The 72,089-nt window shown below is 41.1% G+C and overlaps 2 protein-coding genes across 2 annotated transcripts; both read left to right on the forward strand.

The window, feature by feature from the left end:
• Nucleotides 1-5,201: 5,201 nt before the first annotated feature.
• PRLHR (prolactin releasing hormone receptor) lies at nucleotides 5,202-58,231 on the forward strand. Its single transcript, XM_061634377.1, is given in 4 exon segments — nucleotides 5,202-5,212; nucleotides 21,853-21,951; nucleotides 57,128-57,538; nucleotides 57,541-58,231. Coding segments are annotated over 3 exon segments (1,116 nt in total). The 5' UTR covers nucleotides 5,202-5,212; nucleotides 21,853-21,890; the 3' UTR covers nucleotides 58,185-58,231.
• A 10,367-nt stretch (nucleotides 58,232-68,598) lies between these two features.
• LOC133388413 (prolactin-releasing peptide receptor-like) lies at nucleotides 68,599-70,040 on the forward strand. Its single transcript, XM_061634378.1, has 2 exons — nucleotides 68,599-68,699; nucleotides 68,868-70,040. Exon 2 carries the CDS (start codon nucleotides 68,949-68,951, stop codon nucleotides 70,038-70,040), a length of 1,092 nt encoding a protein of 363 aa, XP_061490362.1. The 5' UTR covers nucleotides 68,599-68,699; nucleotides 68,868-68,948.
• Nucleotides 70,041-72,089: the final 2,049 nt, after the last annotated feature.

Below are 72,089 nucleotides of genomic sequence, written 5' to 3' on the forward strand. Positions count from 1 at the left end.
ACAACTAGCTAGTGATGCTTCTACAAGGAGGGGGTGGGCCTTCCCTCTCTCACTTGGCTGGACACCAGGTCATGCTATGGGTAGGAGAAAAATAGGCCATGGGCTAGCTTTTGCCTTGTCTTGTCTGGAGCTGGGAGCTGGAAAGAGACAAAGGCTTAGACTCACTCTCTGTGATGAAACCAAAACTACGGCTTTGGGGAACCTCAAGGAAAGCTAGTGGGGGAACAAGATCTGCTGGAGTGTTAATGCTGGGAGACCTTTCATCTTACACTCAGGTTGTATAAATAAAGCTGCATATCGTAGAGACACCACAGTCCTTCTGTGTCATAAAGACACAGACCTTCATTCCAAGGAACCAAACCCTGGGTAAGTGCTGCAATCCCTAAAGTCTCTCATTACTCAAAGATTGGGATGTGAGCAACAGTATTTTACTGCCAACTAGTATGGACAAGTCCCAGTCATGTGGGTCTTTCCCCATCTTCTTCCTGATGCACTGCCAGTTCCATGGGAGACCTATACAGCTAGGACTTCACCTATGGAGTCAGCTCATTTAAAGAGTCATGTGAGGGCTGCTCATGGATAAACAGCTCCCATGTGGTTGGGAAAAGTTTTTTTTTTTTTTTTCCAATAATTTTTATTCAGATTTTCATAAAACATACAAGACAAAATCATAAAACATTCAAAGACAAAAAACAAAATCAAAAATAGTTAAACAAAAAGAAAAAAAGAAAAAAAAAAACAAAAATAAAAAATAAAGAGTAAAATATTGACTTCCCATTTGTCAAAGATCAAATCAGTTATAAGTCTATAATATATAACAATCCTGTCTCTTAAGTCATATTATAAAATCACTTTCCTCCAGTAGTTATCTTACTTAATCATCAAATCTCATATACATTACTTTATTCTTTCCACAAAAAGTCAAAGAGAGGTTTCAATTCTTTAAGAAATATATCTATCAATTTTTTTTTTCCAGATAAGCATATCGATTAATCCATCTCATTACTAATTATGATAATCTTATTGTCATAACCATAGTCAAAATAAACATTTCAATTAATCCATCACATCAGAATCTGTTAGGTTCAGTAATTTCAGTAGCCATTGTTCTATTATCTCTATTAGTTCCATTTTCCGTCTTCCATCTTCAGTAGTCTTGTTAAGTCCAGTAATTTCAATATCCAATCTTCCATTATCAGTATTCCATAATAATCTTGCTGTCAAAGCCATAGTCATATAGTAAGAGTCTGATGGGAATTACCTCTATCCCAAATATTTTCTTGCCATCCATTCTGAATAGGTTGCTGAAATACTGCTGTAAAATCATATCTCTGTTCTTTTTTTCAAAATACACTGGGTCATCTCTTAAAAGTTTTTCCATTGTCACATGGCTGCAGTTAATTCCATAGATTTTCTCTATATTGGGCTCCATCACATCATTCCAGTCCAGAAGATTATCCATGCCATTGATAACTTTATCTCTAGAATCTTCATTAATTTCTTCAGAGATAACATTGAGTTCCAAACAATAGATTTTATTTCTAAAGTCCATAGACTCCAAATCTTGTTCCTGTTCCACGTTTGTTCCAATCTCCGGGATCTCCTCTCTCACAGGGACCCCTGTTCCAGTCTCCAGGGTCACCTCTCTCACAGGGACCCCTGTTCCAATCTCCGGGGTCTCCTCTCTCACAGGGACCCCTTCCAGGGTCACCTCTCTCACAGGGACCCTTATATCTTTAATCTCCTGCTTCATTTTACTCAATTCAATTTTCATTATCTCAATCTCATCCATTATTTTCTGAAACATAGTTATTTCCAGATTCTCAGCCACTTTCTTAATTGCCATTTTAAAAGAAAAATATAGGAAAACCACTTCTTATTTCAGCAACAATTGGGTTAATACTCCAAACTTGGTGACATCACAGTATAAACAGAGCAGACAGCCTTATCTCTCCATAGTTAAGTAAACAAAATGCAGTTCCCAGGAACGGAACAATTAATGGCAATCGTCAAGAAACAGATTCGTCAAAATAAAATAGACCAAAAAGAGAGTAGTCTCAAAACAGTATAATATTTTTCAAAATAAAAATCTGGAATAGAAATCCCTCTTCTGTGTATATCTTTAGAATGCAAATCCAGGACAGCTTTTTGCAACAAAAACAGAGATAAGCTATTAATTAGTGCGTAGCAGAGAGAAGTTATGGCTCCCCAGTGAGATGTCAAAAACCGATCAATCTGGCAAATCTCTTTTAAACAGCAACAATTTAAGTCAAGTAAAAGAAAAATATAGAAAGAAGGGTGCTTGCCTGTTAGTGCGTTCTCTCTTAGAAGATAAGATGAACGTTCGCTTTAACAGATAGAGCTTGCTGTTGAAAATCCGTCCCACCTTCGTCGGCTGGACCTCGTCCCATAAATTAATGAGATCTGGTCGTCCCAACAAAAATAGGCTTTGAGGTTAATCTCTTCGTTTCTCCCTACCCGGGAGAAGTTTAATCAGTCAAAAAAAAAGAAAAAACTGACTGATATATCTGAATAAGCTTCTTTTGAGGCAGGAGCCCGTCTCAAAAGCAGGCACAGGCTAAGTCACCCTTCCCGGAAGTCCGTGGTTGGGAAAAGTTTTAAGGGCCCCAAAGCGGAGGAGAGACAAGGCTACCATGCCAGCAAGAGCCATTATTTCTTAATGTCCCACAACATCATCACACAAAGGAAATGATAGAGGTTGAGTGGGATATGATGTACTTTGTCCCCTGCAGTGAGGAGACATAGATCACTAATGATGGTTTTCTGGAAAACTTTGAAGCAGAAAATCTTCCACTGCCTTAAATTGAGAGTGTTCTGGTTTAGTTCCAATTTTTCTTCCAGATATGTTATTGGGGCACAGGAAGATTGAATAGGAAGTGCTGACTTTGGCTGCAACCCTAACCATATCTACTCAGAAGTAAGTCCCACTGAATTCTGTGTGCCTTACTCCCAGGTAAGCAGTGTTAGGACTGAAGCCCTTTAAGTCAATTCATACATTTAGTTCATTTACATGATGTCCACAACTCATCAGTTGTCACATGACAGCCTGGCCATTTTGCCATCATGTTGTGGCTCTTGCATCACTGGCCACCAATAGTGCACACCCCTCTGTCCCTTTTCCTGAGTTCCCTTTGCAGTGGAGGAGGGACCAGAAGTCAATTAGAATATAAGCTGTAGCACACACACACCCTTGGTGTCATGTTAACAGATAGCATTCACTGTTTGGGAGCTCAAGTCCTCTTAAGTGTGTGTATATGTTTAAATGCCAACCTGAATTGCAGTGGTATCAACACCACCACCTGGACTGCAGTCTGAATGTTGTTTTAAAAAATTATTTCTAAGCACACTTTTTAATATTCAAAGCACAATAGAACTACATTCTACTAAAAGGCTAGAAATCCAATAAACAACCTGGAGATGATTGCAGATAAAAGAGTGAAATGTCAAGGAGCAGAGCACTAAGCACTAGTTAAATACATTCCCCTGAATGACTCACTTCACAAAGGAAAAACTCTAAAAAGAAAACACCTTGACATCCAAATTGCTCTTTTTCTTCTTCCATATATCTAAAAGCAATGGCATACAATTGAGCCAATGATTCAGTGATGTTGGGGATGATTCTTGCAATTTTTCTAAGCAACTCTTTTTCAAGTTTTTTAAAAAAAAAATCCAGAAAGACAAAGTTTGCATTTGCATTTGGTGTTATGCAGATGTTTAGAAAGGGAAATAAACAGCATGGAGTAGGAAGGACAGCTAAACCAGAAAGATGGCATAAGGCAGACCAGAGGGCACATTTCAAATTTTGAGAGTACTATGGGTTCCAGTCACAAAATGGTTGCCATGGGGCCATGGCATAACACAAAATGGCTGCTGAGGGGTGCACACAATATAATCATAGTGAAGCTTTCTCTGTAATTGTATTTCCATACTAAAAAAGCCTTATCCTGTTGAGTTTCTGTCTACCATACAGCTGTTAAAGGTACAGAAGCCTGTTTTTCCCAGTGCCAACACTAAACCAAAACCTACAGGTTGCCATCCTTTACCCACCTACCAGGAAGTAAGCATCATTAAATGCAGACTTACTTCTGGTAGACATGTATATCATTGTACTATAAGTTAAACTATACTGTGAATTCTTGCTGCAGGGCAGGAGACATACATAAGCCTGTTGGCAAACATTTCACATTTGCCTTTGTGAGGGGGGGGTATTTAAGAACCACCACACTTTTCGTGTAGTAGTATTTGCAGACAAGAACTTCTAGGGAGTACCTGATTTCAGATGAACCCACCAAAGGAAAGATGCATCCTAGTTGCTAGGGAAAAACAAAGGGCAAACTATGGAGATTCCAAGGACCAGAAAATAAAGTAGAAGTAGGAAAATTGCACTAAGGGGTAAGGAAAATTCAGCTCTATAGGACCCCATGGATTCCTACTGCTAATCCTAATCAATCACAGCTCTGACTTCCCTCATTGACTAAAAACATTTATAGGTGGGAGCATCCAGGCTGGTTTATTTCACAGAAATCCCTTAGAAGAGTACCTGCACGTTTTGCTTCAAAACTTTCTTTCTAGGAGGACTAGAGATGTACTTTTTTAAATGATATTTCAGAGTCTGGGCTCCTGCCTGGGGGTACCAATGACAACCTTTGCAGGCACCATGCTGTCTACTCCCAGCATAGAGAAAGGGGGGTTTAAGATCTTTACCTGTTCTCCAGACCCCCAGTCAGACCTCTACCAATACGCTTGCTATTTTCAATGGGAGGAAAGCTCCCACTGGAAATAGCAAGCAGTGGGAGGTCCAATTCTGATTGCAGTGAGAAGGTATGGTCCTGACTAGAGATGAGTGAGAATTTTACTAAAATTGAACTTGCCATTGGACTTCCTAACAGTTTGCATATTCACTGTCTTTGCAGACCAATCCTGAATATTGCGGGCCTCTGTGGCTTTTCTTCACACTGGATTTTTGCTAATGTGAAACTGACCAGCCTGTTCTTTGCTTTGCTAACGTGAAACTGACTTCACTGAACCTGTATAAGCAGAAGATGGAGTGAAAACAAATTAATCCAGAATGGAACTACCTGCCAGTTCAATGAATGAAATCAAACCAGCAACAAGTGGATCCTATCCTTAGTCCTGACCCAACTTGGCAGCCCTGACCTTGACCCAGCTGTATAGATAAAAACAACAGCAGGTACTCACTATCAAACTATTGGGCTATCACATCTCATTTGGCCTTAAGAAGGCCGTACAATCTTTCCTGGCTATGTGCAGTTTGGCAATATTGTACCAGTGAATTTTTTGGGCAAAAATCATACTAGAGAGTCTACAGTGTAGACACAAAATGGCCTGACCCATGCAAGGATATTCCCCACTCTTCCCATGAATTTTCTGTTTTCAAAATCAATAGCTCATTTACTTTTAGCTATGTAAGGAAAAACATGCAGGGAGTGTTCTACCCAATTGTTTTGTAAGAAGGGTCAAACTTCAGTAGCAGACCACAAGCTTTGCATGCAAAAGGCCCCAGCAGAGAGCATGATGTGGTGGCAGTGCTTGCCTGGCCTCCTGGCAGCTGAGTTGCTGTTGTTTACCAGGAGGGATAGGGGGAAGGGTGAGGTGGGGGGAGGTTGGTGTGGTGCAAATGCACCAGCAGAGCCAATCCAGCTGTCCTGTCAGAGTGCATTGCACCAACCTCCTCCCGCCTCACCCTTTTTCTTTTTCTCCTTCCTGGTAAGCAGAAGCAACTCAAATCAGGAGATCAGATAAGTGCTGCTGTTCCACCATGCCTCCTGCTCCTGTATCTCCAGGTAGTGCTGAGAAAAGTTCCTATCTGAAACCCTGGAGAGCCACTGCCAGTTACTGTGTAGACAATACTGAGCTAGATGGACCAATGGTCTACCTTAGCATTAGGCAGCTTCCTAATTAAACTAGTTCTCACACTGTGTTCTATCCAATGAAGGAAAAGGTAGTGGGATAACTGAGAGGCACCTTTTCTTTTTGCTTAAAAAAAAGTTGTAGCATCGGAATAACTTTAAACAGATTACGTTACTGCCTATATTTAGGTTCTACATCATAGGAGGGGAACCTGTGGCTAGACTACAGTTCCCATTATCCCTGACCATGGGCCATGCCAGCTGGGGCTGATGAGACTTGGAATCCAGCATCATCAAAAGAGTTGACTTACTCAGAGTCATCCTGTTGAAATCAATAGACATACGTTATTAAAGTCCATTGATTTAATGAGTCTACTCTGTGTATGACACAATAGGATATCATGTAGTACTGTTGCATGCCACCCCAATCTCTGAGCAGTGAGAGATCTCCATGGGTCCCTGAACTTGCCCAGGGTTTGGTTTCCTTGGAAAGAAGGTCAGTGGAGTCTATGGTGTCTTTATCAAATATAGTTTATTTAAACACATTCACAGCCTGAACATAAGATGGAAGGGTTCAAAGCATCAGCAGTCCAATAAATCTTATTTTTCCATCAGGCTTATGGGAGGCATCCTGACTCCATAGTGCAAGGAGCGGGCCTCTCTGCATGTTTCCAGTTCCCACCCTTTCCGCCCACTCAACTACAACAAACAAGCCTCTCTTTGCCCCCTCCCGGGGGGGGGGTCTCTCCTGAAGAGTTTCAATAACAATAGGATCTCCCTGGCCCATTTGCCAGTTAATGGGCACTTGACAGACCCATTAGCCCACCTGGCCACTCTATTAGAATAACAAAGGAGACTCATCTGACTAGTGGGGCAGGACTCTCAGCTGCAGAGCCCACCTCCAGGTGCAGGATTCCAAATCAGAGGCTGGAAGCAGATTCATAGAAATCATCTATCTCAACCCCCAAACCCATAACAGTACGTTTTTATGCTGAATAATGTCTGCCCAGTTCTCAAACAAATCACATTCTGTATTAACAAAGGGTTTCACATGCTGGATCCCATTTTCTCATTTTGTTATGATTTGTGAAGCATTTTTTGTTCTTAAATATAATTCATTGGGTTACACAGACTTTTTGCTCAACAGATGCAGCTTGCAAATGCCCTATTTTGTTGATGATGATTAAGTCACATTAAAGGAAATATGTAGACCTAAACAAGTGGTCAGGAACCTGTGGCCCTCCAGATGTTGTTGAACTCTAATTCCCATTAACTCCAGTTAACATGGCAAATGGTCAGAGTAGATGGGAGTCATAATGGCCATAGGTTCTCTACAGTTGACCTAATCCAATAATGCAGAGCGGCAGACTACTCCATTTACTCAAAGTTGTTGGGTTTGGGTTGATCAGTCCCTACTGCTAATCAGTAGGGAATGGAAAGATCTGTCAGTTTTGGTTCTTCTAGTTTCTTGTGCTTCCAATCTTAAATTCAGTTCTCCACATTTTTGCAGCAAGTTGTGATTTTTTAATTAAAAAATCCTCATGAAAATTCTCCAGCATTGTAGTGCAAATTTCTCCTAATAAATACATTTTTGTATGCAGTTTCTCCTAATATAATTTATTTTATGTTATTTCCACTAATATATTGATTTTTATGTGCACTTTCCCCTAATTCATGCATTTTTATAAACAATATTTGGTTGGAGAACTGCATTGCAAAATTTGGATAAGAGTGAATTTTGAAGGGTGGCTGTGTTTCGGTTCTCAGTTTGTTTCAGAAACTGTGGATTTGACAGATTTGGCTTTAATTTAAAACTGAATCGAATTTCTCCCCCATCCTTATGGATCAGTCTATGTTTTAAATCCTGATTAAACATGCAGTTGAAGCACAGGAGGAGATGTGCATCTCCTTCTCCCTCCCCTCCCAACTGCATGTTGTAATCAGGGTTTTAAACCCTAATTAATGTGGTTGGTAGGGGTGGAGAAGGAAATTTCTCCTTTTCCCTGCTCCCCCCCCCCGCATGATTGTACAAGACCCCTGAATCAGTTTGGGCCCAGCTCCAGGTTGAGTCAGCCCCGGATCATCCCAGGTAAGACCAGGACCACTCCAAAACACTAGATTGGGTCCCAAATCAGATCAGGAGCCCCTGCACAGCCCTAGTATATATAACTACACTACTTCCACCTTGTAAAAATCACTTAGTCTAGCTTGTCCTTGTTTTGCTGTAGATTCTTAGTAGAAAACATACCATTATTACCAGTGAGACTCAGCCTGACGAATGTGTTACTGACTACGTGTATTCCTTTGAACAAGACCAACGTTATTATTATTTTGAAAAAATTCAAAGAAGCATCCCCTGATGAAGGCTAGATTTGATTAACCGAAACGCGTTGGGCTTTTTTACACATTTTAACTGCAAAAACAGAATAAAATTGTGACTTTTTATCTTTTTGTTTTGTCATTCTGGGCACCTCCCTCCAACCGCTTGTTACATTGAATGACATCCACTTTATTCCTCCCCCTTAATTTGTTCTAACACTCAATTATTTGTCTTTTTCGCAGTCCATGGTATGCACAAAGCTCTCCTCCAACACCACATTTCAAATGAGGATTTTTCTCTTGTCCCCTTTTTTCACTGTCCAACTTTCACATCCATACACAAAGATCAGGAATACCATGATCTGAATGATCCTGACTTTAGTGTTCAGTGATACATCTTTGCATTTGAGGACCTTTTCTAGTTCTCTCATAACTGACCTCCCCAGTCCTAGCCTTCTTCTGATTTCTTGACTGTTGTCTCCATTTTGGTTAATGACTGTGCCGAGGTATTGATAATACTCGACAAGTTCAATGTCCTCGTTATGGCATGTTTAGATATACAAAATTATCTTTATGGTTTTTATTATAAATAAGAAATTCTTGAAGCAAAGCAAAACAAATTAGAAACCTATTTTGTTCTGTATGACATGTGACATTGTCCTGGGAGCAAGGTATCTCTTAAGATACCTCCTTACATCTGAACCTGTCTGAGATCTGCATTCAGTTTTTAGACCCTTCTTTTTGTCCTTATGCTAGCTGAAGTGTGGATAGGAAAGAGAGGTTCCCTCCCTTCACTCCAGTTTTGGGGACTAACTTGAATTATCTCTTGAATTACTGTTATGGGCCAAGCCCTTTTTCATTATTTTCATTTGTTTCTCACTTAAGTGCTTGCTTTTCTGTTAAGTGCTCTCATACAAAGCAGTCCCCCCAATCTCCTTCAGACCATTCAGCCTGTCTGCCCAGTCTGAATGAAACACAGACAGATAATACGTCTGAGAAGACATCCAACACATCTGCTTGTAGAGATGGAACTCCTTAAAAGGATAGTTAATTTTTTAGAAGCCTTACGGAAAGGATTCAGCAACACTCAGTCCCCAGAAGCGATGGCCAGTAATAAGCACACCATTTTGATAAGACAGTATAAAAAGGCCAAACACCCAGTGTTCTGGACCAGTGCTGGATGCCTGGTCAAAGCAAGATGCATGTATCCCATTCATTCCATCTGATGATGAGCAGTATCTTGTATGTTTCTCTATGTACGACTACTTTGTAACTTTGTGTTAGTAAGACTTTGAGTTTGAACTCAGTCTTTTGCAACAGTGTTATCAAATAGATGCTGTAACTTGAAGGGTTTATACTTTATAAATTTAAGGTTTCTATACTTTATATATTGATTGTATACTGCAATATATCTGCTTCTGCTATGCATTTCTGCTTTATGATTCTGATAGGTTGGCCAAGGCTGACTAGAGTGCATTTAATAGTGGTAGTGTGTAAGACATGAATAAATAGAACATTATAAGGATATTCTGCTGTCAGCTTCCCATATATTTTCCTATTTATTTATTTATTTATTTATTTATTTAAAACATTTCTATGCTGCTCTATCTTCGAAGAAGCTCAGAGCGGCGAACAATTCCATGATAAAAAATACAATATAAAAACAACAATAGCAGCTAAGAATACCCATTTAAAACAATGTTAGATAGTAAGCCCTATACAATAAAATGATCCTAATCATCTCATAGGTAAAAGATTTCCTAATCCTTAATCCGGGTTAAGAGCAAGACAAAAAAGATATGTTTTAACCTGGCAGCGAAATGCAGGGAGTGAGGAGTTTAACCGTGCCTCTATAGGCAGGGTGTTCCAGAGTCTCGGGGCAATAACTGAGAATGCCCTGTCTCTGGTTCCTACCAGATGAACTTGGGTGGAAGAGGGTATCTTAAGGAGGGAGTTATCGGAGGACCTAAGAAAATGGGGAGGGTTATAAAAAGACAGCCGGTCAGATAGATAGACAGGGCCCAAGCCGTAAAGGGCTTTAAATGTCAACATCAGCACCTTGAATTGAGTCCGGAAGCAGATCGGCAACCAATGCAGATGCTGCAACAGAGGAGTTGTGTGAGCACGAATATCGGCTCCTGTTAGCATTCTTACAGCTGCACGTTGGACCAGTTTAAGCTTCCGAACTGTCTTCAAAGGCAGCCCCACGTAGAGTGCATTGCAGTAGTTGAGCCGGGATGTAACTAAGGCATGAGTTACCCTCGTCAAATCAGATAACTCTAAAAACGGGCGCAGTTGGCGGACCAGTCTTAGCTGGGCAAAAGCGCTCCTGGACACAGCAGCAACCTGTGCTTCCAGGTTCAAAGCCGAGTCCAGAAGCACACCCAAACTGCGGACTTGGGTCTTCAGGGGGAGAGTAACCCCGTCTAACACAGGTACATTCCACGTTTCCAGGTTAGCCTTGCGACTGACAAGGAGCATTTCTGTCTTGTCTGGATTTAATTTCAACTTGTTCTTCTTCATCCAATCTGTCACTGAGGACAGACACTGGTTTAGGGGATGAACGGCTTCCTTGGCTTCAGGGGGAAAGGAGAAGTAAAGCTGAGTATCATCAGCGTATTGGTGGTAACGAACTCCAAACCTCCGGATGACCTCACCTAGTGGCTTCATATAAATGTTAAATAACAACGGAGACAGAATGGAACCCTGTGGAACACCACAGGTCAGCGGCCAGGAGGCTGAACAAGAGTCTCCAATTAATACCTTTTGAGATCGACCTTCCAGGAATGAGCGGAGCCAGCAAAGCACAGTACCCCCAAGCCCCATCCCCGAGAGGCGATTAATAAGGATACCATGGTCGATGGTGTCAAAGGCCGCCGAGAGATCCAGGAGAATCAACAGGGACACACTCCCCCTGTCTAACTCCCTTCGAAGGTCATCCACCAAGGCGACCAAAGCCGTTTCAGTCCCGTGGCCAGGTCTGAACCCAGATTGGAATGGGTCAAGGTAATCCGTTTCCATTAGGAAGCGTTGAAGTTGACTAGACACCACCCGTTCCACGATTTTACTTAGAAAAGGTAAGTTGGATACTGGTCGATAATTGCCCAAGCATGATGGGTCTAAGGAGGATTTCTTCAAGAGCGGTCTCACAATGGCCTCTTTCAGACATCCCGGTAGGGAGCCTTGTTGGAGTGAGGCGTTAACTACTCCACAGACCCATTGAGTCAGACCTCCTTTGGCTTGTTTAATAATCCATGAAGGGCAAGGGTCAAGTGGGCAGGTGGTAGGTCTCATTCCTCCAAGGAGGTTGTCTATATCTTCAGGTTGAACAAGTTGAAAGGAATCCATTTTAATTGGACAGACAGAGGCCGAAGGTACATCCATAGAGACTGCATTGAAATTGGCTTCTAAGTCGGAGCGGATCTGATCGATCTTATTCGCAAAATAAAAGGCAAACTCTTGACAGCGATTTGGGGGGAAATCCCTGTTATCCCCAGGGTCAGCTGGGTTAAGCAAGTTTCTAACCACATGGAATAATTCAGCCGGCTGGTTAATGACTGATGAGATGGAAGCTGTAAAAAAGGCCTTTTGAGTAGATCGTCTAGTAGTTGAATAAATTTTTGAAAATTCTTTAACGACAAGTCGATCAGATTCGCTTTGAGTTTTCCGCCAACATCGCTCTAGCCCCCGACGAGTGCGTTTCATCACCATCAGTTCATTTGAGAACCATACGGCTGGTTTTCTTCTGGAACGCACGAGGGGACGCTCGGGAGCGATTGTGTCGATCGCCCTGATCAGAGAACTGTTCCAGAGATTGACCAGAGTATCGACAGAATCGTTTACTTGGGAGACAGGGAATTCCCCAAGGGCTGATAGGAAACCATCAGGATCCATCAGTCTCCTGGGGCAGACCATTTTAATAGGTCCCTTCTCCCCCCGGTGGATATGAGTCGCAGTTAGCCTAAAGCTGACTAGGTGATGGTCTGTCCATGACAATGGAGTTATCAAGGGATCTACCACTCCTAGAACCTTGTCGTCCTGTCCCGCATAAAAAACAAGATCGAGGGTGTGACCCGCTGTATGAGTAGGGCCTGTTATTAGTTGAAATAGGCCCATAGTAGACATTGCTGCTATAAAGTCTCGGGCCTCTCCATGAAGTGAAGACTCTGCGTGGATGTTGAAATCACCCAGAATCAACATCCTGGGAGATTCCAATAACAGGTCGGAGATCAATTTGGATAGTCCAGATAGAGGGACTGCTGGGCAGCGGGGAGGTCGATACATCAGTAAAATTGCTATTTTGGTCCACCCACCGAGTTTCAAATAAAGACACTCTAATCCTGGAATTTGCGGAAGAGGGTACTTGGTAATAGGAATGGAGTCACGAAAGACCACTGCGACTCCCCCACCCCGACCCCCCGGTCTAGCCTGTTGGTGTACACAGAAACCTGGAGGGCAGAGATCGACAAGGTTCACCCCACCTAATTCATCTAACCAGGTTTCTGTAATACATGTCAAGTCGGCATGTTCATCCAGGATAAGGTCCTGAATGATCGTAGTTTTTTGATTTACCGATCTGGCGTTAAAAAGCAGGACTAGTAATCCGGGCGGGTTGTCATCCAAGTACACCTGTCTATTTGGCCGAGGACGTTGTGTCGGAATTGATAAACAACGGTAAGATCTCTTGATATGGTGAGAAGGTTTTCTTGAACCATATCTTCCACCCCCACATATAGTTACTATAGGTTCTCCTAAAATAGAGTCCTTCAAGGGTTTATAAGGTATCGTATGACATCAAGGGAGATTCAGTTCTTTTTGAGGGGCTAAGACTGTGCTTTGAGAATTAACACCCATGACATCCGATTCTGGTATACCTGATTGAACATAGGTTGTTGATTTTTTTGAAGTCTGGGCTTTGTCGCACAAATCTAGATCAATACTGTTATGGGGGCTGGCCGCTGATCTCTTACTCAATAGATTTTGAAGAAGTTTGTTTAAATTATTAATAATCTCTTGTTGGGTGTTATCAGAGAAACTAGTGAAGTTGGAAATTAGCTCATCTGATCCATCACAGAAGGAGGAGGACGGTTTATCCTCATGAGTATCCTGAGCGGATGACTGTGATTGAAATTGGGCTGGGCTACTCATGAGAGGGGAGCTGGTGGTATCGTTATAGCTATCCAGCACAAGAAAATCGCTACCAATGAGATTGAATTGGGGGTCTGATATAGCTGTACAATTATCTTGAAGATATTTCCCCGAATTTGGTGATTGGATATGGGTCATTGGTCGGTGCCAATTAACACAGAGAGGATGAGGTCTTCCTGTATCAACAAAATATCGGTGTACTTGGATTCCAAACTTCAACAATAGAAACCTATTTGCTAAAAAAGCATTAACCATTCCATAAGATCTGAATGTTAATAGTGCCATCAAATCAAGGGGGTTCTTAGTAAGGATAACTACCTTAGTTATATCTTCAAACTTGATTGGGACTGCATTCAAGGATCGTAAAACATCGAAGATGTAACTTTTCCAATTTAAATGCTGATCGATATTATTGTAACAAGGGAAGTGGAATAGAACTATCCTATTCCAGCTGAGTCGCAAGGAGTAGTATTCTAAGTCGTCTTTTCTTAAGAAGGTCTTAGTGGAGAGAGCTGGCTGATTATTAGTGCTCGCGGAAGGCAAGGAAATAGAAGGTGTTATGGATGACTCAGGAACAGTCGGGAGCATATAGGATGTTTCTTCAGTAATAATACCTCCCAAGACCCACAGATATATGAGTGGGGTCTCCAGCCAATAACCTGCCTGTTCAGAAACTGTGTAAGCGTAGGTGAATATGATGTCTGACATATAAGGACTTTGAATAGCCATTGGGCAAAGGGAGAAAATAAGAACCCTCAGTCCTGTGCATTCACTAGAAAGAGGGCCAGTCTTGCTGGTTTCATTACCTCCTTACATATGGACCTGCCTGAGATCTGCATTTAGGTTTTAGACCAGCCTTTCCCAACCAGTGTACCTCCAGATGTTGTTGGACTACAACTCCCTGACCATCGGCAATGCTAGCTGAGGCGGATGGGAGTTGTGGTCCAACAACATCTGGAGGCACACTGGTTGGGAAAGGCTGTTTTAGACCCTTCTTTTTGTCCCTATAACATCTGAACTGTGGAGAGGAAATAGAAGGTCCCTTCCCCACCCCAGTTTTGGGGAGTAACTTGCGGAACAGCCTCATAACAGAAGTGTGTCTGTGACCCTCTCTTTACACACTTCCAAGCAAGCTCTTAAAGGCCATTTTATTCTGCAGATCATTTCCTATTCAGTGTCCGTGTTGATGCGTATTGTACTTTGTTCTTATTGTTTTTCACTTGTTATATGATTGATATATTTATTTTGTAAACTACCATGAGTGGGTTTGTCATAGAGAGACAGAATATAAATATTAAAATAAATGAATAATATTGTACCATATGTGTGTGAGAGAGAGAAAGAGAGGGAGGCAGAGACAGAGAGTGAGTCTAAGAACTGAGATTTCTGTTTTTAAAGTCATGCAGATTAATTACTGCTACCTTTTAGAAGCATGTCCCACTGGTTTCAAGAGGACTTACTTCAGAGGGTTACACATGCTAGTCTGTTGCAGCAAAATCAGAAGAGTCTTGTGGCACCTTAAAGATGAACAGTGCAATCCTATACACATCTCCTTAAAAGTAAGTCCTTCCCTGAGTTCAGTAGGGCTTAATTTAAGGTAAGTGGGTATAGGGAGAGCTTGGAAGTAATTCATTACTTGTAATTCATTACTTTTTTGAGGAATGAGTGGGTAATTCCTTTACATTTTGATTGTAATAGAACTAAGAGTAATTTTATTAATTTTGTGGAGTAACTGTAATGTTTCTAGCATTACTTTTGGGCATTACTTGGGGGGAGCAGGGGAAGATTTTGCTCCTCTGATTTGTGGATGAAAATCATGTGCCTCAAACTGGGCTTCTGTGCAGCATCGCTCTCTCTCATGCTCTGTGGGAGGGAGGAGGTGGAGAGTGAGACGTGGTGGAGTAGAGAAAACAATTGTTTAAAAAAATGGATGGTGGTGGTGAAGAATGAAGGGGAGGGGAAAAGGAGCCGGAGGGCAAGAACATGGATAAAGGAGGAGAAGGAGGCAGCAGCAGAATGGAGATAAAGAACTGAGTGTGTGTGTATGTGTGAGTGTGTGAATACTGTGTTTGCACTTGGCACACAAAGTGGCCTCCACTGCCATCTCTGGCTACCGTGCTGTATTTGCAGTATTTTAACTTTTTTGCATCTCGGGGGAAAATGTTTGCTTGGGTGAGTGTCCCTTAGTTGGTGGCAGGGCGGGGTCTGGGAGGTGCTTAAATGAGAGAGATTATGCTTGCTGGCTGAGTGTGGGGGGTGTTGCACTTGGTTTGATGTGCAAAGATCTGAGTAGTGGCCTCTACCTCCCTCCCCACCTCCCTTACCAGTACGGTTGTCAGGTTCATGGCCTGAGACTGATTCTGTATCTTTAGGAGAAGAGAAAGTCAGCCAAGTGCAGGTGTTCTTGCAACTCTGTAATGGGAAAAACCACAAGGTGGAATTCTCCCTTCCCCCTGCACAACTTTTAAAGATACAGAAGATCTCTTGGTTGCCAGGCCCAGTCTCTTCTCTTCTCCTAAAGATACAGGATCAGTCTCAGGCCATGGACCTGGCAATCCTACTTACCAGCAGAGAAACCACCATTGCTATCTTATGGATAAAAAGAATTATTTTACTACCTTTGTATAATAAATAATAATAATAATAATATTTAATTTGTTTGTCGCCTATCTGGCAATTAGCCACTCTAGGCGACGTACATTAAAAGAGATAAAATACAATAATAACAGATGTAATCACATTAATAACAATAGATAAAATACTGGACAGTCATCAATACATATAAAAGCAATTATAATAACAACATACGATAAATGACAGAATCATGGTGATTTACCCAATGACCTCAAATATGTGTATGTGTTTATTTTTAATGCTGTTTTAGGCTACTTAGATTTGAAGCAGCCAAGGCCAGCACCTTGTAGGCATTTTTTTAAAAAAGTAACTGAAATGGAATTGTAGTGATTACTTTTGAGAACAAGTAATCAGTTACTTTCAGAGCAATTGCAATTGTAATGGTAATTACTACTTTTTGGGGCCATGTAATTGTAACTTATTACTTTTTAAAAGTAATCTTCCAAGCTCTGGGTATAGGACTGCAACCTCACATACTTAATTTGGCATAAGTATCCATAGGCCAGAGCCCATTTTGTTCAATGTAACTGTAAATTTGTTAGTCTTTAAGGTGCCACCAGACTCTTGCTTGTTTATGCTTAGGGCTGTAACCATTGTGTGTTTAATACTGAACTATCTGCATAGAGAGATGTTGTGCAAGATAAAGTGCTCCATAAATTTTAGTGTGGCTCATGAATATCTGAGTACAACTAAATGTTATGCGGTTGAAGACAAAGGTGTCCATGGGGACAAAGGGGTGTTTGTCCCCCCCTGGAATTCTAAATGTGGTGATGGGTGGAGTGGGTTGCCAATGACCTATAGTAACAATTCATGGACCTTGCCTCCTCCCAAATATTTCTGTGGACACTCTTGGCTGAAGAAGCTTAATAGTTTGGGCCAAACATGCTTCTATTCATGTTTTGCTTCACATATAAAATGAACCATGTCTTGTATGGATGGAACAAAGGCAGTGGATATGATCTATTGCTTCTCCTTTGTTCTGAAAAACATGTCAAATATTTGTTCAGTCAAATCAATCTTTCTTTACCACATCACAACCCAGACAGCTTTTTGTCTTGGCCTTTCATCTTCCCTGCAATTCCTTCTCAGCTTTGCCACTTACATATGGACGTTTATCTGAAAGTGAAATATCTCTTCACTTAGCTCATGAATGGGCACTCTTTGGGAAGGGGTTCTTTTTCTGCTTTTTTATTTGCCTCTCTCAATGTTGTGATGTTTTCTCGCTCCACCTTCAGATACCTTCTTGAAACTCATATTTGATGAAGTGCCCATTCCATGCTTCTGCAGCACTCTGGGAGCTGCTTTTCCATAGATTTATCTCATGGCTCCACTGTGATATTTAAAAGTACACAATCAAAATTGTGGGGCCAATTTCAAGGGCTTTCTCATGAAATCTCAGGCAGTTGCCCTTTCCTACATGGTGGTGGATCTTTAAATGTTTTATTGAGGGCTTTTTGTGTGTGTGATGGAACTCACTGATATGGAGTACTCCACCTCTTTTTTGTGCTGACACCCATGGCACTTTTATCATGATATGAGTACTGGCACCACATTTTCCACCAATAAAGAAAAGAAAAGCACTGGTTGTATTACTTCATGTGATAAAGTACCTTGCACAGTGCTGATATAGGTTAGGATCCAAAGGTTTACTTCCTTGGATGGAAGGAGTCTTCCTCCTTCACTCCTTTGGCCAGAAGAAGGGAGCCTTTGGATCCAACTCATAATGTCTAAAGCACACCTAAAATGCTTTTGGTAGGCTTACTCTCTTTATCCTTATCCATAATTGTAACCAAGCCTAACTACAAGTAATTACATTTACTCACATTAATCACCTGTGACCCTTCTCTCTCCCTCCATCCCCTCCCTTCCCCTTTGTTTATCTTCTCAACATACACACAGCGAGTCATAATTTAGATTCTGGTATCAGTAGGGGATAGGTACTCATGTATTCTGCTTATGAAGCGCTGTAAGGTGCTTTGTGCCATGTAGCTCCATCACTAAATAAAGCCAGCTGTTTTCTGTTTAAGGTCCAGTCTGTGAAGAGTTATGGCCTATCAGGAACTAAGACACCTAATGCTCAAAAACATGTGTTTTAAAACACCTATTTAAGCACAACATGCAATGCTAAAACTATGACACAGGAAATGGCCCTGCTAGCACACAATATGCAGAAGGTACAATGAATTTACCACAGTTTCCATATAATGGATTTTGCTTTGATGCCAATTCTGTTTGTTTCAGAAGAATTTAAAATGAGTACTATTGTGGCTTTGTTTACCAAATTAGTGTTGGAATGATGTGGTAGGAGTGAATGATTCATCTCAATGAAGGCATCATAGTCACAGTTATTTGGGAAATTAGTGTAAAGACCTCGGGTGAGAAGTTGTATGATTTCGACAGTCATTTTTTAAAACTATGTTTTTATTGAAAAACAAATAGAATCTAAACAAGTCTTCTTGTACCTAAAAGACTAAAGCTGCAATCTAATACATGTCTACTCAAACATAAACTCCATTGGGTTCAATGGGACTGACTCCCAGGTATTTGATTTACAAAAACACCTACTCCTCTGAAAGTTATTGGGTTTAATGACTTTAAATTAAATCTAATTTATTAGACGGCCCTTCTCCCTGCACACCTGCATGGTCACTGTGCTCACCTAATAAGAGCCTCCTAATGGTGGTGAGTGCTCTAACAATTCATCTTGTGGTTAGCTGGTGCAGAGTCTGTAGTGCAATGCCTCCTGCTGCTATTTGAAATACTCTTCCTCTGGAAATAAGGCAAGCAGCAATGATTATTTGCTTTTGGTGCATGTTTTAAAAAACCAGTTTTTTCCAGATAGTCTGTGGATCAAGTATAGTGCTGACTATTGTAGATAACTGAAATTATTGCGTTTTATATTGGTTTTATGTTATTTGCCATTGTTCTCTTTTGTAATTTTAAAAATGTTAAGCTGTTCATAAATGTTTCAAATAAAAAGAGAAATAATTTTAATTCAACGGGATTTTTTCAGTAGTTTAGTCGAGGTGGGGGGTTCTTTCCCCACAAATATCAATCATTTTTTTACTGCCAACAACTTATTGGGCACCCAACAGAATATGGAGATGACGCAGAGTCCCAGAGACTAGGCATATAATTTAGGCAAGACTGAATAATTTAGTCAGGTCTGAGATGAGGGGAAAATTAGGGGCACAATAGGTGAGGCAAGGCTAAGATAGTTAAAGATGATTTCTTTTTAAAAATGTAAAGTTTCCTTCCTAAAAGACACATCAGGATACAAAAATCTTCCTTATCTGAAACAATACTGAACGCACAACTCTTGGTGGATATGAGCACCATTAGCAGTGACTCCCTGTAGTGCCCTAAATCTGCAAGACAGTTGCATTTTGAAGAGGTTTAGGTTGTTGCACAACTCTTGCTCCTTCCATGCATAGAGATCCTGTTTGGACCAGAATGCATATAATTGGTTAATGCATAATATTCTCTGACTGGCTGTATTGCCATATAAATGATTTATGCAATGTTCCCTATAGCATGCTTAGTTTAGTGTATTTAGGGGCTTGAATCCATGCTTATTAGTAGCCATTATATGAGGCTTATATTTTTAACTGAGAGCCAGTGTGGTGTAGTGGTTAGAGTGTTGGACTATGACCTGCGAGACCAGGGTTCGAATCCCCACACAGTTATGAAACTCACTGGGTGACCTTGGGCCAATCACTGCCTCAGAGAAAGGCAATGGTAAACCCCCTCTGAATACTGCTTACTATACTGCTTACCATTCAAAGGTTTGCCATAAGTCAGGATCGACTTGAAGGCAGTCCATTTCTATCTCATATTGTTAACTAGAGCTAGCAAGTAAAAGGCATCTCTTAAATTAGCTTTCTTGCCATTCTCACGGTGCTAGGCTGCAAGTTGTAAACTCAGGACTTAGCATGAGAGACTGCTAAGTCCTGTGATGGTACTAGAGCTTCTACAGAGATATATTTGCTGTCATTCTGGAAGGTCCCCCAACAACAGAAGGAAAGTGAGATGACTTTGCTTTCTGTATTTACATGTGTTGCTTAACAGTTAATAAACCTATGGCTTTTCACTGCATCTGTGTTTTTCTTGTATCCAAATCCAAACTTTAGCATTGCTAAGCCAGCCTTCTCCTCCACTGACATTAGCACCACGTTATAATGGCATCAGCGGCATCTTATCTGGTTTACATTATATTTCACCATTGGAACATGGCCTAGTAAAATGGTATTACATTATACATAGAAATATGGGAAGGTTCCCCATACTGAGTCATACCATTGGTCCATCTAGCTCAGTATTGTATATAGTGACAGGCAGTAGCTCTCTAGGGAGACTCTTTTCAGGCAGGAGCCTTGTCTAGTCCTCCCGCATGATGCTGGGGATTGAACCTGGGACTTTCTGCATGCAAAGGAAATGCTCTATCAACAAGGCTACAGCCCTTTTCCAAAAGATGCACAACTGAGATCTGCTCTGTTGTTTTTAGTGGAAGCTGAAGAGCAATTTAATCAGCATGAAACTGATTAGCAGGGGCTTCAGGGAACAGATGTCATTCTAAAAGAATTTCAGAGTGATGGCTGTATTACTTAGAGAAAACAAGCCACCAAAAAGAGCCCAAAAGAAGGCAAAGAATTGTATAAATGTTGCATGTGCTAAATTCCATGTATAATTTGCACAACAAAAGAACTTAGATATAATGAAATTAAACGTAAATAGAATACATCTCCCCATAATGGGGAAGATAAACCAGGTGACCTTTTTCCAGCTTACTCAGTCTGCTGTCCAGATATTAAATGTGAATGGGCCCCTTCATAGGCCCTGCTCTCTCTATTGAATGTTTCTTTATAATTAATCTGAACTAGGTCTGGGTCACAGCCCTTCAAACAGTCTTCTGTAAAACAGGACAGGTGGCCACCTTAGTTTAGTCTGTTACAGAAAAAAGAAAAAGAAGCCTTAAGGACTAGAAGACTGTGTTACCCTCACCTGTTTTGCTGTTGTGAGCAATCGCTGTACTTACCTTCTGTATATTTGAGCTTTGCATAAAATGAAACAGATTGCATTTTTGCATTTCAAGGCCTGCTGGCACACTGTCTGCAATTTTCTGTGTTTATAAATCTCCCAGCTGATTATACACTTTATCCATGGGATGTCCACAAAAACTTATTCCACAATAAATCTATTGGACTTTAAGGTGACACAAGACTCCTTTTTTAAACTTTCATTCTAAAAGAGATAATAGTTGACAATGACACCTCACAAAGACTCAGAAAAAGACTGCTGAGTGACTGGTACATTTGGCTGATAGTAACGCTAGGTGAAAACCTGTCCTCTAATTCCTCAGAAGTTTTCTTCTGCTGTGAAAAGAGGCCTCCATCTTTCTGCCTTTCTGAGGCAGATTTCGTTATAATTTTGGTCGGTGTGCAGCTACCTTATCATTGTGAGGTGACATGGGTACTGTTTCTTCCTCCCCCACCCCAATAAACTTTTCTCCAGCACTCGGCAGCCTCTCAGCTGCCTGCGTTTTCTGATAAAAGCCCCAGGCAAGACGTTAACCTTATGGCATCTTCCCCTCAGCTTTGAAGTATGACAAGCCAGGGAGGCTGGCTACTGAGCACCTGAGACTGGTGGAATCATTGATGTCATTTTTAAGGGAAATCCCACTTTTTACATTGGAAAAAAAACCTGTCCTGATTTTTAAAAAAATAGAAAATGACTTCGTTTAAAGCAAAATAATGAACAGCTGTCAGGGATGCAGTAGGCAGCCTCCCTACCTCACTGTGCTTACAAGAAAACCCAGCCGAGGATGTCATGATTGGTTTGTTTGTTTTTCTGGGAAATGCAGGCACCCAAGAAGGCTGCAGAGTGGAGACCACTGGAAAGATGATTTGGAGAATGAAAGAAGGGACATTCACAAACACCCCTGGGTCACCTTTAAAGGAAGGTAACCACAACAAGCATCCTGCACCCCGCCCACGAGAAAACTGACATTTTCTCTCCCCCTTTATAATTTTTCAATGCAATTGCTTTTCTTTTTAACTGATGGAGAATAGTAACAAACAAAAACCTGCAGGAGAAATTTTTGGTGTAGTGCTAGCTGACACCATCAGTCTGTCTTATGATTATGAGAGAGAACAATAAGCATTGAAAAGAAAATGCATGCAAATGGATGGACATTTTAATTATGAGGGCTTGTTTGTAAGTAAGTGAATTAAGGGGAGCAAGTTGCACCTATAGGTATTGTTTACTGGCAGCAGGAAGGCGAGATCAGATTTAGCTGCTACATGAAAGAACATAGTTGTGCCTTTAGTTGTGAATTTTAAAAAGTTGGACTCCTGATGGATTAAACTATTAAACTCTTAGTATATGCCATCCCTGATGAGGGGCTTTAGTATAATAGACAGTTCTCTAATTAATTGTGTAGTTTCCACATGCACACAAATTGTATCTGCCCCATTCATTTCTCCATCAGAGACTTTGGCACTGCAAGCAGTGCTGTGACACTTTTGATAGTATGCTTGGGAAAGGAATGACAGATGGAAGAGTAATCTTTTAGAGAAAATGTTTTTTAGACAAAGTGATAGCGCTAAATCCATCCATAGGTAATCTTCTATAGGTAATTTTCACAACGCTGTCTGTTTCTGTTAGTGTTGCAGTAAGACTCCCAGCTCTATGCAGAACATCATGCTCGGTTTGTTCATGCATTTGTCAGAGGCACAAATCTTAATTTTGCATACACACTATGCAGTTTATAGTAGGAACATTTGGGGTGGAATGCTAAATTGCATCTTGTGGAAGACTCTGACAACCCAAGAATGCAGTGCAACCTAGGCAAGTGGCTGCCAGCAAATGTAAATATAAAAAGCCCATTAGGATCAGACCAAGGGTCCGGTTGGTCTAGTAGTTGGCTTCCAAAAGTAGCCCACCAGATACCTCAAGGGCACCTATTGATAAAGGCAACTCAGAATGCTAGGCATACTGCCTTTGAACGTGCAGCTTCCACTTAGTTATTATGCCTAATATTCTCATCCTTTTAAGAAAATCTAGGCAAGTTGTCATCCCAGAACTTGTTGCACTGAATTCAAGAAATTATGAGTGGTCACTGTGTGATGTATTTGATTTCCATCACTAATCTGAAGTGGTCCTTGGTATTCATTGGTCCTTAGGGTAGTGGAGAGTATAAATTACAGAAATAAAAAAACAAACTGTTTGTCCGTTCTTTGGATATTGGATTGGATTATTCAATGTGATGGAAAGTATCCACATAGTAGAGGTGCTTTTAAGAAGTGACTTGCAATGGAATAAAATAGGAAGGCAAGTAGGTTGTGATACTAGGTGTTCTGCATTACATATAATGTACTGATGGGATAAAAATGTTATGAGAAAGGGATTCTATTTTTAGCAAAAGAAATTCAATAATTGTATTAATGATAGCTCTGATGAGAATTATAGGACGTTTAAGAAGCTGGGAAACTATGTTGCATGTGAATGTGGCAGAACTAATCATAGAATAGTAGAGTTGGAAGGGGCCCATAAGATCATTGAGTCAAACTCCTTGCTCAGTGCAAGAATCCAACCTGACAGGTGGGTGGCCTCTTGAATGCCTCCAGTGTTGGAGAACCCACCACCTCCCTAGGTAAATGGTTCCATTGTTGTACCACTCTAACAGTTAGGACATTTTCCCTGATGCTTGGCTGAAATCTGGCTTCCTGTAACTTGAACCCATTATTCCTTGTCCTGCATTCTGGGATGATTGAGAAGAGATCCTGACCCTCCTGTGTGTGACAACCTTTCAAGTACTTGAAGAGTGTTATCGTAGCTCCCCTCAGTCTTCCCTTCTCCAGGCTAAACATGCCTGGTTCTTTCAGTCTCTCCTCATAGGTCTTTGTTTCCAGTCTCCTGATCATCCTTGTTACCCTCCTCTGAACCTGCTCCCATTTGTCTGCATCCTTCTTTTCTTTTTTACAATAATTTTTATTCAAATTTTCATAAAACATACAAAACAAAATCATAAAACATTCAAAAACAAAAAACAAAACAAAACAAAAATGATTAAACAAAAAAATAAAATGTTGACTTCCCATTTGTCGCAGATCAAATCAGTTATAGGTCTACAATATATAACAATCCTGTCTCTTAAATTATATTATAAAATCACTTTCCTCCAGTAGTTATCTTAATTAATCATCAAATCTCATAAACATTACTTTATTCTTTCCACAAAAAGTAAAGAGAGGTTTCAATTCTTTAAGAAATATATCTATCAATTTTTCTCCAAATAAACATGTCGATTAATCCATCTCGTTAATAATAATAATAATCTTATTGTCATAACCATAGTCCAAATAAACATGTCGATTAATCCATCTCATCAAAATCTGTTAGGTCCAATAATTTCAATAGCCATTATTCCATTATCCCTATTAATTCCATCTTCCATCTTCAATAGTCCTGTTAAGTCCAGTAATTTCAGTGTCCAATCTTCCATTATCAGTATTCCATAATAATCTTGCTGTCATAGCCATAGTCATATAATAAGAGTCTGATGGGAATTTCCTCTCTCCCAAATATTTTCTTGCCATCAATTCTGAATAAGTTGCTGAAATATTGTTGTAAAGTCATATCTCTGTTCTTCTTTTTTACAAAATGCACTGGTTCATCTCTTGAGAGTTTTTCCATTGTCACATGGCTGCTGTTAGTTCCATAGATTTTCTCTATATCAAGCTCCATCATGTCATTCCAGTCCAGAAGATTATCCAAGCCATTGATAACTTTATCTCTAATATCTTCATTAATTTCTTCAGAGATAACGTTAAATTCCAAACAGTAGATTTTATTTCTAATATCCATAAACTCCAGATCTTTTTCCAATTCCACATTTGTTCCAATCTCCAGGGCTTGTATCTTCCCTTTATTTTTTCTTTTCTCATCTCTGATCTCATTCTCCTCTCTCACAGGATCCCCTATTTCTTTAAGCTCCTGCGTCATTTTGCTCAGTTCAATTTTCAGCTCCTTACTGCCCTGTCGCAGGGTTTGTTTTGTTATCTCAATCTCATCCATTATTTTCTGAAACATAATTACTTCCAGATTCTCAGCCACTTTCTTGATTGCCATTTTTTAAAACCACGAAAACAAAGCAAAACAAAAATAAAGAAGAACCACTTCTTATTTCAGCAACAATTGGGTTAATATTCCAGGCTTGATGACATCACAGTATAAACAGAGCAGCCTGCCTTATCTCTCTATGTTCAAGAATACAAAACAAATTTAGTTCCCAGCATCAAAACAGTTAGCGGCGTCGTGAAGAAGCAGATTCGTCAAAATAAAATAGACCAAAAAGAGAATAGTCCCAGACAATATAATGTTCCTCGGAATAGAAATCCCTCTTCTGTGTATATCTTTAGAATGCACTTCCAGGACAGCTTTTTGCAATAGAAACAGAGATAAGCTGTTAATTTCGTGAATAACAGAGAAGAGTTATGACTCACCCAGAAGCTCTTTAAAGCTGATTAAATTGACAAATCTCTTTTTGCTGCAACAATTTAAACCAAGTAAAAAAAATAATAGAAAGAAGGGTGCTTGCCTGTTAGTCTGTTTTCTCTTTGAAGAAAAGATAAACGTATCGCATTAAACAGATAGAGCTTGTTCGGAAGTCCATCCGGCATTGCTGGCTGGACCTTTTCTCATAAATTAATGAAATCCAGTCCTCCCAACAAAAACAGGCTTTTGAGGTTGATCTCTACGTTTCTCCCTGCCCGGAAGAAATTTCATCAGTCAAAAAAAAAATGTTCTGACTGATTTATATCTGAATAAGCTTCTTTTGAGGCGGGAGCCCGTCTCAAAAGCAGGCACAAGCGAAGTCACCCTTCCCGGCTTGTCTGCATCCTTCTTAAAGTGTGATTTCCAGAACTGGACACAGTACTGACGATGAGGCCTAACCAGTGACAAATAGAGGGGAACTAGTACTTCATGCAATTTAGAAATGACACTTCTCTTAATGCAGCCTAAAATAGCATTTGCCTTTTGTGCAGCCACATTGCACTGTTGGCTCATATTCAGCTTGTAATCAACAACAATTCCAAGATCCTTCTCTCATGTAGTATTGCTGAGCTAAGTATCCCCCATCTTAAATCTATGCATTTGGTTTCTTTGTCTTTGTGTAGAACTTTGCACTTACCTCTATTAAATTTCATTCTGTTGTTTTCAGCCCAGTGCTTCAGCCTATCAAGATCACTTTGAATTTTGTTTCTGTCCTCCAGGGTATTAGCTATCCCCCCCAAAAATTTTTGTATCATCTGCAAATTTGATAAGCGTTCTCTACACCTCCTCATGCAAGTCATTAACAAAAATGTTGAAGAGCCCTGAGCCCTGCGGTGCCCCGCTCATTACCTCCCCCCAGTTTGAGAAGGAACCATTGACAAGCACTCTTTGAGAATGATTCTATGGCCAACTGTGGATCCACCTGATAGTTGTTCCATCCAGCCCATGTATAGCTAGCCTACTAATCAGAATTTCATGGGGCACTTTGCTGAAGTCAAGATATATTATGTCCACAGCATTCCCACAGTCTACAAAGGAGATTACCCGATCAAAAAAAGAGATAAGATTAGTCTGACAGGATTTGTTCTTGATAAATCCATGGTGGCTTCTAGTCATCTCTGCATTGTTTTCAAGGGTGCTTACAGACTGACCACTTTATAATCTGTTCCAGAATTTTCCCAGTAGTTGATGTCAGGCTAACTGGTCTGTAGTTCCCAGGTTCCTCCTTTTTGCCCTTTTTGAAGATAGGGACAACATTAGCCCCTCTAGTCATCTGGCACTTCACCCATCCTCCACAATTTCACAAAAATAATTGACAGTGGTTTCGAGAATTCTTCAGACAGTTCCTTCAATACTCTAGGATGCAGTTTATCAGGCCCTGCCGATTTGAACTCCTTCAAAGTGATTAGGTATTCCTTGACCATTTGTCTATCAATCTCAAGCTGCAATCCTTCCCCTTCAGCTTCATGTTAGCCAGGAGGGCCATAAACCTCCTTTTGGGAGAAGACTGAGCCAAAGTAAGAATTGAGCACTTCTGACTTTTCTTTGTCATCTGTTATTTTGCCATTCTCAATGAGTAGTTGTATCATCATTTTTTTTGTCTTTTACTATGGATGTACCTGAAGAAAGCTTTTTTGTTGCTTTTAGCATCCCTCACTAACTTCAGCTAATTCTCAGCTTTAGCCTTCCTGACACCATCCCTGGAATTCCATGCTACTTGTCTGTACTCTTCCTTTGTGGCCTGGCTTTCCTTCCACTTCCTATATGTGTCCTTTTTTGTTTTCAGGTCATCTCTAAGCTTTGTGTGAATATACATTTGCTTCTTCTGCTATCTTCCACCTTTTTTACTTGTTGGAATTGTTTGCAATTGTGCCTTTAGCATTTCCTTTTTTAGAAACATCCACCCACCTTGGGAGTCTTTGGACTCTTTTTCTCATTAGGGTTGCTTGCCATCGAACCTTACTTATCATTCTTCTGAGTTTATTAAAATTCACTTTCCTGAAGTCCAGGGTAAATGCATGGCTACTCTGAGCTTTTGCTTCTTTTAAAATCAAGAACTCAAGTAATCAGTTATTCCCCTGTTGGGATTTAAATATAAATACTGCATGACAGAATGGCTTTGGGGAGCCTATTAGACCTGCATCTCAGCAGCTGTTATTCTTGACACCAAACTATATTTTATTCAATATTTTGTTTCCCTCTTTTGGGGACATCTCACTCTGTCTTTTGTAACTGCACCTGGAAAGATTTCCTCTCTACTTGATGGCTTAGGGTTTGTTGGTGGGAGCACCCATCGGTGGAATTCCATTAATGAGGTGCTTCTGCTGGCAGAAGGGGGAAAGCATTTTTTGCTGATCTTCCTTTCCTGTCAGCTCCTTTTGGCCCATGAAAACCTGCTCTGGAGGGTTGGGGGACCTTCTACAGCAGCATGAGTGGTGGCATAGGGGACTGCAGAGGGAAGGAAAGTCAGTGAAAAGTGCCACCTCAGTGGGATCATCCACAGGATCCCACTTCCATTCACAAATGGAAGGAACCCTTCTGCTTGTGGAGGGATAGTTAGGATCTCAACCGATGTGTTTATTTAGCCCAGCCTTGACTGTGAGCACAAAAGTGTTACCAGTAGTAGTGCTGCCAGGTAAGCCAGAAAAGCCCAACAGGGTCCTGAGGACATTTTGCCCAGTGCCCCTCCCCCAAACTGGAGCAGGCCTACCAGCACTGTCTATCCTGATGGAAATAGTTTTCCAATGTTGCAGACAATGTTGCAGTACAGCTGAGCAAATCTATGATCCTATACCTGGAGATGCCAAGGGCAGAACATGGAATCTTGCACTCGGTCACTATTTTACTTGCCTGGAAGGACCCTGGTGTTCTCTATGTTAACAATAGAATGAGAGTGCTACTGGTTGTCAGTTTGTTTCCTGGTCCAATTCAAAGTGCTGGTTTTGGCCTATAAAGCCCTAACTGGCTTTGGATCAGGGCCACCTCCTCCCATATCTCATTTTTCTAATCTTAAATTCAGTTATCCACATTTCTGCAGCAATTTGCTCACTTTTTTTTTTGCACACTTTCCCTTAATATATACATTATTGTAAATATTGTTTGGTTGGTGAACTGCGCCACACAATTCAAATACATGTGAGCTGCAAATGATAGCTGTGTTTTGGTTCTCATATTGTTTTGGAAAGTGCAAATTTGATAGTTTGGCTTTAAATGCAAACTGAATTGAAATTCTTGCCCATCCCTACTCCAATATAAGCCTGCATGGAACACTTAGGCGAATCTGTCAGTTTCAGTTTTTCTTAATTTCTAATATTTCCAGTTTTAAATTCAGTTCTCCACATTTCCACATCGTTTTTTAAAAAAAATATCCTCATGAAAATTCATCAGCATTTTAGTGCGACTTTCACCTAATATACACATTTATGTAAGCAATTTTGCCTAATACATACATTTTTTCCAAAACATATTTTTCCTTATGTAATACATTTTACATATTAATTTCACTAACATATGTATTTTATACATACTTTCCCTTAGTATATGCATTTTGTACTCATTACTTGGCTGGAGAACTGCTCTGCAAAATTTGGAGAAGTGCAAATTTCATGGGATGGCTGTGTTATGGTTGGCGTATTGTTTTTGGAAAGTATGAATCAGTTAGATTCACCTTTAAATATGATTGCACCAAATTTCTCCCCTATCCCTAGTCAAAACTGAGGCTGAGGTATCAGCAGGAAAAAATGCTGACTTGGATCCTAAGATATGCTAACTTAAGGAACTTCACAGAGGGATAGTTTCTTGTCCTTTCCTTCCTACTTGCAGGCACCCACAATGGCCCCTCTGGTGGGCTGGAGGTCCCTCCTGAACAGTGTGAGCTGGTGGTGGGAGGAGGGCCCAGGAAATGTTCCTTCTGTGAGTTTTCTTCAGTTCAGTTAACTTAGGATCCCAGCCCAGTTTGGGTGATTCCCCTCTCGCAGCAGCCCCTCTGCCCCAAAGAGACTTTTATCCAGAGAGACTTTTCAGGGGAGGTGCAGATGGCTCCAGGCAGAGGTAGGGAACAGGAAACTTGCCCTCTGTGAACTTCCTTAAGGGGTTAGTTATCTCTTTCCTGCTTGCTCTGTCTCCACTTTTTAACACTTGAGTCTATTACTATGACTACTTGGCTCCTGAGAGGTACCAATGACATACTAATCCTACCTTTCCCTGTCAGAGATAGACAGCCGTTCCTGTGCAAAGATCAAGGAAACCCCAGGACTTCCCATATTGATTCTCCTACTCAGAGTCTTTGAAACAAGGGTGTGGGAAGATGGAATACTGTCTGATATAAGAGTGGATGTGCTTTCCATCTGAGCAAAGCTCAGCTAATGAAGGATACTTTGTCTCACTCAAGACATTCCTCTCCACATGTTGACACATCACCAAGATTCTGTGAAAGTATGTGATAACATCGCAATGGGAAATGTGTTGATTATCACTTGAATAAACTTCAGCGGAGCTGACTTGTTATGGCTGCAATCCTAATGCATTCTTATGGAGCAGTATAGTCCCATTGGCTTCAATGAGGCTTAATTTTGACTTGACGTGCATTAAATTGGGATGCTTTTGAAGAGTGCTTGGAGAGCATTTTCATTGTGGAATACTTTTCAAAGATTGAATTATACTAAATAATGTTTTGCCAATTATAACTAATTTCTTTCTCTGAACTCTCTCTTTTTTGTCTGTGGAAGGACCCCCTGAGGTTTAAGAAGCTAAAGCTGCTTCTATAAAAGGTTTCATCTCTCTGTGTGTCATTCTCTGGAACCAGAAAAATGTTAACTTGCTATTCTCAACTACTGCTGGCAGAAAAAGTATCCATGAGAGAGTGTTTGTTTTGCCCAGTGTGATTTCATTTGACAGGCCATCAGATATCATGTTGTTGTTTATGATGCAAAAGAGGATTTTGATCAAGGCTGGTTTTTTTCTTTTGTGTACTGGTTTTAGAAATCAGCAGAAGTGGAGAGGTTTACTACACACACTGGAAATAAAATCTATGCAGCTAGATCCTACGGCTGTTTATGGAGATGGAAGTCTCATTGTGATCAACTGAGCTTAACTATGCTTAAGCTTTCAGCCTTAGATCTCTTTTAGGGAGCAGAAAAACAACCATTGCACTGTAATGTTTTATGTTAAGTGATGGTGTTATTTTAAAGCAGTGGTTCTGAGCCCTTTTTTGGGTCACAGAACCCTCTGAGAATCTGAAGAAAGCTATGGACCCCCATAAGAAGCCTTTCCTGGACCCAGAAGAGCCTAATAATAATAGAACAGTGGCCAATATTCCCTTTCTGGGCAAGGATCTTGAGATGGTGGTTGTCAACCAGATCCAGGTACTTTTGAGAAGACAGATTTTCTAGATCCATTTCAATCAGGATTCAGGCCTGAGTTTGCTTCAGAAACTGCCTTGGTTGCCCAGTTCGATGATCTGTGTTGGGAGTGAGATGGGGGAATGTAACTCTGTTGATCCTCCATGATCTTTCAATGGCTTTCGATACCATCAACCATGGTATCCTTCTGGAGAGACTATCTGAGATTGGTGCATTGCAGTGGTTCTGTTCCTACTTGGCTGGCTGGCTCCAGAAGGTGGTTCTTGGGGAGCATTGCTCATCTCTATGGGTTCTCCAATATGGGGTCCCACAGGGATTGGTTCTGTCCCCCACATTGTTTAACATCTATATGGAACTGCTGAGTAGGGTCATACAGAGTTTTGTTGTCATTGGTATGCTAATGACATGCAGCTCTAGTTCTTATTTTCATCTTCTGCAGGTATGGCAGTGAATGTGCTGAATTAGCCCTCGGTTGAGATAATAAACTGGATGAGGGCCAATATTGAAGCTTAATCCAGACAAGACTGAGATGCTGTTGGTGAATGGTTCCTCTGATTGGCTGAGTGATGTGGGCTTCTCTAGAAGGAGCAGGTTTGTTGTTTGGGGGTTCTCCTGGATCCATTGCACAGGTAGCCTCAGAGGTATGGAGTGCTTTCCACCAACTTAGGCTGGTGGCCCAACTGCAACCCTAATTGGACAGGGATAACATGGCTACCATAGTCTATGCTCTGATAACCTCAAGGTTGGATTATTGCAATGCCTTTGAAAACAGTTCAGAAGTTTCAATTAGTGCGGAATGTGACTGCCTGATTGTTGACAGGTTCAAGGTGAACAGATCATATAAAACCAATTCTGTTCCAATTACATTGGCTGCTTGTATGCTTCTGAGCCCAGTTCAAAGTGCTGGTTTTGACCTATAAAACTCTTTATGGCTCAGGACCACAATATCTTCTAGGGTCCTTCTCCAGCCATCCCCTCCCCCGAGGGATGCTTAGAGGGTAGCGACAAGTGAGAGGACTTCTTCAGTTGTGGCTCTCCATCTGTGGAATATACTCCACAGGGAGGTCCACCTAGCACTTTTATTGACATATTTTCAGTGCGAGATAAAAACTTACAATTGTTCCCAGGCATTTAATAGACGGAGATGATGTTGTCTGTGTTAGTGAGCTGCCAGAACTTTCTGTGGCTGTATGGGGATAGGGGTGGTTTCATTATTTTGTTTTATGGTATGATACATTTATTTTGGTTTTTAACAATGTTTCAAGTTGCTTCAGAAATAAGTGACTAATATGTATCATCATCATCATCATCAACAACAACAATACAATTCATTTTATTGCATTGGAAATCTATTTATTATTATTATTATTATTATTATTATTATTAATGACATTTATACCCCACTTTTCTTTTCATGATAGAAACCCAAGGCGGCTTACATATGGTTCCCAGGCAGTCTCCCATCCAGGCACTGACCAGACCTGACCCTGCTTAGCTTCAGCAGGGTGCTGGCCTCATGTACCTTCAGACCATAGCCCTACCCAGTTCATGAACACCCTGAAGCCCATCCGGATCCCTGGTTGAGAACCCTGCTTTAAACTGCTGCTCTCCAGATATTGTTAGGGTCCAACTCTCATTAGCTCTAGCCAACATGGTCAGTCCTCAGGGATGATGGGAATTGTAGTTCAGTAACATCTGGAGGCCCATGGGTTCCCTGGTCCTGCTTTAAACACAGAGCTATGTGCAAAATCAAATTTCATGGAGAAACAATTCCCCAAGGCATAGATACATGAATTTTCATGATGTAAACAGTATAACATGAAGCAAAACAGATTGCTTTCTGTAAGTTTATGTGGTCACAGCTGATTTCACAAAGTCTAGATTCTTTGTAAGCAGCTATTGATCAGCTTTTCCTTGCCATTTGTTGATTAATGCATGCATTTTTTAGAGTCTGCTTTTCTCCTGATAACTGTTGCTCTTTATCATTAACACTGAGGGACAAGAAAGAAAGTAACTCTGTGATTTTAGAACAGAATGTTTTCCTTCCGTAGTCATTATGAAGCACAGCTTTTTGTTTTGCCTCTAGCAAATAACAATGCTGTTTCAAAGAAGTAAAATAAGCATTGTTAAAACTGAGTCAGTTTCTGTCTTTTTGACTTCAGAGCCAAACTATATTTGATGCTAAGTGTCAAAAAAATTCCAGTAATGCATTGTTTGGGTGGGTGATCAGAATCAAGACTGTGGCATGGCAGGAAGATGAATTGATTGTTCTCCCTTGTGCTGTGATCCTGATAAAAATCGCCCCTTTCTAAGATGCTAGTTAGCTCAGGCCACAGTTAGCTGTTGGGCCCCAAATGATCTGGCAGGGATCACCACTGATGCCCTCCTTCTACTATTTGTTTCCTGGCCTGGTGCTCTGAGCAGTATTTCAGTAGCTTGGCCTCACTGCCATTATCACTTCCTGCAATATGCCCACAATATACTGTCTCTCTGAGGCATAGACACCCAGACATCCAGTATCCCTTTCTACTGGCAAACTTGATACTGTTTAGTGACTTGGGGGTGTATTCAAAGTAGAGCTAAAGAACATGTCTCATCAGCACAAGGGTTTGTTTCTGCAATGGGATTTTCCCCTCTCCCCCCTCCCCATGCTCCCTAAATATGTTCTGGGGTTTCCCCAACTCTTTGGAGCAGATTTGGCAAGGATGCCAGGCCTGGGGGAAGAGGATGTGGGGGGGAAGTCCCACTAAATCCTTGCACTTGACAGCACACGTTACTTGGGTATTGCTCTTAGTTTACTTTAGACCTTGGAATTGGTTAGTTCAAAGAAGGAAAGGACAGAACAGTTTGATCTGGCCTTCTTGCCCTGCTGCTGAACTTTGCTTGTTACATTTTGTCACTGGGGCTGAGAGACTTTACTGGGACTCCCTTCTTGCTCATGCAGCAGGCTCCCATGCTAGGTCGTTCTGCCTTAGCTACCTTTCCCCAGCTGCTGTTGTAGCCAGTTAGATCAGGAGCTCCTCATCTGAAAATGCAAGGAGCAGTAATGGATGTGAGTCACTGAAGCTGACCAGGAAGGGTGAAGCAGCATGGTGCAAACTCACCAGTGGAGCCAGTCCTGTGATCCTGCTGCTGCATATGTGCTGCAGTGATACCTCCCCTCCCCAATAAGCAGCAGTGGCTCAGCTGCCGGGAAGTTGGGTAAGCACCTCTGCCCCACTATGCTGTCTGCTACTGGTGCAAAAAGGTATGGCTCAACAATTGGGTTGTACCCAATTCCACTGAGCAGAAATCTGAGAGGAGGATTTAGGTCAGCATAGCCCTGGGAATTGTTGGCTGTAATTGCTAGTAGACCAATTAGAGTCTTAGTAAATTAGCAGAGTTTAGCTTAGTGTAACTTGCTCAGCACTCTGTGCTGTGTAGGGGTGATTTTACCTGAAAGAAAGAAAGCTTTTTCCTTGCTTTAAATCACTGAGACTTCATTTCAAAATAAAAAAGTCTACTTTATTAATAGAAATACATCTTGGATAGGAAATATGATACTTCTGTCTACCTAACTAAGTTGGAGGCTGCAATGGACATTGCCCCTCATTCTAGAGGAGAGGAGACAAAGAGAGCATGGCTCCTTCTCCTCCGGTGGTCTGCAAAGAAGAGTAAACAGGAAGATGAGTCAGAGGTGAGAACAACCCCCTGAGATATATCAGTTTACATGGAGGGAAGACGGATAGCAAGATGAGTACAGGTCAGTGGCAGTCCAGCCAGCTAGGAGGACTATCTCTCTCCCCATACAAAGAGTACCAAATGGGAGTTGTTCTTGTCACACGTCTAACTGGAATGAGGATTTTTGTCAAGGGGGGGAGGATGACAAGGGGAAGGTATGTGGGCAGTTGAAGCTCCTATGGGGATGCAAAAACCTGAATCCCTGCGGAAATGTTAAAACTGGAGGTACTATGTCACTGGGTTGAATCTGAACTAAAACCTCAAACTTTTAACCTACACTTAGCACATATGCTGCCCTTGTTAAAACGAAGCCTTCACTGAGGCTGACCTGGAGGCTAAGCCTACTTTTTTTAATTTTAAGAGGACTTGTCCCCTAGCTAAGTCTGTAGTATGTGAAACTATATTAGTAGTAAGGATGGAATCTTCTCTTTTTTATGTTTTGTTTTTAAGTGTGGGCCCCTAATGGTCATTCCAATTCCTTTTTCTTTTGATACCTTTTCATTTTTCTGATCTCCTCCGAGTCTCCACTGGTAACAATCTTTATTCTGAACTATGTAATTATTGCCTGTTTACATTCCTTTTCAAGTGCATTGCAGAGCAGATTAAGGCAGCTAATAAGTTAGTGTCTTCCCCACTGCTGCTTAACTACAAAATGTAATAACTTAACCACAAAATGTACCTTAATAAGAAGAATGAATCGGAAAACCAGGCGCAGAGAGTTGCTACTTCAAAATTCTTCTGCAAAGATAGAGAATATCAGAAATAATAATTAATCTGATGGCAAATCCAATTATTGCAGAAATGGAGCCCATCACTAGTTAGTAGCCATTTTCTCTCCCTGCTATTCTCCAAAATGGGGTTTAATATAGGAATCTGTTGTGGTTTACTGCAGCTGGCCTAGGATTTAACTCTCAAAATCACATTGTTACAGAACTTACTTCACTGGGATTCAGCTCTGTTATCTTGATGTGTTTGTCACCCTGGGCTCCCTTGGAAGGAAGGGCAGCATATGAATTCAATAAAATAAACTCAATAAATAATTAATACTACAAGCATTTCTATGCAAGGTATTTTAATTAATAGTTTTGTGTTCAAATGGACACCCAGTCCTAGCTTTTGGACACCCAGGGCATTGCTACAACAAAAGCCATAAACTTCATCTCAGTGTTAAAAAATAAAATCAGTATTAGTTTCCTACATAATAAGAGCAGTGATATCTATGTAAGCCCTACCTAATTGCTTTAAAAATAAAATTGGAAGAGGGAGAAAAACTGAGGTATCTTTATCTTTTAGAACAAAGGTCTCAAAAGCAGGGTTGAACTTCATTTTCATCAGGGCACAGCCACCAACCCCAATTAAAAATACATAGTAACACATAATAAAGAGAAGAAAACTAGTTCAATCACCTCAGCATTGGTAACTCACTTCTCTTTTCTGGATTGCTGCCTAAAGATCATGGCAATAGAAAACTGTATTGCATACACATTACAGCACTAGCCACATTCAGATCTGTCTCTGAATTGTGAATGAACATCATTGTTTTTAATGAGCTTAACAAGAACATAATTTCTTTCATTATTCACTGTAAGAAGGGGGTTTCTTTTAATTATTTTCCTTCCACTATAGATCAAAAGTATGTTAGTCCTTTGATCAAGGACACAATTGGCATATAACCTTACATTCACTGCAACATCTCCAAACAATCATTTAGCTTTCTGCTCATGTAAAAGGAAGCGAACATAAAATGAAGCAAAAGCAAATATTTCAAGGAGATGTTGGCACAATGAGAGCAAGTCCCTACTTCATGACTATCATAGACATCGTAACTTTTGTCTAGTGTTGGGTGGAGAGTCTGGCCTTACCCAAACAGAGCAGGATAATCCACGGTTTCCATATTCGGTTTGTCATCTGATAGTCCTCACTTTGCCTTTTAGTTCGCTCTTTCCCAATTAAAAAAAAAAACTTTTTTGCACCCGCACACGCAGCAGTAAGACCCCTACACTCTTTTTCCAAGCTCCGCCTCTAAAACCTCCCCCTATCAACCAATTGGTCAGAAAAAAATTACGTATGCTCCTCTCCCCCTTTGCAACGAAGCACAATATGGCTGTAAAGGAGTTCTCGACTCGGAAGGAAAGACTGCTGGTCGGTTTCATGCCTGCCTTCCCACGGAGAATGAAATTGACATCCTTTTCTTGTTTGCATTTGCGATATTACACTTAAACGAATGTATGCTTTTCTGCCTTTATTGATACTTAAGGAGATACACACACTGGCAATGCACTTATTTCTCCAAAAAAGCAAGAAACGTGTCTCCCCCCCCTTCTCTCTTTCCTTCCCATGGAGAATGAAATTGACAAAGCTTTCCGGAGCAGGCTTCAAACCGACCAGAAGCTCTTTTCTTGTTTGCATTTGCGATATTACACTTAAACGAATGTATGCTTTTCTGATTTGAAGCAAAAACCCCAGCAAGTAGAATGAAATTGACAAGGCTTTCGGAGGCAGGCTGAAACTGACCACCACCCCTTTCTCGCTTGCTGTGCATTGCAGATCTCACCCAGAGCGGCCGCCCAGTTTGCAGGCTGGCAAAAAATAAAATGCATCTGCGCAGTAGTTGCAGACCCCCCCAACACCCCACCATTGCGATGATTGGTTATTATTATTATTATTATTATTATTATTATTATTATTATTATTATTATTATTATTATTATTATTATTATCATCTTTATTTATACCCCACCCTTTTTCCAAACTGGAACTCAAGGCGGCTTCCAGATAAAAACAAGTACACATCATTAAGAACCTATAAAAATATAAAACATATAAACATATAAAATCAGCATTAAAACAGGATTAAACTATTAAGATGTTAAAACCAATTACTCTTAAAATACTGCAACCCAGTTTAGGAGCATACAGGCAAAACAATAACATACAGCATACTCTTCAGTCACTACCCTTAAAACCTTCAGTTCCAAAGGCCTGCCGGAAGAAAAAAGTATTTAGCTGTCGGCGGAAAGACTGCACAGAGGAGGCCATTCTTGCCTCCCTAGGGAGGTAGTTCCAGAGCCTAGGGGCGGCCACCGAAAAGGCCCTATCTCGTGCCCCCACCAGTCACACTTGTGAAGGTGTTGGAATCGTGAGAATGGTCTCTCCTGAAGATCTCAGGGCCCAGGCAGGTTCATATAGGGAGATACAGTCTGACAGATAGCCTGGACCTAAGCCGTATAGGGGTTTATAGGTCATAACCAGCTCTTTGAATTGTGTCCGGAAACAGACTGGCAGCCAGTGGAGCTGTTGCAGCAGGGGAGTTGTATGGTCCCTGTAACCAGCCCCAGTTAACATTCTGGCTGCAGCTCGTTGCACCAGCTGAAGTTTCCGAACAGTCTTCAAAGGCAGCCCCACGTAGAGCACGTTACAGTAGTCTAAGCAGGATGTAACTAAGGCATGTGTCACCATAGCCAGATCAGACGACTCCAGAAACGGGCGCAGTGGTGCACTAATCTTAACTGTGGAAAAGCATTCCTGGCCACCGCAGAAACCTGGGCCTCCAGGTTTAAGGCTGAGTCCAGGAGCACACCCAAACTGCGAACCTGGTTCAATTTTCCTGGGCTTATTCTCACACATGCGAAAAGTGCAGATACGTGATTGGCTGGAATGAGGAGAAGGGGCAAGGGGAAACACCCAAGAACTGCCCATCAGCTGTAAAGTCCGCGGTATTGCATTCTAACTCCTGAAGGCACAGCGGATGATTCCCGATTTTAAACAGCAAATCGCATTTTTGCCGGTATTGCAAGGAGTGGATTTAACCCGTGAAAATATGTAACAGCGCGAGACATCATTTGGACGACCGAAAAATAATGAACACACATAGTGGGCATGTCACACATTTTGCAGTCGTCTGGATGAGCCCTCTATTGGGACACAGGCTTCTTCCTCTTATGAAAACTAGTCAACTTGACAGCCTGTTGATCCCATAGGGGAAAGGAGAGGTAATATCATTTATTTGGTTAGTTGTTGGTGTCTGCTAAGAGTGTCAGCTAAGAGTGGGTAAGGGCAATTGGATATAAGAAGTAGATCCTTGCTCCTTAAGACTGCCATTCTAGACCTTAGACTTACAGTTTCCCCTGGATATTATTATTTATTGGATTTATTAGTCACTTGATACCCGAAGGTCCCCAAGCCACTTACACAATGTTAAAACAAAAACAAATAAAATACACTATAAAAACCACAGCAATAAACAACAATGAAACATTAGCAGTAGCACCCACACACAGTCACAGGAAGGTTTGGCAGCATATTAAAACAAAATATCTCAATCAATCAAATGCCTGGGAGAAAAGATATGTCTTTACCTGGTGCCAAAAAGATGACAAAGAAGTCACCAGGTGGACCTTACTGGGGAGCATATTCTGAATGGATAGCTATATAGGAAATTATAACACCTTGATGGGCTAGATCTTTGATCCTATCAAGTTCATTATTTTTCTAAATTTGAAAATTGTTGATGTTATTGCATTTTATTTTATCCAGGATTGATTCCAGAGGTGTTGGATCTGGGCTCAATAATCACTTATACTGGTCCCAAATTTTTAATAAATTTGTTAATATAAAATTCTCTTTTACCTGCTGAGTTCTTGTCCTGGTAGAACCACATAGTATACTATGAAGGAATAAATTCAACATATTCTGTTCAAACAATGAAATCCAATAATACGGATTTACAATCCACTGCACCAACCAATTCAGACAATTTGCCTTATATGACAAAAGAAATATTTGGAACCTGCAGACCACCTCTTTTTTTTGGTCATCATATAGAATTTTAATCTTTATTACTGGCTTTTTATTGCACCATACTGACTTCAAAGTAAGCTGCTGACACCAATTTAGTTGTTGGCAAGTTTTGAAGTAAAGAATTTAACTTAGGTAAAACTATAATCTTTACAGTGGAAATATTCCCAAGAAAGGACAAATATGATGACTGCCATTCCAACAAAAGAGACTGACATTCTTTAAACAGGTTTTGATTATTCTGATGTAAATTGTGCATCCACCCAGTTGGACAGGCTTATTTACCCAGTGAAAATAATGGACAGGCTTATTGACCCAATGAAAATTAAATGTTGTTTCAACTTGCTTTTCAAAGATTATTTTGCTATATTAATACCTATCACTAAAATGCTAATTAAACATATGGTCAAGGGCAGGGGAGAGCAGATGCTGTGTCTCCTTCCATCCCTCTCTCAACTGAAAGCAAGAGCGTTTGATCCTGCAGCATGCTGCTCATATGGAGGGAAGCACCTCATGAAGGAGCAGCAACCTGTAGCCTTCAGGACTGAGTCCCCTGCTTACCAGCTGGTAACTGGAGGATTCTATCCTGGAAAGTGCTGCTTCAGGGAATAGGGTTGCCAGGTCTCCAGTTTTTGCCCAGAGACTCCAGATTTTTGGGGACAACTCTGGGCCTCTGGGTGAGTCACTTTAATCTCCAGACTCTCAGCTTTCATTAAAAAAACATTTCTAGGTGGTCTGGTTCAAGAGATATACACCAAAACATCAGCCACCAATACACCAAAACATCAGCCACCAACCCACAACTTCTGTTAAATGAGCTACTAGCTAGCTAGCTGCTCTAACCACACCCTTTCAGGTTTGTAGCCAATAAGTGGTCAGGGTTATGATTGACAAGGCAGTAGCTAGACCCCATTGCAAGGCCAGAAAACTGTTGTTTTTTCCTGCTTATCTGAAAATCTCATAAATTGAGCAAGTATATAACTTTCAGTCTTTTTCTCTCTTGTGTGCAAGTTTAAATTTTCCTGGGCTGTTGAAGAGGGCAGTGTTTTGAAAACCTTCTCAATATGAAGCTTTAATCCAGTATTTGGGAGTAAAGCTGCAATGCTAATCCCACATACCCAGAGTAAACCCCATTGAATTCAGTAGGACTTACTTTTGAGTAGACATTGTTGGGATTGTGCTGTAAACTAATGGGACTTTTGAGTGAACACAGTAAATGATTGTGTTTCTGTTGTAAATCTTTCTCTCCCCCCTCCAATCCTGTTTTTAAAGCAATTAGACAGGGCTTACATAGATATCACTGCTCTTATTATGTAGGAAATTAATACCATTTTTTAAAAAAAATATTCTGCAATGACCAACTGGTAACTATTATATGGGGTATATGTATTTTTACATCTCCAGTGTGTGTGCGTATATGGAGTCTTTCCAACAACCCTGTGAGGTAGGGTTGCCGACTGGAAACCAAGGCAGCTCACAATAAGAAATAAATCCCTTTAAAATTCAATAACCATAAAAACATGTATAAAGAGTTGTAAAATAGCTTAAAGAGGTATGATTCTGAATTTGGGGTTGGGTGAATGAAGTTCTTATCTCTTGAGGTTGCAGTTGTGGGCACACTTCCCTGTCTGAGTAAGCCCCATTGAATACATTGGGACTCACTTCTGAGTAAACATGCATAGGATTCCATTATAAATATCTTTACAGGTTGCATAAATAATAAACATATTTGACAGGCATGCTTATATAAATATTTCTTCATACTGTGTCTTGATAAGTATCTGATTTCACACTATGGCTGTACGTGATTATTTCCTCTACATATTAAGTGTACCCTTCTTCCTTGGGGTGGTCATGGTTCCCCTCTGTTATTTTCATCCTGAGGGGCAGATTAGGCTGAGAGATGGTGAGTAGTCAATGGTCACCCAGTAATCTTTATAGCTTCCTACAATGGCCTTCTGGTGACTGGCCTGGCCTGAGGGCACTTAAACCCTTTTTGCCAAAAGCAAGTAGGCTAGATTAAATGTTTCCTACCCAGGGTCCATCTTTTAGCTACGTTTTCTATTTCAATTTCCAATCAGAGAAATGTTTGTTTGAATTTTATGTGCCAAGCAACTGTGGTTGATGCTTAATGTATCATGCTTAATGACATCACTAGGTCCCACCCCTGTGACATTACTAGGTCCCACCCCTGTGACATCACTAGGGCTCACCCCGAAAATCTCAGGATTTGGGATGCTTCTGACCTGGCAACCCTAGTGGGGCATCATGAAGGATGAAGGAGAGGCCCAGCGGGAAACAGGCTGGGCAGGAACTCCTACCTTCTCCTGAGAAGATGCAGACAGTCAACTAGGTCTCTCCTTTTGGCCTTTTTGCAGTTTTTCTCCTTTTCCCACCTAATACCTGCCCCTCCTTTCTGCTTGATGCCCCACCCCATGACAATCTCAGATTGCTCCAGGCCAGCCAATCCAACCTGGAATGATCTAGGGCTGTCTCAACCTAACTAGAGTGATGCCTGGATCCCGCCCCCCAAATAGGCCTGATTTGGTTTGGTTCTCAGCTGAGTCCAGTGTACAGCTCTAGTTTGTGCATCTTCAAAGTGAACATTTTATCACACAGAATGTTCTACCTATGAGATCTCTTATTTACTACCTTAAATTAACCATCTTAAAAGATACCACCTTAAATTCAAGCTTTCGGGGCTTGGCAAACTTTTCTTTAGTACCCTATGCAGCAATGATAGGGTTTTCTTGCTCTTTCAAGGGGCAACATCCCTGCATTTGGGTCCCTTAATACAAATGAATAGGTCATTTTTCCTTGTATCTCAGGTTTATCAGAATGGCAAGACTCCACCTGCATCAGAAATTTTTCCACACCTGCCTTTAGGAAAGACTTTTCACACCAGTGTGGTTGCTGAATATAAATTATGCAAAACCAATACAAGCTGTGCAAAATTCTGGAGCTCATTTTAGGGTGTTTACTCAGTTCATGTGGGCCACTAGGTAGGGATGATTGGCTTCACTGTGTGAACCCATGTACACTGCGAGCATGAATAGGACACATCTAATATTCCCCAGCTGCTGCAGATTGCAGAGAAAGACTGGGGATGTGGGGCAAGCTATTTTTCCAGAAAAGCTTGTTTGCTATTATTGGCCTTCTTATTGATGAACCCCAGATAACTTCTAGGGACCTCCAGTTTAGAAAACACAGTCCTGAGGTATTCAGTCATTTTTAAATTCTATCTGTGGAATGGTCAGAGAGCTGTGCATCCCTGGGTAGAGTAAGTAGATTTGAAGGGGGATTGTAAGTGTGATTGTCTGAATGTGGTTACAGTCTTCCCTGATTACAGTGATGTAATCATAACCCTGTGCAATCAGGGTTCCCAAATGTGAATTGTGAGGAGGGTTGTAAGCACATACAGCCAAATACACTTGCATTCTCCTTTCAGACCTTCCCACTAAATGCAGGAAAGTAGAGTGTAGTTCTATACTGCTTCCACAGACAGAATTTAAGAACACACAAATAATGTTCTAATCTGTAACAGATCCCATAAATGAGACACTAGGATAGGTGCTGCTGTGCATCCTTAGCCCAGTGACAGAGATCTATACAGCCGTTGATTCACTGTATGAATAAGATTCCAGGTTCAATCTTTGCCATCTCCATATACAAGACTTCAGTTAGCAGGGCTGGGAAAGACTTTTGCCCTGGACCAGGAGTGGACCAGGAGACTTCAGTTCTGTTGAATCTACTTTGTATTTTTATTAGATCCACAGAGCCAGAACCAGGTGCAAAAGTCATATAGATAGAATTAAGGAATTGGGTGCTTCTGGGCACATTCTGAACCCTAGATTATTATTTTTTTCAGAACCATAACTGAACAGTGCTCACAGTCCTTTAACACAAAAGTCCACTTCTAGTTAGCTTTCTAATTAGGAGAAGCAGTTTTGTTACTGCTTTTGTTAAATGGGAGTCGGAAACCGTTGCCCACAGTGGCAGCTGGTGGCTCTATGTCAATGGGGCAGTGGATCTGGGAAGATAGGACTGACTGTTAAACCACTTTGAGAATTGTAGCTCTGTGAGGGGAAAAGGGGTCTCCTAACAACTCTCGGTACCCTTCACAAACTATACTTCCCAAGATTCTTTGGGGCTGTTTAAAGTAGAATAATGGCAGAATAAGTGTTTGGTGTGAATGTGATCTAGGAACCTTAACTGGTAAATTATAGTGCAGACAATCTAATAAGGGGGTTAAATTTAATTGATCCCCCCAGTTAATGCTGTATAAAAACACTTTTGATTGCTGTACATATGACATCCTGTCATGTATGCTTTTAGTTGTGTTTGAAAGCTTTACCATATTCAAGTGACCTTCCCAACAGTATTTTTGAATTGGTCAGGGATGCAGACTTTTTTGTTAGCATTGGTTTGTGAGTGTTTCGTTGCTAGGGTTCAGGGAACGTTCAAGTGCCTATTTTCATGTGGTTGCTGTGCAAACAAGTGAAAGATAGAATAAAAAAAGAAGGGGGGTTAGAATGGCTGCTCTAGAGAATATGAGCACTGGAGTTAGAAATTGCTCAAACATTCTGGTAATTTCCGAAGTTCTTCATTCTGTACCCATAATTGCCACAGATGCTTTATACAATTATTCCAAAGACTGCAAGCCAAAGAAAATGATTCTATGTAATGAAAACTGCAAGAAGGAAAAAAAATGTGCTGTATTCCAAACAGGGACATTCACAGTTGAACAGGCTGTGATTTTGGACCAATTCATACACGGATGTTTTGTGATTAATTCTCATAGCCAAGGCAACATTTGATACTGCTGTCACCAAGCACCACAGATTCATGCTACAGACATTTTTCTTCAATGGAAGCAGTTCACACCTTCGGCTACAAGACATCAGTGGTTGAGTAACTAGTTCAGGGGAATGTGCTCTCCAGATGTGTTGGATTACAACTCCCATCATCCCTGACCATTGGCCATGCTAGCTGGGGCTGATGGGAGCTGAAGTCCAACATCTGGAGGGCACCACATCATCTACCTCTGAATTAAGTGATAAGCCTGTGTGAATCAGAATTGTTTTTTTGGCAACTGTACAACCATGTTTTGATCACTCCCGTATTGATTGGGGGGAGTAAGAGTTTGTTTTATCTCTTCAGCCACCTGACACACCTGCCCTGCCGATGAATAGCCTTATTGCCAGATAGGGGTGGTGATGAACTTTGCTGAAAGCAAACTCAAGAGTGATCTTTGGCAGAGACTGCACATTTGCAAACAGACCAACTTTCACCCAACATGCGAGAGATTGTAAGCAGTCTGCGATACCGAATCTTCTGATAAAATTTTCACCCCAAACATCTCTGAACTCTGCTTGTCTTGCTGTCATTTTTTTAATTGAATATGTATTGGAAGTTGGAACCTGTCTGTGCACTTTGCTCTGTCTTTGTTTTATAAATGCAGATTCTTTATGCAGATTGTCTCCACAATTCTCTCATCCTTGGATGCAAGCCCCATTGAGCTGTGAGAGTTACTTAAATATACCTGTTCAAGGTTATGCTCTTTTAAAATAGATTTCAACTTCCTGTTTGGACTAAGGAATAATTATAATCTATAATGTCTAATATTTTGACAAATTTCCAATTACTATGTTACCTAGCCATTACATTGCTTTTATTACAGTTATGACTGTAGGTATTATTCATTCATGTCACAGGAATTCCAGGGTTTGGGGCAAAGTTTTAGCAAATATCTTTTGGCATCTTTGTGGCACAGTCCTGAAGGGTAGCAGTGTTCATTCATTGGCGATCATTCGTGGCGGAGTAAGATTGTCTTCCAAGATAAGGTCTTTAACAGTGGGTCTGTAAGTGACTGTGGAGGTCAATTCTGGATCCACACAGCCTCCCACAGTGAGGACATAGGTTTCCAGATGGAAGATGGTCGTGATGAGGATTTGTTTGATGTGCCTTCCGCTTAGCTTGTTTGTCCCATTCGCCCTGTATTTGTACTTCTTCAAAGTCCACAGCACTTTGATAATAGCTGACCTCCATTTGGGACATTCATGGGCCAAGACTTCCCAGTTCTCAATGTTCATGTTACATTTTTTAAGATTTTTAAGAACATCTTTAAACCTCTTTTGCTGTCCACCGATATTCCATTTTCCATCCTTAAGTTGGGAGTAAAGTAGCTGCTTTGGAAGACAGTGATCAGGCATTCGAACAACATGGCCGGTCCAGTGAAGCTGATGTTGAAGAATCATTGTTTCAACACTGGTAGTCTTTGCTTCTTCCAAAACGCTAACATTAGTCCGTCTGTCTTCCTAAGTAATTTGCAGAATTTTCCGGAGGCAGTGCTAGTGGAATCTTTCAAGAAGTTGGGAGTGGCGTTTATAAATGGTCCATGTTTCACAGGTGTACAGTAGACATTGTACTACATTGGTAGTACAATGGCTTTGTAAATAAGCATTTTGGTCTCCCTGCAAATATCCCGATCCTCGAACACTCTACGCTTCATTCGGGAGAATGCAGCACTCGCAGAGCTCAAATGATGTTGAATTTCAGCATCGATGTCAGCTTTTACAGAGAGATGTCTGCCAAGTTAGAGGAAATGATCGACATTCTCCAGCGTCGCACCATTAAGTTGGATTGATGGTGCTACAGAGGGATTAGTTCGCAGCTGTTGTTGAAGCACTTTGGTTTTTTTTAATATTAAGTGAAAGCCCAAGCTTTCCATATGCTTCTGCAAAGACATCTAGGATAGTTTGAAGATCTTCCTTTGAAAGTGCAGAGACTACATTATCATTGGTATATTGAAGTTCTACGACAGAGATTGACATTACCTTACTTTTTGCCTACTGAGATTAAAAAGCTTTCCATCGGTTCGATATATGATTTCCACACCAGTAGAAAGTTTCCCCTCAATAAGGTGTAGAATCATAGCAATGAAGATAGCAAATAGGGACAATGACACACCCCTGTTTTACGCCTGATCGGACTCTGAATGGATCGCTCTGAAAGCCATTGTTGTCCAAAATTGTTGCTGTCATGTTGTCATGGAGGAGTCGCAAAATATTTACACATTTATCAGGGCATCCAGTTTTCAGAAGGTTGGTCCAGAGACCGGTTTGATTCACAGTATCAAAGGCCTTAGTCAGATCAATAAATCCCATATTTAAAGGTCGATTCTGCTCCCGGCATTTTTCTTGAAGCTGTTGTACAGTGGAGATCATGTCCACTGTCCCCCTGGAAGGGCGGAAACCATTTTGAGATTCGGGGAGGACATCCTCTGAGATCAGCAGGAGGCGATTTGTGAGGATACTGTCAGCTCTGCACTGAGACAGCAGTGCCGTGGGGGCTGGACATTCCTGGGTAGTTATCAGGGCAGGAAAGTCCTTAGCTGGCAGTCTGGTCGTAAATCTGCCAGGCTAACGAGGATGAAGCATGATAAGGGCAAGGCCCTTCCTAAGCTTACGTGCCAAGCCAGAAGTCCAGAAGCGAGGTCAGTAGAGGTCTGGGTTCAATTGCCAAGGGGTCAGTCCAAGATAAGATTCAGGGAAACTAGAAACACACGAAGCCACGCCTGACGTTGTAGTCAGCAACAAGCTGAAACCAAGGTTTGACTTTTAAGGAGCAGGTTTGTCAGCAGGTGTGAGCCATCAGCGTTTTGGCCTTAAGTGGACAGGCCTGCCCCTCTTCTGCCTGACCTTCTGCTGTCTACGTTCTGCAGGTGAGGGGGGAGTATCCTGTTCACTGTTTGTGTCTGGCTGAAGGGCTTCAGCTGTGTCTGAGGTGCTCTGCAGCTGAGGGGGAGAACGAGCTAGGTTCTCAGGAGTTTCCTCCATTTCTCCTTCTTGGTCTGCTGCTGTTACTCCCGAGTCATTCTCGTCTGATGAGTCCTCTGACGGGGCCATGACAGATACTTGCAAGGATTTTACTTGCGGTAGCAAGAAGAGAGATACCTCAATAATTCCCACAAACTGTTCTATCACCCTACTTAAAAAGGGTGATAATTATGGCGTCCCTAAAGTCTTCTGGGATCTCCTCCCTCATCCAGATTTTTTCAGTGAGCTTATGAAGTTCTTGTGTAAGGTCAGGCCCACCTTCTTTAAAGACTTCAGCAGGAATCCCATCAGGTCCACTAGCTTTGTTGTTCTTCATTAGATTGATGGCTTTACTGACTTCATCCAAATTAGGGAATACTGCAAGCATGTCTCGAGTTTGTTGTTGTGGAATTTGTGAGAAGACCTCACCAACCACAATACAGTTACGATTAAGGAGGTCGTGGCAGTGCTCTTTCCAGCGTGGTGCAATAGACTCTTTATCCTTAAGAGGTTTGGTACCATCATTGAACATAAGAGATTTGTACCATAATTTGTTGGTCCATAGATGGCCTTTGTGGCATTAAAAAAGCCCCATGCATCATGAGCATCTGCAAAGTGCTGGATTTCTTGAGATTACTTTATCCACCAGGCTTTCTTACATTCTCTAGTTCTTCTTTGGACCTCAGCCTTTGCACTGGCATAGTTTTTTTCTTAGCAGCACAGTTAATGTCTTTCTGCCATATCTGAAAGGCTTTCCTTTTCCTGTTGATGATATGTTCAATCTCACTATCATTCTCATCAAACCAATCCTGATGTTTCTTAGTTTGGTATCCAATAGTTTTTCACATGCTGCAATAATGGATGTCTTCAGTTTAATCCAGTGTTCCTCAACATTTTCAGGGAGTTCCATTGGTAGATGTTTCTTGAGTGTTGTTTGAAAGCAGGCTCGCTTAATAGGATCTTGAAGGGCATGGATGCTCATTTTACGACTTGGTTTTCTTCCTTGGAGCCTACGTTGAGGAACAATATTAATGGCCATAGTGGATCGAATTAATCGGTGATCTGTCCAGCAGTCATCAGCACTCATCATGGCCCTAGTGAGAAGAACATCACGACGATCTCTGGCATGGACAATTATGTAATCCAGGAGATGCCAGTGTTTTGACCAAGGGTGCTTCCATGATGTTTTAAATTTATTTTTCTGTTGAAAGAATGTGTTTGTAATAACAAGATTATGCTCTGCACATTTAGTCAGAAGTAGAATGCCATTCAGGTTGCTATTGCCAACTCCTTCTTTCCCAATGGTTTCTGGCCATAAATCAAAATCACGCCCAACTCTTGCATTGAAATCGCCCAAGAGGATAATTTTATCCTCCGTAGGTATCTCTGATAAGAGGGTGTCCAGCTGGTTATAAAAATTTTCCTTGATGTCTTTATCAGCATCTAATGTTGGTGCATAAGCACTTAGAGTAGTTGCCTGCTGGTTTTTGGCAAGTTTTAACCGGAGAGTTGAGAGTCGTTCGTTAATGTCAGTAGGAACTTCTGACAAGAGCTTCACAAGATTATTTTTAATAGCAAAGCCTACTCCATGTATTTGTCATTCTTGTTCAGGCAGTCCTTTCCAGAAGAAGGTATAACCTCCTTTTTCTTCCTTCAGTTGTCCTTCTCCTGCTCTTCGAGTTTCTTGGAGTGCTGCTATGTCAATACTAAAACATCTCAACTCCCTTGAGATGATGGCAGTCCTGTGTTCAGGATGTTCACTATCTGTATTGTCCAGCAATGTCCATATATTCCATGTTCCAAAATTCAATTGTCTTTTGTGACCGCTAAGTGGTGACCCCACTGGATGCGGTAATCCAGTCAGGGAGAGAGATGAGGCAGACTATGTTTAGGGCACCTTTTCTGGCCCCCGTCCCCATACGGGGTGAGCAGAGCGGAACCTGAATAGGACTGCTCAGTCATGGTTATAGCTGCTGAACTACTCAACTGCCTCGGTCCTTGAGGCAGGACAACTGAGTTTGTATCCACCACCCATGTGCTGGTCCATGACTAGGGGCTTCCGGATTTCACTGTCCTGCCCCCATCACCATTTGCTGATCGCCATGGGATTTTTGGTTTGGTTTGGTTGGAAGATGCCTGTGCGTGAATTTGTTTTATGTGGGGAGATTGGTGCACAATGATCAACACATAATCTTGACAGAAAAAGGCTTTGATCCAATGGCATGGATACCACAATGATTGGAAGTCTTTTATCTGCTGCAACCTTCATCCACCTTCACAGCTGTTGTAACATACACATTGTTATCCTCTGCCTGTTCTGCTGTTGAGGACATTCTTGGATTATTCTTTGTCTGATTCCTCTCACTTGACCTTACCGCCATGGGTGACCCTGCTGGGAGTACATGACTCCCGATGGCATCGCTCATAGGGTTCATTGGAACACACAAGCCCACTCACCACTACAAGGTGACGATCCAGCGAGGGTAGCAGTGTTACACTATAGCAGAAAACAACAAGAGTTCAATGGCACATTAAAGACTTAACAGATTTATTATAGATACTATAATATTTAAGGATAACATTTCTAGTCATTAAAGGAAGGGATTCAGTGTATGTATTTAAGGGTCCAGTTCTATACTCACTTAGCAGCAAGCTCTGTTGAACTAAATAGGACTTACTTCTGAGTAGACATTCATAGGATTGCTCTGTTAATGTAAAACTAACTTAACTTGAAAAAATTACATTTCACACAGTGTTCTAAGCCGCCTAGTTTCTGCTTAGCTATCTGATAGAGGTTTGTGCCCCCAGTAGCTGCACAAGACATCTCCTTAGGCCCCTAGCTTCAAATCAATGTCTGATATTCCATGCTTCTTTCTAGCTTTTCTCTAAAGCATTCCTCAAACTGATAAGAGCTGTTTCCTCTATGGCTGGAATCCTAACCCTATTCACCTGGAAGTAAGACCTGTTGGAGGGCTTACTTCAGAGTAGACATGATTAGGATTGTAGCTCACACAAACTCCCCACCCCTTCCCCTCAAACTGACAAGAGCTGTTTCCTCTGTGGGGCTAGACTCCTAACCCTACTTACCTGGGAGTAAGTCCCATTGAAGTTGGTGGGACTTACTTCAGCACAGAAACATAGAATCATAGAATAGTAGAGTTGGAAGAATAGTAGAGTTGGAAGGGGCTTATAAAGCCATCGAGTCCAACCTCCTGCTCAATGCAGGAATCCAAATTAAAGCATACCCAACAGATAGCTGTTCAGCTGCCTCTTGAAGGCCTCCAGTATTGGAGAGCCCACCATCTCCAGCATCCTTTTTTTTAATATAAATTTTTATTCAGATTTCTAAAAACACAACAAAAGAAAAAGAAAAAGAACAAATTAATAATTAAAACAATAAAAATATTGACTTCCGATTTGTCTTAAATCAGCTATAGGTCTATAGTATATAGCAAACCTGTCCCTTAATATATTACAAAATCACTTTCCTCCAGTGGTTATCTTGGTTAATCATTAAATCTCATTAACATCATATCATTTTATTCTTTCCACAAAAAGTCAAAGAGAGGTTTCCAGTTCTTGAGAAATATTTCTATTGATTTTTCTCCAAATAGACATGTCAATCCATCTATTCAAGTCTAATAAATCCAGTAGTTTCAACAGCTATTCTTCCATTATCAGTGTTAGTTCCATCTTCCATCGTCCATCCTTGCACACATAATTCTGCTGTCATAGTCATATAGAAAGAGTCTAATAGGAATTTCCTTCATCACAAATATTTTCTTGCCATCAATTCTGACTGTGTTACTGAAATATTGTTGTAAAGTCATATCTCTGTTCTTCTTTTTTACGGGGTGCACTAGCACATCTCTTGAGAGTTTTTCCATTGTCACATATCTGGAATTAATTCTATAAACTTTCTCTATCTCAGGTTCCATCAGATCATTCCAGTCCAGAAATTTTTTTGAAACATTGATAAATTTATCTCTGATATCTTCACCAATTCCTTCAGAGACAGCGCTGAATTCCAAGCAATAATCTTTGTCACTAGGATCCATCACAGCTATAAAGTCCAAATCTTTTTCAAATTCCACATTTGATATATCTATTCCAATCTCCAGGACTTGCACCTTCCCTTTAATTTTTCTTTCATTTCCTGTTGCTTGTCCAGTTATATCTTCTTTTCTCATAGAATCCTTTATTTCTTTCAGCTCCTGTTTCATTTTGCCAAATTCAATTTTCATCTCTTGTCTGCTCTGTCTCAATTCTTGTTTCGTTATCTTAATCTCATCCATTATTTTCTGAAACATGTTTAAAGAGAGAACCCCTTCCTGTACATCCAGGGTCTCGGCCGCTTTCTTGATTGTCATTCTTAAGACCAAAAAAACCCCCCTTCAATTTCCAATATAGCCACTATTCTCAAGCAAAGAGCAATTTATTTCTTTTTCCAGCAACAAAGGAGTTAATATTCCAAGCCTGTTGACATCATCTTCTAGACAGACTGCCTTATCTCTTATGTTACCAAGAGTTCCAGCATCCTGAACCCTAGATAACTGGTTCCATTGTCATACTGCTCTAACAGGAAGTCAGCTGAAATTTGCTTCCTGTAACTTGAGCCCATTATTTCATGTCCTGCACTCTAGGATGATCGAGAAGAGATCCTAGTCTTCCTGCATGTGGCAACCTTTCAAGTACTTGAAGAGTGCTATCCCATCTCTCCTCAGTCGTCTGTTCTCAAGGCTAAATATGCCCAGTTCTTTCAGCCTCTCCTCACAGAGTTTTGTTTTAAGTGCCCTGATCATCCTTGTTGCCCTCCTCTGAACCTGTTCCAGTTTGTCTGCATCCTCCTTAATATGTGGTGTCCAGAACTGGATGCAGTACTCAAAATGAGGCCTAACCTGTACCAAATAGAGGGGAACCGTACTCCATGTGATTTGGAAACTATACTTCTGTTAATGCAGCTTAAAGTAGCATTTGGTGTTTTTGCAGCCACATTGCGCTGTTGGCATGGTTAAGATTGTAGCTTACATAATACAAGGCCTCACTGGACTCGAAATGAAGTTATTGTATATAAGCTTTTAAATGTTTTCCCCCATCGTGGCTCATGAGAATTAAAGGTATGAGAATCAACTCAAGCTTTTCTAACGTAATATATGATAGCAACGAGGATTGCACCCAATGAGTGCATTTCCCTGTCTGTGACAGCGCTCTCCCCAAAGGACTTAATTTGCTGATGTGGTTTCATTAACATCAAAATGATTTACAAATCCAAAATCAATATACATATGTTAGTGGCACCTGCTTATTCTGTGAACCAATTTCTCCTGCTAATCTGCTCATAAGCACCAGGGATTTGACTCGGTCATTACTGTTCCCCTGAGTGTGAAACTGCTTTGCTGGGATCTGTCAAATGATCTGTGCCATGTATGCTTCTTTCTATAAGATGAGAGCATTACTCTGCATTTACGCTGATGTAACTGAACGTATCACAGTCCTGTTTCTATTGTATTCTTCCCAGAGCTTGGAAAAGTTACTTTTTTTGAACTACAACTCCCATCAGCCCAATCCAGTGGCCATGCTGGCTGGGGCTGATGGGAGTTGTAGTTCAAAAAAAGTAACTTTTCCAAGCTCTGATTCTTCCCTTCCCCCTCCCTTACTAACACATTTTGCTTTGCTAAACCAAGCAGCTGATGGAAGTATACCTGGATAGTTTTAAACAGGGTCCAAAGAGCAGAGAATGTGTTCTCTTTATCATCAAGAATGTTAACAAGAAGCATTTATGAATGAAACAAAGGGTGATAAAGCTGATACAAAATGCATGAGGTGAATTCGTGAATTAAACAAAATCACAATGTAGGTGTTACCATCTTGTCTGTTTTATGTATATGTAACTAGATGGACTAAATGTGCTTTGTGTTTATTCTTACCTTGTTTCTTTACAGTCAATGAGAGTGTCATTTAAAAAGTCATAAATGGTGACCTTCATATTCCTGCCCATGCTGCAGACGTAGGTTTAATACAGGGGCTCCCTGCGCTTGAGCCACAGATGGAATAAGGCCAGAGTGAATTATAGCACTCTGCCTAATTCTGAAGTTTTTTTGTAGAGCCTGTAAATGCGCAGGCTCCCATTTATGTCTTGAGACAATATACCGTACTTTAATATAGCAGAGGAAAAACACAGACAGTCATAGCCAAGCAGAGGCAGAGACTGAGGAAGCATTCACATAATGGGTGGCATTTTGAAAGCTCACATGGCTCAACAGGAAAGCCAGCTTTTGTAGAAAAATGTGACCTACACCCATTTTCACTGCAGATGGATGTCATCATACTCTAAGTTAGGCTTAGAATCAAACCACCTGGAATACTAAGATTTCAGGGGCTCCTGCCTCCACTGCATGTGATGGGAGCCAAAATCAGACTATTGGTCCTTCTAACTGAGTGTTGTCTATACCAGGGGTAGGAAACCTTTTCGGCTTCTGCAGAGCAACCCACCTGTCAATCACATGATGTCATTAATCATCATAAATGGATTTGGTAATGTGTGAAAGAACAAATGTTATGATTCCTCCAGAAAATTCTAGAAAATAATCAGTCTCCGAATGTTGTTAACCATAATGAAATTACCCTTCCAAAGGTTTAGTTATTAACTGGAGGCAATATCAAGTAGGAAAACATTATGCTATTTTTTATTCTCTGGAACCACTGGGATGGAAGAACATCTTCGGTTATTTATAAAACATAGTTTCTAAAATAACAATATAACCGATCCAACTAAACAGGGTGCTTGAAAATAGTTGTGGGCAGTTGATTCCACATAGCTTTGTCTGATCTGCTCTTGGACGTGGTGAATACTATCTCACTGGTTGTTTCAGCACCATGGAAAGCACCTGCGGTTTTGTGCCCTGAAACTGTTAATCTGGGATTTACCAGAGCAGGCACCTACTTCCTTCCCTGCTGCATTATCAGCAATTATGTCCCTATGATATTTCTACTTTATCTGGAAACTGGCTGATCAAAAAGTTTCCTAAAGCATGTGTGCTTACTAACCCTCTATACATGAGATTTTTTTTAGCAATTCTGTCTAATTAAATATTTCTGAATCATTTTAGGTCTCTCACTATACAGAATCGTGCATTTGGGGAGGGGAAATAAATGAGAGACTACCCTGAGGTTTGTTTAATCTAGCAATAATATCACAGGCAAAAAGAAAAAACCGACAAAAGAGCATCTTGGTATAAAACCAGCGATGTATAGTGTGGAAATCAAGAGGCATTCCTTTTGGGGAAGGGTCACAGTGCTTCAGCCAATGAACTCTTACCATTTGTATAGTCAACAGAGAAAGGGGAGGGGAGTGACATGCCATGCCAGCAAAATCAATCTCTGTCCCTTTAAACTCTTGCTCATTAACAGTTTGGCTGGTTTCACAAGCCAGACACAAGCATATTGACTCAGGAAGACAATGATACCAGATCCAGGACTGTCTCTTCTTTGCAGTGAATAACACAGCTTACCTGAGTAAAGGTAGGGAAAAATGTAAATGCTGTGAATTCCACAATTCATTTTTCGTGCTAACTAGTAAGTGTATTATTGTCTGCTTTCTCAAAATCAGTTGTGCACTGCTTATTGGGGCTAAGTACCATGCTCTTGCTCATGGTCACTGGAATCTCTTTGAGCCCTTGAGCAGAAAGGCATATATGTTTGATCAATAAATATCACTTCAGTTCATGAGCTGCTCTAAACCTGTATCTACTATTTGCTTTGTTCTTATAATCTGCATCTCTTCTCATTGTCTCTGTTAACTCTGAAACTTAAATCATCATAATATTTCCCTGCTTTTTCCACTGGGAAATGTATGAGGCATGTGCAGCGCAGATGGTTATAAAGGGTTCCCCCCTCTAATAATTTCACCTCACATTTTTCATAGTTTAATTGTACTTTAAATGTATATGTCTCAGGGAGTGTAGGTTGTACTTCTGCTTGTAAAAGAGCCATCACAATTTTGAAGGGCCATTTATTTATTTTCCCCTTGGGATATTTTGCTTATTCCACTTTGAGGGTCATGGAGACTTGAATAGGGTGGTGAGAAGTAGACCCCGGAATGTGTGATGAGGAAGAACTAGCTTTAAAAGAATTACATGGGAAGAGCCAGTATGCAGTGGTTAGTCCCATAGAATCTACATGGATTATTTTTGGTATGGTCCAGACTCGGTAGGACTCCAGCAAGCACAAAGAGTTCAGCCTGAGCTTCCTCATTCTCTTCAATGAGAAACTACACCACAGATGTGCAAGGTGTTTCCAGACAGGTTTTCATTGTGGAATCAGTGTTCCTCACGAATGTACATTTTTTACAACATCCACATGACGTTAGTAGCATCAAAATACCTGCCTGTGTGAATGTGTTATGTGCCTTCAAGTCAGTTACGACTTAGGGCAACCCTATGAATTAGCGACCTCCAATAGCATCTGTTATAAACCACCCTGTTCAGATCTTGTAAATTCAGGTATGTGGCTGTATGTCCCCCTATTTATTCCAGATTTACCTTTTCTGAGAAAATCCAGTTGGTCTAAAGAAATTGTTGCCAATGACCTGTTTGTGATATCTGAATGACTAATTTGCTGCAATATTAATCCCTTTTCTGAAACCACCCGTATTCAAATTAGGCACTCTCATCTCTCTTCAAGCTAGGCATTTCAGATCGTTTTTCCATTAAGGAATTGCCATGAGTTCTCACCACTGGGAACATTTCTCATACAGATCAAAAATACTGTCACAGTCTATTTTAATTCCTAATCAGTTCTATGTGGAAGGTACCAAGAGTATCCACCCCTCCCCCCATACACACAAGGGACTGTGGGTAGGACAAGTTAACAGTAATTTGCACAACAGTGCTTTCTGTACTGGAGGCAATTTATCTTCTGCCCAGTAATAAAGACTTCATAGGTGGGGAGATTTTGGTAAACCACATGTTTTCCATCAGTCCCGTACCAATAGGAGGGTAGCGATTGCAGTAGCTGCAAATAGTTCTGTCTTGGAAATGATGAAGAAGACCTTAGCGACCATGGTTTCAAGATTTATAGCCAAACTCTAATATTCTCCCAGGTAGGCCAGCCTTTCTGCATCTACAAGAAAGACACACGGGGGAGTGACAGACAGCAGAGAAAACCAATTGTCACTGATAGGAAGATTCTCCACTCATGATGATCCCGTAACATGAAAATTCCTGAAATGGCCATCTTTTTTCTCTCCTTCTATGAGCCTGTTGCTTGGGCCTATCTGTCCTGAATTTCCTCCCAGTCCTGTCCAGCCACCTTGCCTTCTACATTATCGTTTTTTAGCCCTAAATAACTGCAGATATAGTGAGGAAAGGAAAGATGATTGTGCCTGCCACATCTGATGCAGAAACTGCATTTCTTGTGAATCCCAGGCCTTCTTTCATTTAAAAAAATAGTTTCTAGTCCCTGGGGTTCTATGGAAATACTTTGAAATGTGTGGGCAGTTGTTTGTTAAAGGCTCACAAATCAGAGGAAGTGATTTAAAAAAAAATCTGATGGGGTGGGGAGCATACAATTTATTGTTGCTTTCCAAAATGTACAGCTTTTAGATCTTCTCTATCCTCTTCTGCCTATTCACCTGCAGTTCTTTGTATCAGTTTCCCTTGGATTCTCCCTTGTCCTGACAAAAACTGAAAAAATCAAATTACAAAATTTAATGCGGTCCTCTGATTTTTGCCCCATATTATACCATTAGTATTAATTATATTATTCAAGTTGCAAACATAGTTGACTGTAAGTGTATTTTGAGTTACAGATGCTGTTTAACCAAACACTATAACAATGGACCGATGCACAGAAAACTCACCCATATCTATGGTTTATTATTCTACAGGCCAAATGTCTGAGTTCTTTGAAGGTTCTAGCACCATTCCTACCAACTGCACCCCAGGAGCCCACAACTCTACTATGAATGAGACCTTAATGGTTTTCCATGGCTTGCAGCTGGTGCAACAGTTGAAGTTGCTGATCATCCTGATGTATGCGGGTGTGGTAATTATCGGGATGGGAGGTAACTGCCTTCTGGTTCATGTCATCCTACATGTAAAGAAGATGCACAATGTCACCAACTTCCTCATTGGGAACCTAGCCCTTTCTGATGTGGCCATGTGCACCACCTGCATCCCACTCACTCTCGCCTATGTTTTTGAGCCACGTGGCTGGATTTTTGGCAGCACAATGTGTTACTTTGTCTACTTCTTGCAGCCTGTGACAGTCTATGTCTCCATCTTCACCTTAGCCACCATTGTGTGGATCGGTACATTGTCATTATGCACCCACTGCGACGCCGCATCTCTCTGCAACTCAGTGCCTACATGGTCCTCTTCATCTGGATTCTCTCCTGCTGCTTGGCATTGCCAGCCATGGCCCACACCTATTACGTGGAACTGAATCAACAGGGTGTCACCTTGTGTGAGGAATTTTGGGGGCAGCAAGAGCACCAGAGACAAACCTATGCCTTGTGTCTGTTGCTGATCACCTACCTCTTCCTTTTGCTGGCCATCCTGATATCATATATCAAGATCTCTCTCAAACTAAAGAACAGGGTCATGCCAGGGAGTGTTACTCAGAACCAGGTAGACTGGGACAGAGCCAAGCGGAAGAGGACATTCTGCCTGTTGGTCATGGTTGTGGTGGTGTTTGGGGTGTGCTGGCTTCCCCTTCACACTTTCAATCTCATTCGGGACATTAACATTAATGCAATTGATTCTTATTATTTCAGCCTCATCCAGCTGGTTTGCCATTGGTTTACTATGAGTTCAGCATGCTACAACCCCTTCATATATGCCTGGCTTCATGATAGCTTTAGGGAAGAGCTTAAAAAATTACTTGTTTGGCATAGAAAAGTAGTTCCTTCTGGCCAAAGTCTGACTGTAAGTGTTGTTATCTGATTGCCTTTCCCACATCTGGTCTTGCAGTAGTCATGGGTCCACCCTGAGCCTCTAAGGCAGCCTTTCCCAACCAGTGTGGCTCCAGATGTTGTTGGACCACAACTCCCATCAGCCTCAGCCAGCATTGCCAATGGTCAGGAAAGATGGGAATTGTGGTCCAACAACATCTGGAGGCACACTGGTTGGGAAAGGCTGCTCTAAGGTCTATGTGCAAAATGATTCAAAGTTGCAAATAGCAGCATGCTTTATGTTCACCCAAACCATGGCTCCATGTAAAGCAACAGTAGTCAATGTGATGCCCACCAGATGATATGGAACTCCAACTCCCATCAGTGTCAGCCAGCATAACTAATAGGGATAATGGGAGTTGCAGTCTAAGAACATCTGGAGGACACCATGTTGGCTACCCCTGATGTAAAGCAAAGTCATAAAGCACTCCGGTGATGGATGCTTTGGAAGAAATGTATATGGAAAGAAGGGAGAATAGAAATTTAAGGGTTTTTTTTAATGTTGCAACTTAATTCAATATCAGTGATAGTGTGTGGGTGTAGGAATTTTATTTCTTGCCTTGCTGTAATGTTGCAGAGCATTGTTTATAAGGGATGTGAATGTGATTAATATGTAGTTTGTCTGCATGTATGATGTGCAATATATAATTAATTCTAATAGTAGAGTCATATTCAGACAGGTACCCCGGGGTTGCAAACTGCAGTAAAATGCCAGCATTTCAAACTACATAGTACAGTTTCTTACATTTATTTCCACAAGTCTCTGTTGCTAAGTATTTTTATGATTTGGCATTGCCTGGAGATGTTAAATGCTGAATTCTGTCTCTCACTCTTATCAGATTCATTCATCAGCAACTATCATATATAAGAGCAGCACAGACATGGTTTACTGAATATCAGAATACATTTGTGAGTGTTTGGGGAATGCACAATTTTATCTTATGGAACTTTAGGGGTGAGAAATCCTCTTTTACTTAGGATATGTTATAATAAAGGATTAAAATATGGTAGTTAATGTAGCAATACTGGAATTTTTGTGTTATTACTTATTTCTGACAAATCTAATCTAACAAAGCAAAGGGTGTGTGTGTGTCTATATATATTTCACAGAGTGATTAACCACAGATTGTAAGAAATAGCTGTTATAACCCTTAGTAATTTCATACAACAGAGTCAGGAAGTAAAATCTTATCTCTTGCATCCCTTGTTTCAAGTACTCCTCATTACAGTATTATTATCATTATCATTACCATTATTAAAGGGGGATATTTGGAGTTGGTTACTAGGCAAGGGAGTGAGCATCTTTAGTCTTTGCATGGCACATAGGAGAAGTGAACTTGTGCAGCTTAGAGGTGATCAAGGACAGAAGGACAACTAGGCCAGATTGGGCTGTGACTAGGGGGCATGGCATATAAAAAGAGCCAGTGGAAGGGAGATTAGCCAAGCACCTTTATCTCACATAAGCACCCTCCACTCCTTTGTCCTTGTTGGGAAACAAGCAGGCTTGCAGTAGCTGGTCTTTTAGCATGGTTGAAGACACTAGAAAGTGCCAGAGGGAGTATATATTCTACGCATACATAGGAAGTGGTCAGGTGGTGCTTGAGGGTTTTTAGATGTTAAATTAGGGACCTTGGCTCTCCTCTCTGGCAGATCCAGTTTTCAGTAACATAGACTGGGCAGTGAGTGATACAGGACACAGACATTTCAAAGGCTGCCAGATCTTTTGTTTGCTTGGTGTAGGCCTAAACCCAGTGTGCAGGTTGTAAGAAGGGATATACTTATGTGTATTGCAGGTGTGAGCTGGAGGGCATCTCCCAAGAAAGTGGTGATCTGTGGACAGATCTGAGAAGAGGGACAGCAATTTTGGCTTCAGGATACAAGTTGGCATCAGTGTAATGACCAGGTTTCATTGGTTTGGCATTCTTTGTCAACAGGTGTTTCCTGCCTTCTTCCAACTCATCTTCCATTTCACATTCTGGACAAGAGTTCACAGGGCAAATGTGGCTTGCAAATTTGCACATGCAGGTTTAGGAAGATCTCAGATGAGGATTGTGATACTTTTTTTTTTTGCAGAATCTGCAAAGGATGCTATCTGTGGCAGATGAGGAAGGGGCACTAAGCAATGGCTAGTCACTTCCTATGGCAGGATCAATAAGGGTAAAAGGAAGGAAATGGAAGAAGTTGGTGAGAACTCCAAGGCATGTCTTAGAACAGCTGCAGGAAAACCTGTGGCTCTCAGATGTTGGGCTCCAGTTACCATCACCCCCAGATAGCAATGGTCTGGGATTATGGGAACTGTAGTTCTGCAACTTCTGAAGGGTCAAGGGTTTCCTGTCCATCCTTTAGCAGTTGAAGGAACCTTGCATAGATCAACCTCTCAATGGCTACCAGGCATGATTGCTATGTTCTACCTCCACTGTCAAAGGCGATAAACTTCTGAATGCCAGTTGCTGGAAATCACAAGTGGGGAGAGTGCTGTAGCACTCAGGTTCTGCTTGCTGGCTTCCTGTAGGGATCTGGCTGGCCACTGTGAGAACAGGATGCTGGACTAGATGGTCCACTGGCCAGACCTAACAGGCTCTTAAGTTCTTGATTTGGCTTGTGGAATAGAAATGGGAACCCTATTGAGGACTGCCTGTTTCACCCACCCAAAGCTAATAGGACCAGGGGGTTGCAATTGACATGGCTTGTTCTCCCTTGTGACGTTTGTGGGTATGAAGAGTACAGATTAGTTCTTATGCTGATCCTGGAATCAGAGCAAGGATAACCTTGCCTTTTACTAGCTGGAGATTGGTGGTGGTGAATGAGCATTTGATAACTCATATCAAGAGTTTATGCCTGCAGTGAGGATTGAAGCTAAGATGGATGCGATCTTGTTGTCTGTTGCAAGTGTTTATTGTCAGTAACATGGTGACCCTCATTGGAACCCAGCACTGGAGGTGTGTTTATTCCTTGGTCTCTGGGGAACATCACAACTGAGACACCTACTGATCCTGGATTTAGCAAACCCTTTTCTGATATTCTGCACAAAAAGTTCAAAGTGGTTTGTTTTCTCATTACAGAAGAAAATATTGCTTTTTAAAAAAAATCCAGATGAATTCTGCAGATCTCCAATCCAAGGGCTTGGATTTGGAAGATGTGGTGCTCCTATGCTTTTATGTGAATATGAGCCTTCTAGACTATTCCTCCAGACAGACTGGCAAGCAAACCTGCGAGCAAATGTAACACAGGGGAAATTGCATTGGGTCTTCAGCATACTGGAAAGATAAATATAAGAGGCTTACAAAGGGAGACAGGGACTGACTATTTAGCCTATAGTTTCTTCTTCGTTGTTGCAGAATTCAAGCTGGTACACCATTGTTTGCAGCTTGTGTTTTCAAAACACCTGGTTATATAACGTTGGTTGTGGATAATTGCAGCACTCTCTTAATACAACCAGTCACAAGGACTTTGAAGCAAATGTGTTAGTGAGTCATTGTGTGGAGATGAAACAAAGCATCCAACCTAACAGTGCAACTGACAATTTCAACCTTGGGGAGCTAGAGAATCGGAATTTTGCCTAAATCTCAAGATGTCAGCATCAGTCTCATCACTGCATCAGTTGCTTAGTCAACAGGAAGAACAACAAGAATTGCCACTGTAGGAATTATAGTTTTCATGAAAATGTATTTTAAAGTTGACTGGAAACTTAGAGAAACTGATAACACTCCCATGTTGGCTGATGTGATTTTTATCACAGATCTGTTCCTCTAGCTACTGCTAGTGAGGCTGCATACTGAGCTGGATTGTCACTTTTCCTCTTGCTTTCAATTTGCAGACCACAAAATCTTTTTGACACATTGGGAGACAATGCCAGTCTTTAGGTAGACAGGAGATGGCAGTCATGGAGAAATTCTATTTCTCTACCACACCCTGCATCTCTTGACGGTTTCAGTTTTCAGACAACTTTAAAGGACATGTTTATAATAGCTACAGCAGTAGCTGTAACCCTTCAAGTTATTAACTAATTATTTCATGACTGACACTAAAATCTGACAAGTACGAGTAGCGCTGTGACTAATGACGCAGCTGGGTCAAAGCCGAAAGGAAGCCCAGAGGCTGATGCGCACAGATGTGAAAGGAGAGTCCAGAGTTGTACGGCGCACACAATAGAAACATGGAATGTAATAAGTATGAACCAGGGAAAGTTAGAAATTGTCAAGCCAGAAATGGAACGCATCAACATTACAATACTTGGTGTGAGCGAACTAAAATGGGCAGGAATGGGACATTTTCAATCAGGCGACTACAAAATATTTTATGCAGGAAATGAGAAATCAAGAAGAAACGGGGTTGCTTTAATAGTGAGAAGTGATGTAGCAAGAGCAATTAGGAGCTACAATGCAAGGTCTGAGCGAGTTATATCAATGAGATTAAATGGGAAACCTATCAACATAACCATCATCCAAGTCTATGCTCCAATGGCAAATGCAAAGAAGAGGAAGTGGAGAGATTTTATGCAGAAGTACAGGAAGAAATTGATCACACACCAAAACAAGATATGATGATAATCATGGGGGCCTGGAATGCAAAAGTAGGGAACAAAGAAGAATTAGGACTTGTGGGGAAATGGGGCCTAGGAGACAGAAATGAAGCAGGAGAAAGACTTATTGAATTCTGTGAAGCCAATAATTTGTTTCTTGTGAACACATTTTTTGAGCAACTGAAAAGACGTGGACATCACCATATGGTCAGTACAGGAATCAAATTGATTATATAATTGGTAGCAGAAGATGGAGAAGTTCCATACTTTCTGCAAAAACAAGACCAGGAGCAGACTGCAGTACAGATCATGAACTGGTCATATCGAAAATCAGAGTAAAGCTAAAGAAGGACAACAAAGCAATCATAATGCCAAAATACAATTTAAATAACATCCCAGAAGAATATAAAGATCAAATAAGGAACATGTTTGAGGCTTTAAACTTAGTTGACAGAGAACCAGAAGAACTATGGAATGAAGTCAGAGATGTTATCAGGGAAGAATGCAAAAAGACAATACCTCTAGTTAAAAAGAGAGAAAGACCTCAATGGATGACTGAAGAAACTCTTAAAATGGTTAAAGAGAGAAGGAGAGCAAAAGCAAAAGGAGATAGAAACACAGTCAGAACCCTAAATGCAACAATACAGCGACTAGTACGTAGGGACAAAGAGAACTATTATAATAGTTACTGTATAGAAATAGAAGAGGACAACTAAAAGGGTAGAACAAGCGCCCTGTTCCAAAAGATTAGAGAAATGAAAGGGAAATTTAAACCAAGAGCAGGGATGTTGAATAATCAACAGGGAAACACACTGACTGACCAAGATGAAATAAAAGGAAGATGGAAGCAATACTCTGAAGAACTCTATAAAAGAAATGCCAGGATGACAGATTCATTCACAGAGGAACAGTATGATGAAGAACCAGAAAGTTTAGAATGTGAGGTGAAAGCTGCTCTTAAAATTCTTGGAAGAAACAAATCACCAGGAATAGACATACCAATAGAGTTGCTACAAGCTACTGAGACTGAATCTGTCCAAATCTTGACAAGAATTTGTCAAGAAATATAGAAAACTAAACAATGGCCCACAGACTGGAAGCGTCCAATATATATCCCACTTCCAAAGAAAGGGGATCCCAGAGAATGCAGTAATCACCGAACTATTGCCTTAATATCCCATGCAAGTAAAGTAATGCTCAAGATTCTACAACAAAGGCTCTTACCATATATGGAGCGAGAAATGCCAGACGTCCAAGCTGGATTTAGAAAGAGAAGAGGCACCAGAGATCATAACACAAACTTACGTTGGATAATGGAACGGAGCAAGGAATTTCAGAAGAAAATCACCCTGTGCTTTATAGATTACAGCAAAGCTTTTGACTGTGTAGATCATGAAAAACTGTTGTTGTTATGTGCCTCCAAGTTGACCGTGACTTATGGCGACCCTATGAATCAGCGACCTCCAAGAGCATCTGGCATGAACCACCCTGCTCAGATCTTGTAAGTTCAGGTCTGTGGCTTCCTTTATGGAATCAATCCATCTCTGGTTTGGCCTTCCTCTTTTTCTACTCCCTTCTGTTTTTCTCAGCATTATTGTCCTTTCTAATGGGTTGCGCATCAGGACAATCAGATGCTGTGGCACCCCCATTGCTTTTAAAGCATTCCATAGTTTTTCATGTGCAAGTAAAGTAATGCTCAAGATTCTACAACAAAGGCTCTTACCATATATGGAGCAAGAAATGCTGGACGTCCAAGCTGGATTTAGAAAGAGAAGAGGCACCAGAGATCACATCGCAAACTTACATCGGATAATGGAACGGAGCAAGGAATTTCAGAAGAAAATCACCCTGTGCTTTATAGATTACAGCAAAGCCTTTGACTGTGTAGATCATGAAAAACTATGGAATGCTTTAAAAGAAATGGGGGTGCCACAGCATCTGATTGTCTTGATGCGCAACCGATACTCTGCACAAGAGGCTACTGTAAGGACAGAATATGGAGAAACTGACTGGTTCCCCATCGGGAAGGGTGTGAGACAGGGGTGTTATTATATCACCCTATTTATTTAATCTATATACAGAACATATCATACGGAAAGCAGGATTGGACCAAGATGAAGGAGGTGTGAAAATTGGAGGGAGAAACATCAATAATTCAAGATATGCAGACGATACCATCCTACTAGCAAAAAGCAGTAATGATTTGAAATGAATGCTGATGAAAGTTAAAGAGGAAAGCACAAAAGCAGGACTACAGCTGAACGTCAAAAAGACTAAAGTAATGACAACAGAAGATTTATGTAACTTTAACGTTGACAATGAGGACATTGAACTTGTCAAGGATTATCAATACCTCAGCACAGTCATTAACCAAAATGGAGACAATAGTCAAGAAATCAGAAGAAGGCTAGGACTGGGGAGGACAGCATGAGAAAACTAGAAAGGGTCCTCAAATGCAAAGATGTATCACTGAACACCAAAGTCACGATCATTCAGACCATGGTGTTCCCGATCTCTATGTATGGATGTGAAAGTTGGACAGTGAAAAAGGCGGATAAGAGAAAAAATCAACTCATTTGAAATGTGGTGTTGGAGGAGAGCTTCGCGCATACCATGGACTGCAAAAAAGACAATTAATTGGGTGTTATAACAAATTAAACCAGAACTGTCACTAGAAGCTGAAATGGTGAAACTGAGGTTGTCATACTTTGGACACATGATGAGAAGACATGATTCACTAGAAAAGAAAAGAAAAAACGAAGGGAGTAGAAAAAGAGGAAGACGAAAGAAGAGATGAATTGATTCCATAAAGGAAGCCACAGACCTGAACTTACAAGATCTGAACAGGGTGGTTCATGACAGATGCTCTTGGAGGTTACTGATTCATAGGGTCACCATAAGTCGTGGTCGACTTGGAGGCATATAACAACAACAAACTAAAATCTGAGAATACCTATTTACCAACATTTTTGCTAACCAGAAGCTTAGATGATATGCTGGAATTGTTTGGGAGTTACACATTGGGTTGGATTAACAAAAGGTGCGAGCAGGACTGGTTCACACACGCTAATTAGCTGCTTATGTTCTCTGTGAGACCCCCAACTGCATGCAGAAATGCATAAAGAGACTTCAGTCTGGAGAAGGCTGGAAGCAAATACAGCCCAAATCAGCTTTGATTACATTGGCTGGGGGTGGAAAATGCTGCTGTGATCACAGAAATGGCCCACAGTTTAATCCAGAATCCAGTTATAGGAAACTGTATTTAAGTCAATTTATTCTAATTGGACTAAAATCAGCTTAAAGCCCAAATCCTCTAGTTTACTGGTAGGAGGCTCACAGTGAGAGGTTCAGATAATGTCAGGAAGAGTTAAGTAGATTTTGAGAGGAAGAGATGGCACCAACATCTATGTCACAGCTTGGAGTCAGAAGGATGGGAAAATTTGGAACATGATTAGAAATTATATACTGTTCTGATATTTTATTTTTCCTATTGAACTCTTGACTGTTCTCACTACTAAGCGTTTGTGTCAATTTATTGTGCCAGTATATCACATTTGTGCCTGTGATGCTGCAATGCTAGGCTAGTCCAGTGTTTTGCACAACTGGGCCCACATTGCTGTTGGAATATATCCCTTAGTGAGCAAGGGCACAATACCTCTGTTGCAAGTTCTTTAAGATGTAGATGTCCCCATATAGCGGTAGCTCAACAAACGGATCTCAGCCTTCTTATGAAGAGAATGTACCAGCTTCCATGAGTTTGAGTCTGGCAGCACTTTTGTATTAAGATTTAATTTATTTCAACAACTCAAGACAGAAAAAGTCCTAAACAGCCATTTTACATTCCTTAGAAATACAGACAAGTGTAATAGAGAGATTTTTCACCACTTAAAAAAATATTTTAAATATTAAGCAGTTTAAAATGCTTTTAAATAAATAAATCGTGCATAGTATAAAAATCAGGCAACAAACAAGGATGTAATTTGAAGGAGCTTAATGTGAGGGGCAGAGAAGCAGTTGTCTGGGTCACGGGGAATTGTAGACCCCTAACTTGTTGGGGAGCAAGGTTCCAGGCAGGTCCCTATGTATGACCCAATCAGTATGAAAGGGGAGCATGTTAGCAACTGAGAAGAATCCTTGTGTGCTGATTGGACCCAATCAGAGGAAAAGGAGGCGAGTCAGCCACTGAGAAGATTCTTCTCAGTAGCTCACACACAGCCTCCCCTTTCATGCTGATTAGCTCCTAGGCATGTCTGTTGTAGTGGAGTGTGGACTTGGAGATGACAGGCAGGGCAAGGGAGATGAGGGAAAATGGAAAAGGGGGCTTGGATGTGAGGGGGCATGGTGTGACTATCATAAAGGAGCCCGGCACTTCTGAATTTGCCACTACACAAGGGAGACGAAGCAGCTGCAGAGCTGGGTGTGCCAGAAGGGGCTGAGGGCTAGTCTACAGAGGGCACTTTTGATGCAGACTGCCAGGATAAAAGGGGAGACAGGATGAGAGTTCAAGGCTGCTGGGTGGGCAGGAATAGCATCTATCTCTGTGAGGTACCTGCTGTGGATGAGTGACCCAGTAGTCCAAGGGAGAAGGAAACGGCAGTTGTGAGGCAGGCATAGGATGCCACCCCACCCCCCATCAGCAATGGGAACAAAACAGCCAGGAATGGTTTACAGGTGAAAATTGGATGAGAGCAAATAAGTGGGGTTGGCATGGCTATAGGGCAATGATCTGCTATCATTCCAACAGCCGTTGCTGAGGGAATGTTTGTCCACCCCACAAGCAGCTGAGGAGCTGGCCAGTGTTAGGCCCCTAGTGTGGTGCAAGCCAATGCACTTAGGATCATTTTCAGATAAAAGAATGATTGCAAGGGAATAGTAGGCAGAAGGACTAACAATGTGAGTCCTTAAAGTACTGCTAAATACTCAAGCATTAAAGAGAGACTAAACGGACTACCAAACTCCCTGTACTGCCTTTCAGTCGATTCCGACTCATGGCGACCCTATGCATAGGGTTTTCATGAGGCTGAGAGGCAGTGACTGGCCCAAGGTCACCCAGTGCACTTCACGGCTGTGTGGGGATTCAAACCCTGGTCTCCCAGGTCATAGTCCAATACCTTAACCACTACACCACACTACTGTAACTCCCTAGGGTAATGCAACCAAACATCCGTGCTAAAATGATTAGATCTTTGAAAACAAAACAAAACAAAAACTATTTTGAGCATTGTCAAGCCATCAGATTCAAAATACACTCTGTATATTTTCTTTTGCACCACAGCTGGGTGAAAATATGAAAATCTAGATAATAGAATTCTAGTTTTGTATTAGAGCCCAGTAATTTGAGAAAGTGACACACACGTGCTCACCTTTAAATATGTATTAATATTCATGGCTCGCAGGCCAGATTTTTCAGCTTTCATGTAGCTGAGTCCCTCTAGTGGTTTCAGCATATATAGCTTTTCAACCTTTTAGTATGGTTTCATTTCTCAAAAGTCAGCCGTGTGAAAGCCAGCTTTTTTCAGGACTGCATGAAGACCCTCTCCCCTGCGATGATATCTTGGCTCAGATATTTTCATGATTCTAACTGATAAAGGTCCATTATTTTGTAAAATGGTGATGCAGAGATAAGGAGAGAAACTTGGGATTTACAAACTATAACTGATTTAATGAAGGCATATAAGGAACAACGTAATGCTATGAATAAGCAATGGAGATATATCATTCTGCACAAATTCATGATGAGTAAGTACTGAAAGCTGCTAAAAGCATCGATCTCTGCTTTATAATATATAAAGCACAGCTCACTTGCATTCTTTCTGTTTGCCTCACTCTGTCTCACACACTCACACACTTTCTCACACTCTTTCTCTTTCATGCACACAAACACATGCACCTTCAGCTGGCCATGGATTTTTGGGAAAAATAAATCGGAAGCAGCAGATGCAAACTGACGCTCACTAGAAAATTAATTTACTTCTGGAGACAACTGTAAGTATGCTATTTGTTACCTATTAAACTGCATGCTTGTAAAGTTATTGGGTCAACATAGAATGAAAGACAGAATGCCAATAAACTCACTGCATCTGCCCATTCTAAAAGAGAGAGGAAAAAATCCAAATGTCAAGACTGAACACCACTTGTTCTTTTCTTTTGCAGATGCATATATATTCAGTATGGGGTGGTGGCCAAGACCTAATCTAGTCTTTATTCAAGTTGACCAAAAGTAAATGAGTGTCCATGTATGTGTTTGTGCTCAAATTAACCCACCTGGCAACAAAATTCCAAAGAAGAAAGACGATGACTCCAGAGAATCTGACTTCCCAGAGCTTGCTCGCAGCAATCCACAGCAACACCAGTAATCTCTTTTTGGGGCTCCAGCTTGTTCAGTTCTTCAAGCCACTCATCATTCCTTGCTACTCCCTTGTGGTTTTTGTGGGTATCATTGGGAATTACCTCCTCATCTATGTTATCTGCAAGACCAAAAAGATGCACAATGTCACCAACTTTCTTGTAGGCAACCTGGCATTCTCTGACATGCTCATGTGTGCCACCTGTGTCCCCCTGACCCTGGCGTATGCCTTTGAGCCTAGAGGGTGGGTCTATGGGCGCTTCATGTGCTACTTTGTGTTCCTCATGCAGCCGGTCACCGTGTTTGTGTCTGTCTTCACCCTGACTGTCATTGCTGTGGACAGATACTATGCCATGGTTTATCCACTACGGAGGAGGCTCACTATACCAATCTGTGCCTATATCCTGGCTGGTATTTGGCTGCTGAGTTGTATGCTGGCTGCCCCAGCACTGGTGCGCACTTACTACGCAGAATTCCCAGAACTGGACTTCTCTATCTGTGAAGAATTTTGGTTTGATAGGAAGAGAGATCGTTTAGCTTATGCTTATAACACCCTCATCCTCACATACGTTCTGCCCTTAACAGTCATCTCTGTCTCCTACCTGAGGATCTCTGTCAAGCTGAAAAACCGAGTTGTCCCTGGCAACGTCACTCAGAACCAAGCTGAGTGTGACCGAGCCAGAAGGAAGAAGACCTTTTGCCTCCTGGTCTTGGTGGTCGTCGCTTTTGGGGTTTGTTGGCTGCCTTTGCACATCTTTAACGTGATCAAGGACATAGATATCAAATTGATAGACAAGCAGTATTTCAATCTCATTCAGCTACTTTGCCACTGGTTTGCTATGATGTCTGCTTGCACGAATGCCTTCCTTTATGCTTGGCTGCACGACAGCTTCAGGGGGGAGCTGAAGAAAATGTTTGCCTGGCCGAGGAAAAAGATTGGACCTGCCACCAATTGTATTGTGGCAAGTGTGGTGCTGTAAATGTAGGCTTTTCCTGTCGCACTGTTGCCTCTCCAGTGATGTTAAAAGTTTCTCTCTGTGCTATGATTAACATGTGAGGATTCTCAAGGGGTATTTGCTGCTAAGTTTAATGAAACCCAAATTATGTGTCATAAAACTGAATTTTTTAACCAAAATAAATTAAATAAAATGAAGGAAAGTGGCACACAATTTCTTTCTTTTCACAATATAGCTTGTTTAAACATCATCATCATCATGATAGGCTAGGGCTGGAGGAGAAAACTGTTTCCAAGTGGATTTATACATGGAATTTTGCAGTTCTGATCTGATCGAGCTTTGCTCATATTGGACCACCTTGTACATCAAGCACTCACTTATGTCTGAGCTGCTCTCACAGTTTTGTTTTAAGTCTGACTAATTTTATGCAAAATTATACACAAAAATTTCCATGCTGTACAGTACCAGCATCACTTAGCTTCTGCAAAGGAAGCCCCTCTGAGCATTCCATCCTCAAAGCTCTATAACTGCCACCTTGATAACAGCGTTTGTATGTCAGCAGCTGATGAAGGTGGAAGCTGAAACGTTTTGGTATTACAATAAAACCCTCTGTTTTGTTAATCACAATTACGTGCGTATATTTTTAGGTGATTAATGGAATCCTTATAGGGATCCAGAGGAAGCTTGGGTGAAGTTCTGTTTGTTGCTTTCAAAACTGTCTATATATATATGTATGTATAATGGACTGCCTTCAAGTCGATTCCGACTTTTGGCGACCCTATGAATAGGGTTTTCATGATAAGTGGTATTCAGAGGGGGTTTACCATTGCCTTCCTCTGAGGCTCAGAGGCATTGACTGGCCCAAGGTCACCCAGTGAGCTTCATGGCTGTGTGAGGATTCGAACCCTGGTCTCCCAGGTCGTAGTCCAACACTCTAACCACTACACCACACTGGCTCTCATGGTTGCATGTATATCTTTTTGTGCTGGTTTCTTGAAGAAATATAATAGACATATAATAATGTGTAGAAACTTCTTCCTATTTTTAGTGGAACTGGGGAAAAAGACACTGCTCACTGTGATTAAGGAGTGAGATGGGAATTAGAAAAAAATCTGTGCAGATAAACTTGAGATCAGGATTTTCAGATTTTTAAAAATAAATTAATTTATTAATATTGTATCCTGCCCTTCCTCCCAGGGAGCCCAGAATGGCAAACATCCAAATGTTAAAACAATACACATTAAAAGAAAAGAAAATATTTAAAATAATTAAAGCAATCTAAAACATTTAAAAACAATTCAGAACATCTAAAACCTTTTTGTTTTTTTAAAAAAATCCCATCCCTAATCAGGGTTAATAGTCATTGTCGGCTTTATTCTCTATGATAGTACAAGAAATGTATGGGTGTGCTGGATGGAAACCTACAGATTAATCTGTATGATCCATGTTGTGACCTAAGGTATTGGGACATAGGAAACTATCTAATAATGAGTCAGACCATTGATCCATCTAGCTCAATATTGACTACACTGACTGGCACGGGTTCTCCAGGGTTTCAGACAGAGGTCTTTTCTGGCCTTACCTGGAGATGCTGGCGATTGAACCTAGGATTTTCTGCATGCAAAACAGATGCCCTGCCAATGAGCTCTGTGTGTGTGTGTTACGTTGTGGTTTTAAATATTCTTGCCACCAGGTTTTTCCAAAAGCAAAATGTGAGGTGGATTTATAGGTCCTTTCGTAGGGAAAATGTCTTGGGGGGGGGGTTGAGAGAAGTCAAGAATTTTGATAAGACTCTTCTATTTATTTAGTACCTTCACATCCCACTGGGCATTTAAAGGCAGCATACATGCCCTAGTCCTGCACAACTTCGGCAACGTGGGTGGATCATGTGCCCTCAGATCATGCCATAGTGAGGCTTCCCAAGAGCAGGGATGGAGAACCTGTGGTCCTCTAGATATTGTTGGACTTCAGTTCCCCTGTTCATGGAAGAAGCTTACCACTGGATGCTCTCCAACGGTATTTTCCAAGGCAACTTAATATATGCAAATTTTTAAAACACCAGTTGCTTATCAC

The sequence above is a fragment of the Rhineura floridana genome, chromosome 7, assembly GCF_030035675.1.
Source record: "Rhineura floridana isolate rRhiFlo1 chromosome 7, rRhiFlo1.hap2, whole genome shotgun sequence".
Classification (NCBI taxonomy): domain Eukaryota; kingdom Metazoa; phylum Chordata; class Lepidosauria; order Squamata; family Rhineuridae; genus Rhineura; species Rhineura floridana.

What these genes read in the sequence shown, in the direction of transcription:
- LOC133388413 (XM_061634378.1), top strand. Translation starts at nt 68,949, where the DNA reads ATGTATGTGTTTGTGCTCAAATTAACCCACCTGGCAACAAAATTCCAA.